At 46.9% G+C, this 72,089-nt stretch overlaps 1 long non-coding RNA gene across 1 annotated transcript; it reads right to left on the reverse strand.

The window, feature by feature from the left end:
• Window positions 1–7,875: 7,875 nt before the first annotated feature.
• On the reverse strand, window positions 7,876–53,121 carry LOC139258738 (uncharacterized). Its single transcript, XR_011592381.1, has 2 exons — window positions 53,039–53,121; window positions 7,876–8,184 (listed from the first exon to the last, which is right to left on the reverse strand). It is a non-coding gene; the product is annotated as an uncharacterized lncRNA (long non-coding RNA).
• Between the last annotated feature and the right edge of the window lie 18,968 nt (window positions 53,122–72,089).

A 72,089-nucleotide genomic window follows, 5' to 3' on the forward strand; every position in this document is an offset into this window, starting at 1 on the left:
GGGAGATTCCTCTGTAGTTGACGCAGTCGGACTTGTCCCCTTTTTTAAAGATGGTCACGATCACTGCATCTCTGAGATCTCCCAGCATGCTCTCCTCCCTCCAGATGAGAGAGATGAGGTCATGTATTTGCGCTAGTAGTGCCTCTCCGCCATACTTCAGTGCCTCAGCATGGATTTCATCTGCTTCCGTAGCCTTGTTGCTCTTGAGCTGTTTTATGGCTTTTTCTACCTCATGCAGTGTTGGGTTTTTACTGAGGTGGTGGTGAATAGCATGCTGCGGGATGGAGTCGAGAACACTCGAGTCAAAGGCAGAGTCTCGGTTGAGGAGATTGTCATGTATGTAACCACAATGTAACACCACTGTATTACTGTATACACTCAACTTAGATGCACACCTTGACCACAGGGGGTGAACTTGTGGGAGACACTCCTTACCTGATCACACAGGTATATAAAGGGAGGTCCCATGCAGGGTCATCACTTCTGGAGTCCTGTAATAAAGAGTTAAGGTCACAGAGTGGCCTTGTCCCTGGAATGTGCCTCGTGTGGTTTCATGCTGTAGAGTAAGGACTTTACATTGACGACGAGAAACGGGATTTCATGACCCACGAGAATGGCCACCGGTAGTACAGAGGAATTGCACTGTGTTGGGGAAGACTGGGTTGATTTTGTCGAGAGGCTTCAGCAAAGCTTCGTTACCAAAGACTGGCTGGAGGATGCAGCATCTGACAAGTGACGGGCTCATCTCCTGACCAGTTGCGGGCCAAAGACTTATGCGCTCATGAAGGACTTACTGGCACCCGAAAAGCCGTCGAACAAAACCTTTGAAGAGCTTAGCAAATTAATCGGGGAGCACCTCAAACTGGCGAGCAGCATACACACGCCTCGACACAGATTCTACACCCACCGGCGTCGTGAAGGACAGAGCATACCGGACTTTGTAGCGAACTTCCGGCGTTTGGCCAGCCTCTGTAAGTTCACAGACGCCTGCAGGGGGGAGATGCTAAAGGACCTCTTTATCGAGGGTATCGGTCATGCGGGAATTTTTCGCAAGTTAATTGAGACCAAGGACTTGACCTTGGAAGCGGCAGCGTTGTTAGCTCAAACTTTCATGGCGGGGGAGGAAGAGACGAAAATTATTTACCCGCGCAATTCTGCCTCTAACGCAGCGATGGATCAGGGAGTCAACATCATCAATGCTGCTCAGAGCCCCGCAGGCAGGCAAGGGCTGTCCAACATTTACGAGGCAGCAATAGACCCCAGAGTAGGACCTCAACAGAGACAATGGCAGGCTAAACGGGCGTTTACGCCATCACAGTGGACAATGCGGCCCGGAATGGGGCCATTGACACCCACTAATAGGGTATTTAAGAGCAGTCAAAGGGACAGTCAGCGCGGAATTCCTGGCCATAGTCCCTTTGTCCCCAACAATGGAAAATTTAACTCATGCTGGAGGTGTGGGGGAAAACACTCAGCCAGATCCTGCAGATTCCAACAGTTTGTCTGCAGAAACTGAAATCTCAGTGGCCATTTAGCTCGAATGTGCAGAAAACCTGCAACCAGACTAATATATGAGGCAGATGGACTAGAAGAGGGTTCTGTGAGGCAGGATAACTTTTTGGGCAAATCGATGGACGCCGAGGTTCAGCGGGTCCATGTGGCGAATATTCACAGTTCATACATCAAAACGCCACCGATGATGATGAGAGTTTTGTTGAATGGCTTCCCAGTATGCATGGAGCTGGACACTGGGGCCAGCCAGTCACTCATGGGCGTCCAGCAATTTGAGAAGTTATGACCACTCAAAGCCAGTAGATCCAAATTAGAACGTATTGAGACACAACTACGGACTTACACCAAAGAAATCATTCCGGTGCTAGGCAGTGCAATGATGGCTGTCACACACAATGGGTTGGTGAACCGGCTGCCACTCTGGATTATCCCGGGCAATAGTCCCGCACTGTTGGGGAGGAGCTGGTTAGCCGAGATGAACTGGAAATGGGGGGCTGTTCACGCAATGTCCTCGGTGGAGCAAAGTGCGTGCTCACAAGTCCTACAACAATTCGAGTCACTATTCCAACTGGGCGTCGGGACTTTCAAAGGCACTAAAGTAGTAATACACATCACCGCAGACGCCAGGCCAGTGCACCACAAAGCCAGAGCGGTGCCGTATGTGATGAAGGAAAAAATCGAGAGTGAATTGGACCGGCTGTTGCGAGAGGGCATCAGCTTGCCTGTTGAATTCAGCGACTGGGCGAGCCCCATCATTCCCGTTCTAAAAGTGGATGGCTCTGTCAGGATCTGTGGCGACTACAAGGCCACCATCAATCGGGTGTCCCTACAAGACCAATACCCGCTCCCAAGAGTGGAGGACCTCTTCGCCACGCTGGCAGGCGGCAAGCTGTTCACCAAGTTGGACCTCACTTCAGCCTATATGACCCAGGAACTGGCCGACGAGTCTAAACTACTGACCACCATCACCACGCACAAGGGACTGTTTCCGTATAACAGGTGCCCATTTGGCATTCGATCAGCGGCCGCGATTTTTCAACGTAACATGGAAAGCCTGCTTAAATCTATTCCGGGAATGATCATATTCCAAGACGACATCCTCATCACGGGTCGAGACACCGAGGAATACCTCCACAACCTGGAGGAGGTGCTACGCCAACTGGACCGGGTAGTTCTGCGACTCAAGAAGTCTAAATGCATGTTTTTAGCTCGTGAGGTTGAGTTTCTGGGCAGGAGGGTTGCTGCAGATGGGATTCGGCCCACCGAATCCAAAACAGAGGCGATTCGACAAGCACCCAGGCCCTGCAACACATCGGAGCTGCGTTCATTCCTGGGACTGTTGAACTATTTTGGGAAATTTCTGCCAAACTTGAGCACGTTGTTGGAGCCACTACACATGCTCCTGTGTAAAGGTTGCGATTGGTTTTGGGGGGATTGTCAGGAACGGGCTTTTGATCGGGCACGAAACCTACTTTGTTCAAACAAGTTGTTGACCCTGTACAACCCCTGTAAACGTTTAGTTCTGACATGTGATGCATCATCCTATGGGGTTGGGTGCGTGTTGCAGCAGGATAATGCTGAGGGTCAGCTACAACCTGTGGCTTATGTCTCCAGGTCGCTCTCTCAAGCAGAATGGGGATATGGGATGGTCGAGAAGGAAGCGCTTGCATGTGTCTATGGTGTAAAAAAAATGCATTAGTATCTTTTTGGTAGGAAGTTTTAATTAGAGACAGACCACATGGCACTCACATCCCTGTTGTCAGACAGCAAGGCTGTCAATGCTAAAGCAACAGCTCACATACAGCGGTGGGCTCTCACGCTAGCTGCTTATGACTACTCCATCCGGCACCGGCCCGGCACTGAAAACTGCGCTGACGCGCTCAGTAGGCTCCCACTGGCCACCACCGAGGGGGCAGTTGAGCAAAGTGCTGAGATGGTCATGACTGTCGATGCCTTTGACAGTGCAGGTTCCCCCATCACTGCCCACCAGATCAAAATCTGGACAATCAGAGATCCCCTCCTATCCTTGATTAAGAAATGTGTCCTGACTGGGGATTGGGCGCCCGCATACGGAGCATGCCCTGAGGAGGTCAGACTGTTCCACAGGCGGATGGATGAGCTCTCCATCCAAGCCGACTGCCTACTATGGGGCAGCCGGGTAGTCATGCCCCAGAAGGGCAGGGAGGCATTCATCAGGGAACTCCACAGTGAGCACCCAGGCATTGTGATGATGAAGGCCATTGCCCCGTCACACGTTTGGTGGCCTGGAACTGACTCCGACCTGGAACACTATGTTCGCAGGTGCACGACCTGTGCCCAGCTGGGTAATGCCCCCAGGGAGGCCCTGCTCAGCCCGTGGCCCTGGCCCATCAAGCCATGGTCACGCATTCACGTTGAGTATGCGGGCCCGTTCATGGGGAAGATGTTCCTCATTGTAGTAGATGCGTACTCGAAATGGATCGAGTGCATCATCCTGAATTCATGCACGTCATCGACCACCGTGGAAAGCCTACGTGCGATGTTTGCAACCCATGGCTTGCCAGACATCCTGGTTAGTGATAATGGCCCATGTTTCACGAGCTATGAATTCCGGGAGTTTATGTCGGGCAATGGCATCAACCACGTCAGGACTGCGCCGTTCAAGCCGGCCCCCAATGGCCAGGTGGAACGGGCAGTCCAAATTATTAAGCAAGGTATGCTCAGAATTCAAGGACCTTCCCTACAATGCCGCCTATTGCGCCTCCTGCTGGCCTATAGATCCCGCCCGCAGTCGCTCATGGGGGTTCTGCCCGCAGAGCTACTCATGAAACAGACACTCAAAACTCGATTGTCCTTCATCCACCCAGTCCTGACCGACATAGTTGAGGGCAAGCGCAAGTCACAAAACGAGTACAAGTACTCCTTCCAGCAGGCACTGACTGTCTCGGTGCCTTTGATGAGTGTTTCCCCATTTTTGGCCAGCAGTGGGACAGGGCCTTGGTTGTTTGGACCATAGGTGGCGTTGACTGTGATGAAGAATCCTCACATATCATGGCTATCGGCCATCTGCTGTATCTCCTGTGCTTTCTCCATCCACCACCTGTTTTTTAGGTCCCGGGTTTTTTGTTGGACCTCAGCCTTGTGCCGTCTGTCGTGTTGCTTTGCTGCTCCCAAGTTAGGTTGTTGCTTAAGGCTCAGAAATGCCCGGGGTTGCATTCTTTAGTTCTTGGATCTCCTGATCATTCTCCTCAAACCAATCCTGGTGTTTCCTGGTCGAGTGACCGAGCGCCTCTTTGCAGGCACTGGTTATGGAGGCCTGGAGGGCAGACCAAGCTGTGGACATTCTGCATCTCGGGGTCATCAAGGCACGCTAGGTTAGCTGTGAGGCTCTGACTGTATAGGGGTCTCTTAGCTGGGTCTTTAAGTGCTCCAGCATTGACTTTCTTGTGGCACTGCTTCTGCTGTGCCCTGTGCTTTTGGGCGTTGTTTATATTGATGATGGATCAGATTAGGCAGTGGTCCGTCCAGCAGTCGTCAGCTCCTGTCATGGGTGATGTGCACATCCTTACGATCCCTGGCTCGGATGTTGCCACGATGCCTTGTATTTGTCCCTGTGGCGGAACAAAGTGTTGGTGATGACAAGTTCATGTTCTAGACATTTTGTCAGGAGTAGAGTACCGCTGGAGCTGGCTTTCCCTACTCATTCTCTGCCAATCACGCCTGCCAGAGGGCTGTGTCCTTGCTGAACCTAGTGTTGAAGTCACCGAGTACGATCAGTTTGTCATCCACAGGGAAGCGGGATAGGGATTTTGAGAGGTTGGAGTAGAAACCCTCTTTGGTCTCATCTGTTACATCGAGTGTTGGGGCTTACGCACTGATGACTGTGGCACATTGATTCCGGGATAGGGTGAGTCGAAGAGTCATGAGGTGTTCGTTAACCCCGCAGGGGGAGTCTTTGAGGCAGTTGACCAGCTCGTTTTTGATGGCGAAGCCGACTCCTCTGGTTTCCCTTTCCAGCAGAAGGTGTATCCTCCACCTTGTTCCTTGAGCTGACCTTCCCCTGCCCGCCAGGTCTCGCTTAGGGCGGCGATGTTGACATCAAAGTGTCTAAGCTCCCAGGCAACTATGGCGGTGCGGCATTCCGGCCTGTCGCTGTTCGGGTTGTCAATGAGGGTACTAACGATACAACACATAACCGACAGATGTAATCATGACTTCAATGAAACAGATCATTCTTTACCTAAAGACATATACCATGATCGCAGGCTTTGAGGACAACCTTCCCGATAAGTGTAAGACATCACATCTGATTTTAATCACTCATTACACTTACAATTCCTATTATATAAATATAAATGTCTTTCCATCGCTTGCGGCATTGGTTGCCCTAATGCACCTTGTTGGTCGCCAACGAGACCACCTCGGCTCTCTTGGCCCATATCTTCTGGTATGCCTTTGGGGTGGGCTTCCCACGCCCTCCCTGGGTCAATTGACCCCAGCTTGACTCGACCTCCTGCATGAGGGAGGCATTTCCCTCGTCCGAGAACCTCCTCGCTCTTTTTCGTCCTCCCAATTGTTCCTCTCCCAGTTCACTGACCTCCTGAAACACGGGAAATGAGCATTGCCATGCCGTTGCTATGGCCGGCGACACTTTACGGCAGAATGTCAAAAAAATTTAACGCTAACGCCCACTTCAGATTGCTCACGGTAACGCCCATTTTCAAAAATGGAAAGTTCGGGTTTTGAAAATGGGCGATAATCCGGCGATCTCAAAATCCATTTTTACCACCCACGCTGGAAATAATGCCCATTTTTGAGTGATATGCACAAAAGTGGAAAGTCTAGCCCATTGTCTAAACTCTCATCCAACATTCAGTTTTTTTTGCCTTCTTTCTCTCAGAGGCTAAGAACCCTTAGCAGCAACCTTGTACATCTAGAGAATAATGTCCCAGGCAATATAACATGTTATTTGTCTGTGTAGAAGTCTCATTTCCTTTTCTTTATATTGTAAATCAACTATTACTGAGATATCTACCCCATATCAATTTTAATTTGAAACTTTTCAATAGGCTTTTATCATACACAGAAATATAGGTTTTCATTCCTTCTGAAGCCTCTCTGTAAAGTTACATTTTATTTCCAGCATTCTCTTTCAGTGATATTTGTGGCACCTTGCTTATCTATCCAGACATAAAAGTCTACAATGTGTGGGAATCTTCCATATCTATCACAGGTTCCTCTATAATCTTCTCTCCCTTCCTATAATCCTCCTTGGGGGTTTTCTTTGACAGCTGTTTTTCTACACTGCTGTGATCTCCCCCATTTCTTTAACTGGTTGATAACTTTTCCATTACTTCCTGCCACCTGATGGCTGGCTTCATTTGGTTACACTTGAGTTATTTCTTCATCAGGAGTTATTGTTGGGTCCAACTTTAATCGCTCAGAAAGTCTCTAATCTCATAGTTTCACTGCAATACAATATGTCATCACATTATACATAGTACCATAAGCACAGTGATTGGCCAAGCACTACTGGGCTGTTATGAGACCATCCAGTGATTTGCTTTCTTTTTGTTTCTTTTAATCCAATTTTAGTTCTTTCAAAAACTGTGATTGTTAAATACTTTTGAATCAATATCGATCCATTTCATAAATACATGTCATTCTTGGATAGTTCAAAAGATCTCCTGCTTCCTCACACATTAAATATATCAATGTGCTCATTTGATGGTTCTTCTTTATTAAAGTCGCAACTCGTGCACTTTTGACAAAAAACAGTGCAACAACAATTATAAATCATGCTGTTATCCTCTTTACACAAAATTGTTTGGAACTATGCTGACCAGACACACAGAATGATTTAATACAATTTACAGTTTCTTAAAATTATCAATAAGCAATATGAAGTCGACTGAAGGAAGAAATCAAGCTAGAAAAAAAAAACTAAAATAAATAAAATGATTGCAATAGATGAAGCAAAACAATATATTATCTTATTTTGGGAAGGTTGCTAACCAAATCATTCAAGCTTTTCTTTCTCTTTGACTACTGGACAAACTTAATTTGAGGAGAGATTTATTAATCAGACAATTGAAGATGATTTGTCCAATGCTACAACATATTCACCCAATAGGTGAAGAAATTAAAAGCAGCTTCTTGTGGAATGCTCATTTGTCTTCATTTAGCTGTCTGTGGATCATTTATGCATTTATATCTGATTGCTTTCTTCATGCTCAGGAATAAAATGTGGGTCACCTCTTGCTAATGTGAATTAATATTTTTACAAAATAACAAATGTGATAGTCTTATAAATGTATGTAAATTAAATTGCAGAGTGATGTGGCTTTTATATACATTTTCAAAGATTGGCACAAATGACACATGCAGGCTTGCAAAACACATTTAATGGATACAAGCAGCAGTGACCGAAGTCTATTTATTCATCTCCTCCAACCCAGATGCATCAAAGATTATAGGCCTAGATTTTCGCCGGATTTGACCCTCCGTGGTGAAAACCTGGTTGGCGGGACCTTCGGTGACTCTTTGCGGCAGCGCTTTCACATACCGTCGAGGTGAAACAACTGGCAATGAACATGGATTGCGTTACCATCGTGCTTTCAGCTCTCACGCCCAGAATACCGACAGGATCAAACCTGTCGGTGCAGCCCTGCCTGCAGCAATACGTATGAAGATCTGCAAAAAAGTTACAATTTTTATTTTTTAATTATTTCTCAGCGATTTAGTAGCTAAGGGTGTTTTGAATGTTTTGTGAATGTTTTTTGAATGTTTTTTGCAATTTAAAAAAATTGTTTCTCCCCCCTCCTAAGGTCTGTCTCGTAGCACTATTGGCCCCGGACTAAAGTTGCCGAAACTCATGGTTTGCGCCGCGAATCCTTGTGCAATGCCGACTTTACCGAGACTTAAAGGCTGAAAGTTAGGCCTAAAAATGGTATCGCAGTGAAAACGGTAATTTTGGCATAAAACTACTGTTTTCGCTGAAAACCAAAAATCTAGCCTGAAATTCGGTTTCATAGTTGCTGATCTTATCAATTTGTTTGCAAAAATTGAAGGTGTCCCTCTTTTGGCGACTTACAGCACACCACTGTCAGTGTCAGTCAAGGTCACCATGGCTCTCACGTTTCCCATCTCAGGTTCATTCCAATCTAGCATTTTTGTATCAGCTAATGTGCTGGCCACAAGGTGTCTGCTGCATCAGTCAGTATGGCCAATATTTTCATTTCCTTTCCTATTGATGAACAGTAGGATTATGACCTAATGTCACCATACTGCCTCGTGTGTAAAAGGCAACCATGTGGCTACCTGGCCAGCAGGTTCATACTCCTTTGCCACCAACACTTGCTCATTCTCACCTGTGCACTGTGATTCATTGGCCACAAATTTGTCACATCCGGCGGGATCGATGCAGCCGGGGTTGGTGGTGTGCGTTAAGCCCTCTCCCGACTCAAGCCCACTCTCTGTCCCAAATCTTCTGATGGTTAGGCTTGTTAAGACTGCCCTGCGGGCTTCCCAGCCAATTAAGAGGAAGCCAGTCCGATGACATCATTTGATGACGAGTCATCAGCCGGTTTCCTTAAAGGGACCATGCCCACATTGCTTTTGACAGTTCTTCTGTCAGTGTTCTGCAGCATTGAGGTGCTGCAACACTGCACAAAGATGCAAGGCTGCACCCAGGCTCACCCATGACCAGGGTTGAATTAAGGGCCTGCTGGGGCTGAGGAAAACTGATCCAAATGGGCCTATAGTTATGTTTGTTCATGTTCATTACATTACGTATATGATTCTGATTGTGAGTATAAAAACATAGGCCAGTATATTCAACAATAAAATCATATATATCAAATGCATAAATATAATAAATTACAATGGGGGAATTATACTATAATATATTAATATAATATATATAAATGTATATTTAATCACACAGTTAAATAATAACACAGATAAATAGTAAAGATCTTGTCTCTGCAAAAATAGGTATGTACACATTAGGCCAATAAACAATATTTTCCATGGTCTTGTTTTTCTCTCTTATTGTCTATTCAATTCAGCCTATTTGGGAGATATCATATTTTTTTTCCTACATTTATTTGGTGGGCCTATGTTCTTTGGTGGGCCTGGGGCTGCAACCCCCATCTGCCCCATGATGAATCCACCCCTGCCTATGATGCCCTCCAGATGCTTATGGAGGGAGTCATAGCATGTAGTGAGGTCTTCTTCCCTTCTCATAGGTGGAAGGGACCTCTCCAGAACACCAAAGCAGCCTGGTTGCACATTGCACAGGAGGACACAAGCAGGGATGCCATCAGGAGGACCAGGCTGCAGTGACACAAACCTTTCAATCATCTCAGTAGATCACGAAACATTATTGCAAAGCCACACTCAACCTCATCCTGCTGTGCCACTCGTCACATCCCCATCACTCTGCCTTCCCTACTTTTCCCCTGTGCATCCTTTCTCACACCAACTTACCTTGCCCTCCACCCATCCCTCTCTCTCTATCTACATTATAATTTCCCAATTTCACTAGCCACCCCTCACACTCACCTCATCCTTGTCCAATCATACCAACTAACAACACACAAGGGTAGGCATATGGATCCTTTAGCCAATGTTCATTTATAATTAATGTTAATGTGTTAGCAAACATTGAAATCTTTATTTTCAGTACTTAGCGTTCTTGAACAGAGTTGTGGGCACCTTTGGAAGTGGCTTGGTGAGTTGTAGTACATGTTGAGACATAAGGGTACCCCCCACAATGGTGATGAGTGTGAAAGGAATGGGTTGGACATTGCAGGGATGCTTTATGCAGCTGGTGTGGGGTGGTGCCAACCTGCCGCATCATGTGGCAGTCAGGATGTACAGCATGAAGTGAAGTCAATGTGGCCATGGTGAAGCTATCGCTGGCCTCCCAGGCAGCAATATGGGTGGGTGCTGATGCGCTGTGTACTGTGCAGCATCAGGTGATTGTGGAGAAGATTGGTGTTGGTGAAGCTGCTGTGTTTAATGATGTTTGTGTTGGGGTTTATCATGGTGGGATAGATGGCAGGTGAGATTGAGATGACAGAAGCACCCTGTCAATGGTGAGAGAGGTTGCTCTAAGGAGGTGACCAAGAATAGAGAATTCACTGCAAACACTTACAAAGTGCATACAGCTCAAATCTCTCTTGCAAATCTTGAAAGCTTCAGCTTCTGACATTGGAAAGTAAACAGCTGTGAAATGTTAGCCTCTTTTCAAAAAGAGCAGACATTGACGACAAAATTCAATACTGCCTCTAGTGCACCAGTGCAGCCTTCGGCCACCTGAGGAAAAGAGTGTTTGAAGACCAGGCCCTCACAACTGCCACCAAGCTCATGGTCTACAGGGCTGTAGTAAGACCCGCCCTCCTGTATGGCTCAGAGACATGGACCATGTACAGGAGACACCTCAAGTCACTGGATAAATATCACCAACGATGTCTCCGCAAGATCCTACAAATCCCCTGGGAGAACAGACGTACCAACATTAGCATCCTCGACCAGGCCAACATCCCCAGCATTGAAGCACTGAACACACTTGATCAGCTCCACTGGGCAGGCCATATCGTTCACATGCCAAACAAAAGACTCCTAAAGTAAGCGCTCTACTTGGAACTCCTTCACGGCAAATGAGCCAAAGGTGGGCAGAGGAAATATTACAAGGACACCCTCAAAGCCTCCTTGATAAAGTGGAACATCCCCACCAACACCTGGAAGTCCCTGGCCCAAGACCGCCCGAAGTGGAGGAAGTGTATCCGGGAGGACGCTGAGCACCTCAAGTCTCATTGCCGAGTGCATGCAGAAATCAAGCGCTGGCAGCGGAAAGAACGTGTGGCAAATCTGTCCCACCTTCCCTTACCCTCAACAAATATCTGTCCCACCTGTAACAGGAACTGTGGTTCTCATATTGGACTGTTCAGCCACCTAAGGACTCATTTTAAGAGTGGAAGCAAGTCTTCCTTGATTCCAAGGGACTGCCTATGATGATGATGATGAGTTATACCATTTCTGCAATTGTCAACTAGCCAAAGCAAAAGAGAGTCACTAAGAAGCTGACTCCATTTAACTGGCGAGTTCTCCGAGGCATGGCAAACCCATCAAAAGGTTGGTATAAATGTTATGTCTGTAATGCACTTATGAATGACTCCACAAGGCAATGTGTTGCACTCAAACTGTAGTGACCTTGGTTCTTTATTCGTAACTCCAGAGTGAGGCACAAGCATGGTGTGCAGCCTTTTATATTGGGCCCTGCACACCTATGCAGGTGACCCTCAGATCTCCCACCGCAGTACACTCTGGTGGACAGCCTCTGCCACAGGGGCAGGAAAACCCGGTCTTCACCAGTTGCACCCTCTAGTGGTGCCAGCATATTATATACACAGTGTAAACCTTATTGATAGTACATCAAGTAAACAAGTCTCCATCTTATGCAACTATATAGTGACTACATAGAGAGTATATCTACAGTCTGTATATATAACATCACTCTCCCCCAAATCCTTTATGTCGATTACCTTTACACTATGTGCTCTGGCTTAGCTCTCCCCAGACTTAGGTGCCAATAGCCCTTGCACCTTGGCTGTGCTTTGGCTTGGCTCTCTCCCTGTTAACCCCCAGGTCCTTTTGCCACAATGTTGGGTAGTGGTTACCAGTTTGGATGGTTCAATGCAGTGGAGGTTCCAATGGGTTCTGGGTGTGATCCATGTGTGTGTCCATGGCTATATACATCCATTTCCACCCCGCCCCCCTCCCCCACCCCACTATAGCGAGATCATGCAGCAGGCCCGTTACATTAACATACAGGATCAGACACAGTGCAAGTACAAAGAAAGGAAGTTACAGTTTATATCGTGACACCCTGGTTCAGTGACTTACATTCATTACGTTTTGCGGTCGTGCATCAAGATTGGGTAGATTGCATTTATGGTTCAGTCATGGTAAGTACTGAGGTAGCAGCACAGGTATGAAAGGACGCAGGTTCCAGAACAACCGGACGGGGTCCTAGTCGTCTGATTGCAGCGCTGCGCCCCCTAAGTGGGTGGGCTTGGTTCGCTCACCTAGCCAGGACTCAGGGCCTTTGCCGTTGCCTAGAGGTGGGCAGAGCCATAGATATGTGTGGCCTCCCTGTCCTCCTTTGAGGGCTGCAGAATCTCCTGCCTGCTCTCTAATGGTGTTGGGAACCTGGCTGTTCCAGGTACAATTTGGGGGCCTCGTTGGTTCTGACCTTTCGCTCCCGGACATGGCCGAGGTAGCGACTGGGTCTGGGGACTGCACCGTCTACACCCGGGTGGTGGGCAACAGCGGCCAACTGCACGTATTGGCGGCGTTTTCATTTCCAGGTCCGTGGCGAATAGTGCCATCGGATGCCTGCAGCGTGGGACAGACCTGGGGCAGGGTATCTGGATCAATGCCTTCACCCTCCTGAGGTCGCTGGCCTATAACTTCTGGGGACACCTGGGGCAGGACATCAGGATCAGCACCTTTACCCTCCTGACTTCGCTCGCTTGCTACATTTGGGGACACTCTATTCCCGACATCTTGCAACAACATTTTGTTCTTTATATTCGGACTGGTACCGACATCTCGCAACAATATTTTGTTCAGAATCTTAAGCGGTTCATTACATTGATTGCCATGCATACAATGTCTCTTTCAATTCAGTTGGTTGCAGGTCTCCTTTAAGAGAACCCTGCTGGCTTTACCCCAATCAAATCCTTTGTTAGACACTATGTGTTGGTCCCTCAGCATTGCAACTCATGATATGGCCGCGGCCATTTTTTTTTTAAAACTACGCTGCACCTAGCTGCAGCAAGGATGCCATCTTGCCTCTGTCCTCGAGGTCGACTGCCTTGATCCTTCTCTCCTGCGATTCTGCCACAAAAGCTGGAAGAGTGCCTATGAATTCGATTTTCCTCCCCAGGAGTCCTGCCACTGGAGCCGGGAAGGTACTTTTAGGTCATTCTTGTTGGATCATTGCCACACAGTTATGATCGATGGTCTGTGCCTCAGGTGCTGAGCTGGTCTGCTCTCTGGTGTCAGGCCCAAGCAAAGGTGAGGTTTTGTTCTGCCTCTGAGCACGGGGGACAACGATTGCTGGAGTGAAGAGTTCTTCCCATTTCCACTGGATCTTCCCCATCCAGCTTCTTCCAAATAGCATTGGACCATCACCTGCAACAATCCACCAAGGTAACTTACGCACCATGCCATTATAGATTACACTTACATCTACACTACCAAGGACTGGGATCAGCTCCTTGGTGTAGGCGCGCAACTTTTCCTGTACTGGAACCAATGAAGCAGGTGCAAAATTCACAAGAAACCCCGCCAGTGTTTGGGCTCATTTGAAAGGAAATTTAATTTGGGACTATCTACCAAAAAGTTTGGAATTCTAAAGTGCTTATGGAAAATAATATGAACTTTAATAGAATTTTGGATTTTAAAAGACAAACTCAAGACTGTGGGCGGACCTAAGGAACTAGCTGGAGACATTCTAATTAAATGAAGCTACCTGGGTGTGAGGGCTAAGTTAACCTGTCGGGAAGAATGAGTATTCGAAAATCCTTCCCCCACAAGAAACATTTACATCACAAAATCACCCAGAGGTAGCTACCCATCAACTTGGGTCTGGACAGCCATTTCAGCATATACATCACAAAGAGGCCCAATCCAGCCTGTATGCGAAAGACTAAGTACAAAAGGACATTGCAATTACCAAACTAATACTTCCATCAGGAAACAGTTTTCGAACATCAACTCACCCAAAACATATCAACTTTTACGAGCCTGCCAATATATTACAAAGAAAAACCAAGCCCGCCAAAATTATACAAAGGATTTTGAACTGATTTGGCGCCAAGATTAGAAACACTGAAATCGTATAACTGGCCCCTGTTTTTCAACAGAGGTTAGCTTGCTAGGTAGCTACAAGGCTGCTACCACCTCAGATGACACACTTCGCTAAAAAACCGAGACCAAGTTGGTGTCATTAAGACAAGGAGAGAAACCAACGCGACAGTTGTAAACTAACTTCGCCAGCCTTGAAGTCCTGAACGAAGGAAGAACATCACCATCGCGGCAGCGCCTACCACAGTCAACGTGGTATCAACGGAAAAACCACCGCGATTGACCAAACTCGAACAAAACTCCAATGGGAAAAACCGAAGAATCGAAAAGTTTCCACTCTTCAATCTAATCCTGACCTACCAATGGGTAAAACATTACCTAAAAGCATGTAGAAACCTATTTCTAATGAAGAAAACCAGGTACGTGTCTCATAGATTCAAAATGCACCTTACCGCATCAGCAGACTCAACCCAACTGAAGATTGCGCAGAAAGAAGTCTTCTCCGATATTCGGGGTACAGCAAGCAGACCCCACCGCATCCAGCTAACCCCGAAACCATGATCTACTGTTAACTGTCAAAAGGATTGGTAAGTATAGTCCCTGCCTGCCCTGGAGTCCAACCTAGCTAGAATTAGGTATTGGGAGGTAGGAGGTATAATTTTACTGTAACCCCCTTTGAATATGTTGTGTATAGTTCTTTATTAGAGTGATTGTAAGTTTGGCCTTGTATTTTTCTTACTAGAGTAATAAGCCTGTATTGCCATGACTGTAATAAAAACAAAATTATTTAGCATCAAACCAGTGTCCTTTGCACTTTGTCACACCCCCCCCCCCCCCGCCCAAATAAATCCAGAGTCTAGAACCCAAGGGAGTGGGAGCGATTCGAACCGCTCAAGTTGGTCAGAAGGTAACCTGACCCCCTCATAGAGACCAGCCCCTTACACCAGCTCGGGTCGCTTTTTGTTCCATAGCCTCTCAAAGGCATCCTGGCTCATCACTGACTGGCTCGCTCCCGTGTCCACTTCCATGAAGACTGGAACACCGTTTATCTCGACTTCCATCTTCACTGGAGGACAATCAGTGGAGCAGGAATACACTGCATGCACTTCTTCTTGGGGCTGAGCTACCTCTCTGGCCAAATCATCATACTCCCCGCTGGATTGAAAGTCATCTACCGACTCCTCTGCTAGACGGTGAGTCGTATTTCTTTTACACATACACTGGAGGTGGCCCTTCGTGTTACATATGTACTCAGCAAACCGACACTGGTGAGCCCTTTGGTTTCCTCCGCAACGCCGGCATGGTGCTACTCGGTTAGCGACCCTCGGCAGATTCTGAGTTCTGGAACCCTGAGGTCTGTGCTCTCTGCCCTGGGCAGAGCCACTTTCTACAGTCTTGTCTGTGAAAGGCACCATCTGTGTACAATACTTGCCGGCTTTGAGTCCACAGGATGAATAATTTGCTTGATACTGCAGGTCGAGGTTATGAACGCCTGATTGATGCTGATGGCCTTCTACAGGTTGACTGTGGTGTCGGCAGATAATAGCTTGTGAAGGAGGCCCTCGTGGCCAATTCCTATAAGGAAGATGTCTTGCAATGCTTCGTTGAGGTGCGTGCCGAAATCACACAGTGCCGCAACTCTCCTGAGGTTGACAGCATATTTTGCTATTTCCTGGCCCTCAGGTCTGCGGTGAGTGTAGAATCTGTGCCTGGCCGTGAGGATGCTCTGTTTGGTTTTAGTTGGTCGCGAATTAGTTCAGTCAACTCATCGTATGTCTTATCCTTGGCCTTCGTGAGTGCCAGCAAGTCCCTGAGAGGCGGCAGACCTCAGGCCCACAACTGGTCAGCACTATAGCCTTGTACTTCACCGCCAATGTGTCTGTCTCCCCTGCCAGGTCATTTGACATGAAATATTGCTCGAGTCTTTCCGTGAAGGCATCCCAATCATCACCCTCTGCAAAGTCTTTTAGTGTGCCAAAGGTAGTCGTAATCGCGTGAAAGTCCGTATTCTCGTCACCAGTTGTTATGCCTGGAATGCACTTATGAATGACTCCACGAGGCTATGTGTTGTACTCAAACTGCAGTGACCTTGGTCCTTTATTTATAACTCCAGAGTGAGGCACAAGCATGGGCAGCCTTTTATACTGGGCCCTGCACACCTATGCAGGTGACCCTCAGGTCTCCCACTGCAGTGCCCTCAGATGGACAGCCTCTGCCACAGGGGCAGGAAACCCCGGTCTGTACCAGTTGCTACCTCTAGTGGTGCCAGCAAAATATACACATAGTGTAAACCTTATTGATAATACATCAGGTAACAAGTCTCCATCTTACGCAATTATACAGTGACTACACAGAGAGTATATCTATAGTCTGCACATATAACAGTAAACATGGTTGAATTTCAAATTCATTAGGAGGGTGAGAAAGTTGGTTCTCAAACCAATGTCCTGAGCTTAAATAAAAGATGCTACAAAGGTATAGGGGCAGAGTTGGCTAAAGTGGACTGGGAAAATAGATTCAAGTATGGGACGGTTGATGAGCGGTGGCATACATTTAAGGCGATATATCATAACTCGCAACAAAAATATATCCCAATGAGAAGGAAACATTGTAAGTGAAGGGTAACCATCCATGGCTAACTAAGGAAATAAGGGATGGTATCAAATTGAAAACAAGGGCATACAATGTGGGCAAGACTAGTGGGAGGCCAGAGGATTGGCAAGCTTTTAAAAGCTAGCAAAGAACAACTAAAAAAATTATAAAGAGAGGGAAGATAGATTATGAAAGTTAACTAGCACGAAATATAAAAACGGATAGTAAGAGTGTCTACAGCTACATAAAAACAGAAACAAGTGGCTAAAGTAAATGTTGGTCCCCTAGAGGATGAGACTGGGGAATTAATAATGGAGAACAGGGAAATGGCAGAGACGTTGAACAAATATTTTGTATCGGTCTTCACGGTAGAAGACACAAAAAACATCCCAGTAGTGGATAATCGCTATCACTAATGAAGTAGTACGAAGTAAAATAATGGGACTAAAGATGGACAAGTCCCCTGGACCTGATGCCTTACATGGTAGGGTCTTAAGAGAAGCGGCTGCAAAGATAGTAGATGCATTGGTTGTAATCTACCAAATTTCCCTGGACTCTGGGGCGGTCCCAGCAGATTCGAAAACTGCGAATGTAATGTCCCTAAATAAAAAATGAGTCAGACAAAAATGAGTTCGCCTAACATCTGTTATTAGGAAAATGCTGGAGTCCATTATTAAGGAAGCAATAGCAGGACATTAGGAAAAGCATGACTCAATCAAGCAGAGTCAACATGGTTTTATGAAAGGGAAATTATGAAAGGGAAATTATGTTGCTGGAGTTCTTTGAGGATGTAACGAACAGGGTGGATAAGGGGGAACCAGTGGATGTGGTGTATTTGGATTTCCAGAAGGCATTCGATTAGGTACCACATAAAAGGTTACTACACAAGATAAAAGTTCACGGGGTTGGGGGTAATATATTAGCATGGATAGAGGATTGGCTAACTAACAGAAAACAGAGTTGGGTCATTTTCCAGTTGGCAAACAGTGACTCATGGCATGTCACAGGGATCGGTGCTGGGTCCTCAACGATTTACAATCTATATTAATGACTCGGATGAAGGGACCAAGTGTAATGTAGCCAAGTTTGCTGATGATACAAAGATGGGCAGGAGAGCAAATTGTGAGGACACAAACAATCTGCAAAGAACATAAGAACATAAGAACATAAGAAATAGGAGCAGGAGTAGGCCATACGGTCCCTCGACCCTGCTCCACCATTTTATATGATCTTGGCTGATCCGATCATGAACTCTAGTCTACTTCCCTGCCCTCTCCCCATAACCCCTTATTCCCTTATCAGTTAAGAAACTGTCTATTTCTAACTTAAATTTATTCAATGTCCCAGCTTCCACAGCTCTCTGAGGCAGCGAATTCCACAGATTTACAACCCCCTGAGAGAAGAAATTTCTCCTCATCTCAGTTTTAAATGGGCGGCCCCTTATTCTAAGATTATGTCACCTAGTTCTAGTCTCCCCCATCAGTGGAAACATTTTCTCTGCATCCACCTTGTCAAGCCCCCTCATAATATACGTTTCAATAAGATCACCTCTCAATCTTCTGAATTTCAATGAGTAGAGGCCAATACCTACTCAACCTTTCCTCATAGGTCAACCCCCTCATCTGCAGAATCAACCTAGTGAACCTTTTCTGAACTGCCTCCAAAGCAAGTATATCCTTTCGTAAATATGGAAACCAAAACTGCACGCAGTATTCCAAGTGCAGCCACACTGTATAACTGTAGCAAGACTTCCCTGCTTTTATATTCCATCCCCTTTGCAATAAAGGCCTAGATTCCATTGGCCTTCCTGATCACTTGCTGTACCTGCATATGAACCTTTTGTGTTTCATGCACAAGTACCCCCAGGTCCCGCTGTATTGCAGCATTTTGCAATCTTTCTCCATTTAAATAATAACTTTCTCTTTGATTTTTTATGCCAAAGTGCATGACCTCACACTTTCCAACATTATACTCCATCTGCCAAATTTTTGTCCAATCACTTAGCCTGTCCATGTCCTTTTGCAGATTTTTTGTGTCCTCCTCACACATTGCTTTCCCTCCCATCTTTGTATCATCTGCAAACTTGGCTACGTTACACTCCGCATGCTCTTGGTGACGAGACTCGAGATGCTCAGCGTCCTCTCGGATGCTCTTCCGCTACATAGGTTGGTCTTGGGCCAGGGATATAGACAGGCTAAGTGAGTGGGCAAAAAATTGGCAGATGGAGTATAATGTGGGAAAATGTGAGGTTATCCACTTTGGCAGAAATAATAGAAAAGCAAATTATAATTTAAATGGAGAAAAGTTGTAAAGTGCTGCAGTACAGAGGGACCTGGGAGTCCTTGGGCATGAAACACAAAAAGTTAGTACACAGGTACAGCAAGTAATCAGGAAGGCAAATGGGATGTTGGCCTTTATTGCAAGGGGGCTAGAGTATAAAAGCAGAGAAGTCCTTCGACAAATGTAGAGAGTATTGGTGAGGCCACACCTGGAGTACTGCGTACAGTTTTGATCTCCATATTTAAGGAAGGATATACTTGCATGTTCAGAGAAGGTTCACTAGATTGATTCCGGAGATGAGGGGGTTGACTTATGAGGATAGGTTGAGTAGGTTGGGCCTATACATATTGGAGTTCAGAAGAATGAGAGGTGATCTTATCAAAAAATTTCAGATAATGATTGGGCTCGACAAGGTGGATGCGGAGTGGATATTTCCACTCATTAGGGAAACTAAAACTAGGGGACATAGTCTCAGAATAAGGGGCTGCCCATTTAAAACTGATATGAGGAGGAATTTATTCTCTCAGAGGGTTGTAAATCTATGGAATTATTTGCCCCAGAGAGTTGTAGAGGCTGGGTCCTTGAATATATTTAAGGCGGAGATAGACAGATTTTGAGCGATAAGGGAGTAAAGGTTCATGGGGAGCGGGCAGGGAAGTGGAGCTGAGCCCATGATCAGATCAGTCATGATCTTATTGAATGGCAGAGCAGGCTCGAGTGGCCAAATGGCCTACCCCTGCTCCTATTTCTTATTTTCTTATGTCCTTATGAAACATCATCATCATAGGCAGTCCCTCAAAATCGAGGAAGACTTGCTTCTACTCGAAAAATGAGTTCTCAGATGAAACATAGAAACATAGAAAATAGGTGCAGGAGCAGGCCATTCAGCCCTTCTAGCCTGCACCACCATTCAATGAGTTCATGGCTGAACATGAAACTTCAGTACCCCCTTCCTGCTTTCTCGCCATACCCCTTAATCCCCCGAGTAGTAAGGACTTCATCTAACTCCCTTTTGAATATATTTAGTGAATTGGCCTCAACTACTTTCTGTGGTAGAGAATTCCACAGGTTCACCACTCTCTGGGTGAAGAAGTTTCTCCTCATCTCGGTCCTAAATGGCTTACCCCTTATCCTTAGACTGTGACCCCTGGTTCTGGACTTCCCCAACATTGGGAACATTCTTCCTGCATCCAACCTGTCCAAACCCGTCAGAATTTTAAACGTTTCTATGAGGTCCCCTCTCACTCTTCTGAACTCCAGTGAATACAAGCCCAGTTGATCCAGTCTTTCTTGATAGGTCAGTCCCACCATCCCGGGAATCAGTCTGGTGAATCTTCGCTGCACTCCCTCAATAGCAAGAACGTCCTTCCTCAAGTTAGGAGACCAAAACTGTACACAATACTCCAGGTGTGGCCTCACCAAGGCCCTATACAACTGTAGCAACACCTCCCTGCCCCTGTACTCAAATCCCCTCGCTATGAAGGCCAACATGCCATTTGCTTTCTTAACCGCCTGCTGTACCTGCATGCCAATCTTCAATGACTGATGTACCATGACACCCAGGTCTCGCTGCACCTTCCCCCTTCCTAATCTGTCACCATTCAGATAATAGTCTGTCTCTCTGTTTTTACCACCAAAGTGGATAACCTCACATTTATCCACATTATACTTCATCTGCCACGCATTTGCCCACTCACCTAACCTATCCAAGTCACTCTGCAGCCTCATAGCATCCTCCTCGCAGCTCACACTGCCACCCAACTTAGTGTCATCCGCAAATTTGGAGATACTACATTTAATCCCCTCGTCTAAATCATTAATGTACAATGTAAACAGCTGGGGCCCCAGCACAGAACCTTGTGGTACCCCATTAGTCACTGCCTGCCATTCTGAAAAGTACCCATTTACTCCTACTCTTTGCTTCCTGTCTGACAACCAGTTCTCAATCCACGTCAGCACACTACCCCCAATCCCATGTGCTTTAACTTTGCACATTAATCTCCTGTGTGGGACCTTGTCGAAAGCCTTCTGAAAGTCCAAATATACCACATCAACTGGTTCTCCTTTGTCCACTTTACTGGAAACATCCTCAAAAAATTCCAGTCTCTGTCACAGGTGGGACAGACAGTCATTGAAGGAAAGGGTGGGTGGGGAGTCTGGTTTGCTGTATGCTCCTTCTGCTGCCTGCGCTTGTCCTCCGCATGCTCTCGGCGACGAGACTCGAGGTGCTCAGTGCCCTCCCGGATGCTCTTCCTCCACTTAGGGTGGCCTTGGGCCTGGGATTTCCAAGTGCCGGTGGGGGTGTTGCACTTTATCAAGGAGGCTTTGAGGGTGTCATTTAAACGTTTCCTCTGCCCACCTGGGGCTCACCTGCGATGAGACTCCCAAAGCAAGTGCTCTATTCATTGAATCACTCTTGTTGCTTCAACTTGTTGAAACAAAGAAACATAGAAACATAGAAAATTGGTGCAGGAGTAGGCCATTCGGCCCTTCGAGTCGGCACCATTTTCAACAAGATCATGGCTGATCATTCACCTCAGTACCTCTTTCCTGCTTTCTCTCCATATCCCTTGATCCCTTTAGCCATAAGGGCCGTATCTAACTCCCTCTTGAATATATCCAATGGACTAGCATCAACAACTCTCTGCGGTAGACAATTCCACAGTTTAACAACCTTCTGTGTGAAGCAGTTTCTCTTCATTTCATTCCGAAATGGCTTACCACTTATCCTTTGACTGTGTCCCCTGGTTCTGGACTTCCCCAACATTGGGAACATTCTTCTTGCATCTAATCTGTCCAGTCCCATCAGAATTTTATATGTTTCTATGAGATCCCCTCTCATCCTTCTAAACTCCAGTGAATACAGACACAGTCGATCCAATGTCTCCTCATATGTAGGTCCTGCCATTTCTGAGAATCAGTCTGGTGAACCTTCGCTGCACTCCCTCAATAGCAAGAATGTCCTTCCTCAGATTAGGAGACCAAAACTGAACACAATATTCCAGGTGAGGCCTCACCAAGGCCCTGTACAGCTGCAGTAAGACCTCCCTGCTCCTATATTCAAATCCCCTAGCTATGAAGGCAAACATATCATTTGCCTTCTTCACTGCCTGCTGTACCTGCATGCCAACTTTCAATGACTGATGTACCATGACACCCAGGTCTCGTTGCATCGCCCCTTTCCCTAATCTGCTGCGATTCAGATAATATTCTGCCTTCGTGCTTTTGCCACCAAAGCGGATAACCTCACATTTATCCACATTATACTGCATCTGCTATGCATTTGCCCATTCACCTAACCTGTCCAAGTCACCCTGCAGCCTCTTAGCATCCTCCTCACAGCTCACACCGCCACCCAGCTTAGTGTCGTCTGCAAACTTGGAGATATTACACTCAATTCCTTCATCTAAATCATTAATGTATATTGTAAATAGCTGGGATCACAGCACTGAGCCCTGTGGCACTGCCTGCCATTCTGAAAAGGATCCGTTTATCCCGACACTCTGCTTCCTGTCCGCCAACCAGTTCTCTAGCCACGTCAGTACATTACCCCTAATACCATGTGCTATAATTTTGCACACCAATGTCTTGTGTGGGACCTTGTCAAAAGCCTTTTGAAAGTCCAAATACACCACATCCACTGGTTCTCCCTTGTCCATTCTACTGGTTACATCCTCAAAAAATTCTAGAGGATTTGTCAAACATGATTTCCCTTTCATAAACCTATGCTGAATTGAACCGATCCTGTCACTGCTTTCCAAATCCGCTGCTATTTCATCTTTAATAATTGATTCCAACATTTTCCCCACTACTGATGTCAGGCTAACCAGTCGATAATTACCTGTTTTCTCTCTCCCTCTTTTTTAAAAAGTGATGTTACATTAGCTACCTTCCAGTCCATATGATCACCAATGCATCCACTATTTCTAGGACCACTTCCTTAAGTACTCTGGGATGCAGATTATGAGGCCCCGGGGATTTATCGGCCTTCAATCCCATTAATTTCCCTAACACAATTTTCCGCCTAATAAAGATTTCCTTTCAGTGCCTCCTTCTCACTGGACATTCGGTCCCCTAGTATTTCCAGAAAGTTATTTGTGTCTTCCTTCGTGAAGACAGAACCAAAGTATTTGTTCAACTGGTCTGCCATTTCTTTGCTCCCCATTATCAATTCACCTGAATCTAACTGCAAGGGACCTACGTTTGTCTTCACTAATCTTTTTCTCTTCACATATCAATAGAAGCTTTTGCAGTCAGTTTTTATGTTCCCAGCAAGCTTCCTCTCATACTCTATTTCCCCCTCCTAATTAAATCCTTTGTCCTCCTCTGCTGAATTCTAAATTTCTCCCAGTCCTCTGGTTGCTGCTTTTTCTGGCTAATTTCTATGCCTCCTCCTTGGATTTAACACTATCCTTCATTTCCCTTATTAGCCACGTTTGAGCCACCTTCCCACTTTATTTTTACTCCAGATGTACAATTGTTGATGTTCATCTATGTGATCTTTAAATGTTTGCCATTGCCTATCCACCATCAACTCTTTAAGTATCATTCGCCAATCTATTCTAGCCAATTCATGTCTCATACCATCGAAGTTACCTTTCCTTAAGTTCAGGACCCTAGTCTCTGAATTAACTGTGTCACTCTCCATCTTAACAAAGAATTCTACCATATTATGGTCACTCTTCTCCAAAGGGCTGATTAGTCCTTTCTCATTACACATCACCCAGTCTAGGATGGCCAGCCCTCCAGTTGGTTCCTCGACATATTGGTCTCGGAAACCCTCCCTGATACACTGCAGGAAATCTTCCTCCACCGTATTGCTACCAGTTTGGTTAGCCTAATCTATAGGTAGGTTAAAGTCGCCCATGATAACTGCTGTATCTTTATTGCACGCATCCCTAATTTCTTGTTTGATGCTGTCCCTAACCTCACTACTACTGTTTGGTGGTCTGTGCACAACTCCCACTAGCGTTTTCTGCCCTTTGGTTTTCCGCAGCTCCACCCATACAGATTCAATATCATCCAAGCTAATGTCCTTCCTTACTATTGCATTAATGTCCTCTTTAACCAGTAACGCTACCCAACCTCCTTTTCCTTTCTGTCTATCCTTCCTGAATGTTGAATACCCCTGAATGTTGAGTTCCCAGCCTTGGTCACCCTGGAGCCATGTCTCCGTGATGCCAATTACATCATATTCGTTAATTTCTGCCTGTGCAGTTAACTCATCCATCTTGTTACGAATACTCCTCGCATTGAGGCACAGAGCCTTCAGGCTTGTCTTTTTACCACACTTTGCCCCTTTAGAATTTTGCTGTAATATGGCCCTTTTTAATTTTTGCCTTCGGTTTCTCTGCCCTCACTTTTAATTTTCTTCTTTCAATCTTTTGCTTCTGCCACAATTGAAACCCACAGTTGTGGCTGCCAAAGAACAAAATGCCTACCAGTGTCTGTTGATGTCGTCTAACACATCTTCTGTGGATTCAAGACTGCTTGAAAGACTTTCCTGGAAACTTTTCCAATTTCAGTATGCTTAAAACACAATTCTTGTTACTTTTTCAACAATTTTTCTTTGATCTGATCCTGCTTTGATCTTGTGGGGCAGCAGATTGCAGCAAATTAAGCAGTGAACAGTCGACCATTCTGTCCCACGTGTGGCTTTTGTCAACTTGTTGTTAGATCTGTAATCAATCAGGGTGTTATGGTAGGATATACGGAAATGATTGGTGGTATCTTGGCGCATGCAGCCAAACAGACAGCCCTTCTCTTGATTGTACCCGGGCATGTCTTCTTTCATGCATCACCCGAAAACACAGCATCAGTTTCCACATGTACGGTGATGAAACTCAGCTTTACCTCACCACCACTTCTCTCGACCCCGTCTCGGTCTCTAAATTGTCAGACTGCTTGTCCGGCATCCAGTTCTAGATGAGCAGAGATTTTCTTCAATTGTTTTCGGTCCCCGCCACGAACTCTGTTCCCTAGCCACTGACTCCATCCCTTTCCCCAACTTGTGTCTGAGGCTGAACCACTCTGTTCACAACCTTGGTGTCATATTTGACTCTAAAATGAGCTTTCGACCACATATCCGCAGCATAACTAAGATCGCCTATTTCCATCTCTGTAACATCACCCATCTCCGCCCTTGTCTCAGCTCATCCGCTGCTGAAGTCCTCATCCATGCCTTTGCTACATCTTGACTTGACTATTCCAACGCACTCCTGGCTGGTCCCCCACATTCTACCCTACGTAAGCTACAGGTGATCCAAAACTCAGCTCACACCAAGTACCTCTCAGTTATTATCCCTGTGCTCGCTGACCTACATTGGCTCCCGGTTAAGTAACGCTTCGATTTCAAAATTCTCATCCTCGTTTTCAAATCCCTCCATGGTCTCGCCCCTCCCTATCTCTGTAATCTCCTCCAGCCTGACAACCCCCACGATATCTGTTGTGTTGGTCCTAAGTTCTGGAATTTCCTGCCTAAACCTCTCCGCCTCTCTACCTCTTTTTCTTCCTTCTTAAAACCTACCTCTTTGAGGATGCTTTTGGTCACCTGCCTTAATTTCTCCTTATGTGGCCTGGTGTCAAATTTGTTGTCTTATAACATTCCTGTGAAGCACCTTGGTACATTTCACTATGTTAAAGGCACTGTATAAATACAAGTTGTTGTTGTAGTTGACATGTGTTTGAGTGCTTCTGAAAAACTAAAATAACAGCAAGTCAGGCATTCCCATACCTTAATAAAACCATCGCGGGTTCGCTGTCTTAGCTTCCTTTGGAAGAGAAGTATCTCACAGGAGTGAGGTAATTTCACCACCTACCTACAGATGTGGATTAATGGATCTCAACAAGAGGACATGAAAACCACCCAGGCATCTTGGCCTGCCTGGCATCCTTTAGTATAGGAAAGGACTTACATTTACATAATGCCTTTCATTACCTCACGATGACCCAAAGGGCTAGAAATTATGTCGTGCCCCATTTGGGGTGATAACTTTTAAAATCTCAAAAAAGTATCGGCAGGCGATAATGATTTTCTGCTCCCAGAAGGAAGTGGAGTACTAAATGAAGCGCTAGCCACTTCTCTTAGGGCGCTAAAGTGGTAGCGGCAGATTCTGAACAATGTGCAGTGTAGTGCTACCGGCATCAGAGACTGCTTCCCTTGCTTAAAGGCCAATGATGGTGCACAACCTACTTCTCGTCAGTTCTATGTTACAAGGGCAACTGTTATTACAGTCCCAGACACTCTCAAAAAGTACAGGGCTTGGACATCTTGCAGCAATGAATCATCAAAAACCTTCAGCAGGCAGCAGACTGGTGCAAAGAATAAAGTTTGGCCTACCTGAAAACCATTCCATTTAACTTGCGCTCCCCAAGCGGCCAGCCGAGGTGACAATGCCTCCTCTTCCTGCCGTTGTTGACGCCCAGCAATTCAGCAGGGGACGGGAGGCAATTTCACATCCGGGGCGGTAACGGGGCGCTGCGCACTATATGACATCATGATCTGCAAGGCGCTAGAGGCCCACACGGTAATTGTTAGCACCAGCACTAAACCACCACTGACGTTCACGGGTGTCGCTGAATTCGCCGTGCCCAGTTGCTAACCCCTTAGTGCCCCGTTACCGCCATCCCCCCCCCCCCCACCCCCGCCACCCCCCAGGCGCTAACGGGAGGCAAAAAACAGCCAAATTTCTCCCCCATAAATCAACCTGGTTTTCTGCACCATTCATTTTTATGTGAGGAACCTAGCAGAATGGCCTGCAAGGTGCAGGTCACCACCAAGGTTGAACAGAACAGGAGAGAAGGTAAAGTAAATCTAGCAGTGGTTAGGTGACATCAAACGTGAGCTTTAAAAACCTATAGATTGTATGAGGAAGAAAGGTAAAGGGTTCCATAGTTTTGATGTCCTGGGGAAGAATTAATTAGATTAGGGGATGGTACAATGATTCTTGATTACAAGTGCATTTAAAATTATGAGCACCAATATCATGCATTTCAATCTTTGTGTTGTTTCATATATAGTTCAATAAATTTCTACGGCTGAATGGTATAATACACATTTGGAGAAATATGCTGGTGAGCAACCATTCTTTCACTTTATGGATTCTATGAATAAATTGACTTTTTTTACATTTTGTTACTCAGGAGTCACAGTCGGCATTTGTAGTTTCTCATCATTGTGTTATTCCAGATACCAAAGCAATGTTAGCAAGAAAATATGTTAGTCTATTCCTTTTTAGGTGGTCCCTCGTATCGAGGATGACTTGCTTCTGCGCCAAAAAAGGATGAGTTCACAAGTGTTTCAATGAAGGACCTAATATTCCAGGTCCCGAACTATATGTTGAAGGGTGGAAGATGCCTGTACGTGGATTTTTTTAACATATGGTGGCCGTTGCACACCAGCCATCACACGGGCTTGACAGAGCTAGGTCTTGGTCCAATGGCAAGGGTTAAGCAAGACGACTGGAGACCAGCTCTGCTGCACAGAACTAGTACGCACACATATCGTAATGTGGGTCGGCCCGTGCTGCTCCTGGGCCCTCACCTCTTCTGGGCCCCAAACTCACGCTTCTCCTGGCCCCCGATCACGTCGCTCTACAATCTCTTGCTGCTCCTTCGCCCCGACCTCGCTGCTCCTGCTGTACCTATTCACGCTCCAAACAGCGACTTAGATTTTGGTGACATTCAATCCAGTCGCCCTCTTCATAGCCGTCGCCCTCCTAAACCGACTGCCGCTGTACCTTGCAGTGGTATGCCGCCATGCTGCTCCTCTTTGAAGGCCTCAACCTGCCGCTGATGGTTCATTGCAGGCCGGGGCCTTAAAATGAGGAGGAGGTGTTCTCTTTCAATGTGCCACTGCTTCTCCCTCAGCTAAGCATATTAGTTGGCACATCAACAAGGTGTAGTAAAGACAGATACCCCATAATTCTGTGTCCAAAGGACACAAATGCTCAGAGCTCATGGAAGCATGGACCACCTTGTACCTCTTCTCAGGGCATGTCCTTGCGTGATACGGTGGTGACATGAGCCACATCCATAGTACATATCCTTAGTCCCCAAGCAGCCATCCCTGAGTCTTCTTGGCTGGTGCCGCTGAGTGTCATAGGTTAAAGGAATCATGGGAGTTCTCAGGATAATGGGCATTGACGTGGTTAATTCTGCTTCCATGGTTGCAGACGATCTGCACGTTCTATTCATGGTTGCCATATCTATTTGAGGAAGGATTTTCATTATGAGTAAAGGCTTGCATATTAATGAATGCAGTTAATTAGAAGAACATAAGAACATAAGAAATAGGAACAGGAGTAGGCCATACAGCCTCTCGAGTCTGCTCCGCCATTCAATAAGATCATAGCTGATCTGATCATGGACTCAGCTCCACTTTCCCGCCCGCTCCCCATAACCCATTATCCCCTTATTGTTTAAGAAACTGTCTATTTCTGTCTTAAATTTATTCAATGTCCCAGCTTCCAAAGCTCTCTGAGGCAGCGAATTCCACAGATTTACAATCCTCTGGGAGAATAAATTTCTCCTCATCTCTGTTTTAAATGGGCGGCCCCTTATTCTCAGATCATGCCCTCTAGTTCTAGTCAGTGGAAACATCCTCTCTGCATCAAACCTGTTAAGCCCCTGCATAATCTTATACGTTTTGATAAGGTCACCTCTCATTCTTCTGAATTCCAATGAGTAGAGGCCCAACCTACTCAACCTTTCCTCATAAGTCAACCCCCTCATCCCCGGAATCAACCTAGTGAACCTTCTCTGAACTGCCTCCAAAGCAAGTATATTCTTTCATAAATATGGAAACCAAAACTGCACGCAGTATTCCAAGTGTGGCCTCACTAATACCTTATATAGCTGCAGCAAGACTTCCCTGCTTTTATTCTCCATCCCCTTTGCGATAAAGGACAAGATATCATTGCCCTTGCTGATCACTTGCTGTACCTGCATACTATCCTTTTGTGTTTCATGCACAAGTACCCCCAGCTCCCGTATTCATATAATCTAGAAATTTATGGCACAGGAGGAGGCCATTCAGCTCATTGTGTCTGCGCAGATTTAAAAAAATAAAATTAAACTATTATTTCCAATGTACAATAGCCCCCCACATCCCCGCATAAGCATTTTTCAAAACCAAGTTATACAGTTCACTGGAGTAATATTCTATGTAGTGTCTTGAGAGACATGTTCTTAGAGTACAATCAAACATTCTGGGTAAATGTGTCACATGGTGGAAGTGGAGGCTTCTTTCCTGCTGCTACCTGCTGTAAAACATTCAGTGTTGCCACAATTTTCACAACCATTGATAGATCCTTGAAAGTCCTACAAGCCATTACGTGGTATTCGATGTGCAGGGCACTGATTCATACACATGCACATATGAAATGGGTGTCTAGGGTTGCTAGATAATGGAACACCATGGAAAAGAAACAGTATATTCTAAGAGGGCAAAATTGCCTTGCATCCCGATTGGGGGCGGTAACCTTCTGGGGCCAGGATTTTCTGCGCCCAGTGCAGAAGTCCCGCCCCACCACAGAATTGCTCATACTACTCCGAAAAGAAGCAGAGTTCAATCTCGCATGCTCCACTTCCTTTGGGGGCAGTAACCGGGGCACTACAGGGGCGCTGAGGGAAGCACTATGCAGATGCCCTGCATAGTACTGACATGCTTCAATGCCCCTTCCCTTCGATTAAAAGGGAATGTCTCTGCGCACTCTGCACGGCCTCTGATGGCCTTCACTGTGCCACCAGGGCAACCGGGCCCGCAGCCCGCCACCCAAAACGGAGTGCCGGTCTGCACGATGGCACGCTAGGGCTGCCGTCATTGAGCCGACCCGAGAATTGGCAGGCAAACAAAAATGGCAGCCCGGGCCACTGGCGACATTCCCTTTAAGGAGCTCTCCGAGAGTGGATGTCCGTGGCTCGCGGGGCAATTTCCCCCGTGGGGTGTTAAAGGGTCGGCACAGAGCAGTGAGCGGTCGCCGCGAATGGCGATGACGTGATCGCAGCGGCCATGGCAGCACCTCCGCAAACTCCCGGACAATTTCCCAGGAGGTGGTAGCGCCCCATCCCCCGGGCGAGGTGTGTCTTTCGCCCCATTTGCGCCTCCTGGAGGCATAATGGGGCTATAAAAAGGATCTATTTTTTCCCCCCTAAGTTTTCTTCAACATTTTTTAGCTTTTTTAATTTATTTGGTTTTTTTTTTTTCCAGCCTGCATTTAAGTTCTCAGAAAGCTTTATGTTAATTTTTGTTAAAAAAAAATGATTGGCGCCAATGGGTTTTCCACTGGGAATCCCCCATCTGAGGTATTTAGAAGAAGAGCTGGAGAAAGACCAAGAGAGGATGTTAGGCTGAATGAGGGATCCTGTGTGCCCACCTGTAACTGCAGACTGAGCTGAACATTTGGCAGACAAGTAGTATATGGAGAAGCTTCTATTCCCAAAGGAACCTGGGACAGCAGACCCACTAGCAGCATTAATCAACCTTAGACGGTGGACCAGTCACAATGTTGGTAACTTCCTTGGAAGCTCCTCAATCACAGTGTGTCATGCTGTCAGTAGAACTGCATGGTAGGGTGATCTGCCACACCCGCCACACTGCCATCATCCATATCTGCAAGCCCTGCCTCATCTACGCCCAATTCATGCCTGTACTCAAGGGTTTCCTTACTCTTCACTTTGGCCTCTCTTTGCCCTCTCCCCCTTCAGTCTTGAAATGTCTTTTGAGCTTTTCCCAAGGTTGCAAAGACATTTAGCTCCATATTTTTGACAGTTCCCTTTAATCGTCTGCATTCTTTTCAATTTTCGCATCAATGCAAATTTCCAATCCAAACACGAGTCAGCTTCCTGCACCCGTCCAAATCTACACTTGGACCTGTGAAATGAGCTTACCCGAGAAAGTGGAATCATGGAATACCATTCCGGTGACACCAGTTCTTTTCAATTTTAAATGATTTGCAGCAGCAGACGAAAATAGGCCTTCTTATTTCAATGTTCTAGTTGCACAACTTTAGTAACATTGGGGCGAGAATAGTTCTGGTCGCTACGTATAACAAAACCAAAAATATTGAATGCGTTTCCAATATCACCATACATATATATCACTAGCAAAACAGTTTTGAATGGCACTTTTGCACTTAAAGCTTACAAACCTGGACGGCATGTGGTTTAGACGTTGATAAATGTTACTGTGTTAACTAGAGCTCAAGAAAAAATCATAATGACTGATTCTAAATTTTGCTGGGGATTTGGTACTTTACTGAGATTATCAGATTTGGATGATGAAGTTTGGAGTTTTTCGGTGCAGTTGATTGTTTTTTGGACGTATGGATTTTTATCTGCCCCTTAGCCATGTCCAGCCAAACACCCCCTGCACCTTCAACTACACCGCAGTCAAGTTCAAACCATGGCCTGACCACATACCACCGAACTTCAACCACGCACACAGGGAAGGGCTGGTTTCATTATGCAATCATTTAAGCATCTTCAGAGAAACAGTGTAAGTTACAGTAATCAGTGTCAATACTTCAAGCACTTCAAGAGAATCTGATTGTACTGAAAATATGATGCTAACCATCTAGTCAACCCATGATCTGATGGAGCCATGTTCATTGTGTGTGCTAGCCTTGCAATAGTAGTAGGACAATTAATAGAGATCATGATTAGAGATAAAATAAACAAATACATAAAAAAGACGTGGACTGACCAGAGACAGATTTGTGAGGGTAGAAAATGTTTGATTAATCTGATAGAAGATTTTGAAAGAAAAACCAAAAGTATACATGAGAGATGTAGAAAAGGCAATTGATATGGACTTCTAAAAAGCATTTAATAAAATGTTCAATTAATTCTTGGGATTATGGGCATCTCTAAAATGGCCAGAATGTATTGCCCATCCCTAGTATCCCTTGAGAAGTGTTGGTGGACCTTCTTCTTGAACTGCTGCAGTCCGTGTAGTAAAGATTCTCCCACAATACTGTTAGGTAGGCAGTTCCAGCATTTTGACCCAGTGACAATAAAGGAACGGTGATATATGTCCAAGTCAGGATGGTGCATGACTTGGAGAGGAACTTGGAGGTGATGGTGCTACCATGTACCTGCTGCCCTTCTAGGTAACAGAGGTCGCTGGTTTTGGAGGTGCTGCCAAAGAACAGCACCTTGTAAAAGGTCAGACACAAACAAAGCACCTGCTTGACAATATAATAGAATAAGAAAGTGTTGATACTGGAAATCTAGCTGTGATATTTATTGGATCGCTGCCATGGAAACATCTACTACATGGACATCGATGAAGACAAGATGTGAAAATAACCTAAAAACCAAAGCTCTGGGACAAATTCTGAATTCAGAACTTATATTTAACATGACTCCTCTGTTCCTTTTTTTAACAAAGATTTAACTTCTACATGATCCTGGTTATCTGCTTTCAGTTAACATACCAGCAAAATGTCAACCCCAATTCTTGCGAGTGCTAATATTTTGCACAGAAACATGCTGTCAGTTTCAGTCACCTTTTAAAGTCTGACAGATAGGATAACACATAGGCTAGAGCTTAACCGAAGAAAGTTATCATCATAGGCAATCCCTCGGAATCGAGGAAGACTTGCTTCCACTCCTGAAGTGAGTTCTTTGGTGGCTGAACAGTCCAATATGAGAGCCACAGACTCTGTCACAGGTGGGACAGAAAGTAATTGAGGGAAGGGGTGGGTGGGACTGGTTTGCCGCATGCTCTTTCCGCTGCCTGCGCTTGATTTCTGCATGCTCTCGGCGTTGAGACTCGAGGTTGCTCAGCGCCCTTCTGGATGCACTTCCTCCACTTAGGGCGGTCTGCAGTATAATGTGGATAAATGTGAGATTATCCACTTTGGTGGTAAAAACAGGAAGGCAGAATATTATCTGAATGGTGACAGATTAGGAAAAGGGGAGGTGCAACGTGACCTGGGTGTCATGTGTAGAATTTACCAATATTTTGCAAAGATTCCTGGTACCTTTCCCCCTTTCCCCTGCAGAGGAGAAGAATCCCTTTCTGGACTTTTAAAATGGAAGAAAACAAACTTCGGGACACAAATGAGCTTAAAGGGGCAGATGACGCCTGCAGGGGGTAAAAGGGGATACATTCATGGAGACCCCCCCCCAGTGTTTGGACTCATAAGAAAGGGACTTTAATTTGGAACCATCTACCAGAAAGTTTGAAATCCTAAAGTGCACATGGAAGAAACCAAGAACTTTAATCGAATTGGGATTTTTAAAAGATGAATGTTGGGTCTGCAAGAAAAGGGGTGGGGTCAATCGCTAAAGGGCCAGTTTGGACATTGGAGCTAATCAAATTATCTGGGAACTGTTCACCCTTGAAACTTGCCCCTGGAAAACATTAGCATTTAAACAATCGACCATGGAAGAAACAGTATCACCCCACCCAGAGGACCCAAATGTCACATACATATTCCAACACCTTTTCGACAGGCATAGAAATATCTGGCTCAGACCAGACTAGCACAATGGACGAGAGCTCATCAACTTCGAAAAGCCTATTAACGCCAGATTGAAACCATTGAATCAAGTTTCAGTTTGCTGGGCTGCAGAATCTAAACAAAGAGCTGGGCCAGATTTGGCGGAAGATAAGGAAGCCTTTTTGGGTATATCTATTCCCAGTTTTACAAGGAGAAACTTACAGAACACAGTCTCGAACACAGACACCGACACAAGCAGCCGGCGCTGGGGAGTGAAGAAATGGAATAGTGAAGGAAACTATAAGAACTCATCAAGGACTGACCGAGCACGAGGCCCACGAAACGGAAGGTTGTCAGCAACCACAATTTACTTCGGGTGAGAAATTACCAAAAAGGACTAACTAAAACTATTCCTAACCAAAGAAAGTGGGTACTTACCTCATACATCCAAAACGCAACTTACCACATCATCGGACGCACCCCAACTGAAGACTACACAGTCCGAAGTCTTCTCCTCCGTCCAGGGTACGGCTCGCCGAGAAGGCCAAGTGCAGCGAACCCCGAAATCGCAATTCACCGGCAACTGTATCAAAGGAATTGGTGAGCATAGCCCCTGAACCCCCCCAGAGCTATAACTTAGTTAGTTAGGGGAATTGGGAGGGGGGAGGCTGGGATAACTTGTGTAAAAGTATCTGCATTCTCCTCTTTACCCCATTTAGAGTTTAAGCTGTATTCTTTTCCCCACAGGCTGTAATGTGACATTTTATTCAATGTGTTGTACCCCTCAGGGTGTATTGGTATTACTATTCTGTGTGTATTATTAAAGGTGTGCCTTTTTACTTTTTTTTTTAAACACAATAAAGCCATACCTGCTTCCTACCTTGAAACCGATTATCTGTCCAAGTCTGTCACAGTCCCTTCATAATTTCAGTGTCTAAAACCAAGGATGTGGGAGCGATTCGGAACCGCTCATATAAGGTCAGATTGGAAAGCTGACCCCCTGAAAACCACCCCTTACACATGGCGACCCAGATGGGACACTGGTACAAGGGACGTGATAAGAGAGAGACTGGTTTCAGGAAAAGAAGCAAAATGGAAGAGGGGATTTTCTCGTATGTGTTTAAGAGGGTAAATGTGGCTAAGGAGTGGGCACTCGATCTATTGTATGCTGAGCGTCCAGAAGATGCTGCAGCTCAATGGACCGAGAGCAAGGACCATAAAAAGTCGATAGAGAAGGCCATTTGGCTAATTTGCCTTCAGCAACAGATCCGGCTTCTAGATGAGGAGAATGAGATATTAAAGGGAGTATTGAGGCAGGCAGAAGAGAGGTCCACCGCATGGGACACATTCAGGGAAAGGCTGTGGACAGAGGTGGGGCAGTTAAAGGAAAGTAGAGAGCTCACTAAAGAAAGGCACAAAACCCAATTGGACCTTTTACAGTGTCAGATTATTGAAGCCAAGAATAGCGAACTGGCGTTGCGGGAAGAGAATTCCTTCCTCGCCAAGCAAGTTAAAGAGTACGGGGAGAGGGTGAGAGACATTCAGGTAGCTTATAAAGTAGCCAGTACCAGGGAATTTGAGGCAGGAGACCACAGCCCCTGCCAGCAGTAGATCCAAAGCTTGAACCTTGCTCTATCCCGAGCAAAAGGCATGGTGTGCCTGATAAACCCGGGTTTAGCCCAGGAACACCTGGTAGAGCAAGGAGAAACCCCTCAGGAACGGCCTGGAGCAGCAGGGGTGTCAGCCAGAGTGCGGGGCAGGCAAGGATTGTGAACTACCAACACCGGCGGCCCCGAGTTTTAACTCGGCTTGGCAGCAGGGGGAAGCTGGCGAGCCAATACAAGGAGGGCCGGAACCAGAGCCAATGCACCCGGTCCGGCAGCAGAAGTTTGGCCCGCCTGACGCCAATGGGGCAGCAGGACCCCTAAAAAGCAACTTCGTAGCTCCCCACGACACCCAAAAACTGAGGGCTATGATAGACCACCTAACTAAGCTCACCCAACAGGGGGATTCCTCGGTGCACTTCCTGGAAGTGGAACACACAGGGGATATTAACAGGTGCGATGATTCGGAACAGACTAAGCTGTTGCTCTTCTCACTAGACACCAAGCTGTGCCATTCCCTCTCTGCAGACAGCAGAAAGGGGCGAATCACGTACACTATGGTTAAGGAGGAGGTTCTAGAGGCCATGGGTATGAACGACGGGAGTCCTTTCTCCCGAGTGGAGCAAACAGTGCAGCTCCATGGGGAGACTCCACAGGCTTTCGCCAACAGGTTGTGGCTGGTCTACGAAAGGGCCTGTAGTGGGGTTCTTGACCGGGCCCATCTGAACCCTAACGAGCAGGCTCACTGGCTCCGCAGCCTGGTGGCAAACAGCTTACCTGGAGTAAAGGCAAAAGCCGAGGTCTGGTTCGATCCAAGAGATCCCAGGACCACCGAGCAGACAATGATCAGACAGTTGACCTTGGCTTACTGCAACGGTAGAGGGACAGAGGAGCCCTCCTCTAAAGGAAGGGTCCATGTGATTAAACCCAGCCAAGGCAAGAGAGAGTGGCATCAGGAAGGTGGGAACCCTCCCCACAAAGGGGGCGAGTGTTTTGGGTGTGGGAAAAGTGGGCACTGGAGGAAGGACTGTAGGAGCCCCTGGAAAGAGACTAAGGGAAAGGCCACTCCAGCCCCAGCCCGTAAGGCCGGGGCAGGAACACCCGTCTCATATGAAACACTCGTAGCCGCCCTACAGACACTCATAAGGGGACAGGGAGCAGTAGCTATCGCAACCGGTGCAGCAGCTGGTACGGTAAAACCCTCTGCTCCAACCCACCCAGATGCATGACTAAAGCCTGTGTACCTGTGTTCCCTAGAGTAGGATGCCTGGAAGAGACCATGCATTACAATGGAGGTGGAGAAAGTGAAAGAGACCTACCTGCTAGATACCGGTGCTTCCAACACCCTTGTATATGCAGATAACCCAGCTACCTCACCTCTATTGAACGGGGTCCCGTACAGTCTCGTGGGGTTCACAGGCAATGAGCAAACTGGTTCGTTTTCCATCCCGCTCACCATTCAGTTAGGGACACTCAAAACCAAATGAAAGTGTGTCCTGATGAAATGGGAGCAGAAGGGAAAAGGGATCCTGGGAGCCGATTTTATCATTAGCCACCAGATCCTAGTGGATCTCAGGAACCGCTGTCTATGGGGAGCCATAGGGACAGACAGGGAACGTGAGGTGGTGGTGATCCCAAAAAAAGGAGCCAAGGGAACGTTGTGTACTGTGAAGCCAAAGGAGGGTTATGACTTGGAATTACTGGTCATTAACACCCCAGTGGAGTACCAGGCATATGTACGGGCACACCTTGCAGCATTCGCCACCCACAAACATGACTGTGACAGGGTAATGGAGGTAGAAGTTAGTATAAAAGGGGACCCCATGACCCAACCACAGAAGCAATATAACTTCCCCAGGGAGGCAGAGGCAGACCTGACAACGGCGCTGGGATCACTGGTAGAGCAAGGGGTGTTAAGACCGATAGCTACCCATGTGAACTTTCCACTGTTAAGAAACCGGACAACTCATGGAGGGCCACCGTGGACTATTGAGTACTAAATAAGAATATCCCTGCCTGTGCATCCACTGTAGCAGCTGTAGCGGACCTCATAGGGAATATTCCAGCATCCGCGACCACTTTCACGGTGCTGGACATTTCAAATGGGTTCTGGTCCATTCCTTTAAAACGGGAGGACCAGTACAAGTTCACCTTTACCTTTAAGGGCCAATAATACACGTGGAACCGTCTTCCGCAGGGCTTCCACAACAGCCCCAGCATTTTTCAACAATGCATGGCGAACTGTTTGAAGGGCTTTAGCAGACCCCAGCAATTGGTATGTGGATGACCTGCTCCTGTTCACCGATCAGGGAGAGGAGCATGGCTCACTGCTGGCTGAGCTGCTGGAGCTGCTAAAAGAAGAAGGGTCTAAAGTAAACCCCAAGAAGGCACAGATTGGCCAGAAGGAAGTCAAATTCCTGGGGCTGACTGTGCGCGCTGGGGAAAGGGCCATAGACAAGACTAGAAGGGAGGCAGTACAGGAGTTACCAGCCCCCAACACAGTGATGGGGTAAGATCCTTTCTAGGACTCACTGGGTACTGCAGAGATTTTATTGAGGATTATGCAGTCACCGCAGCCCCTCTGCTCAGGTTCCGACACAGAGTGCAGAGTGGGACTGGGATGAGGGTTGCGAGGCAGCATTTAAGCAGCTCAAGAAGAACTTGCAGACCGCGCCAGCCTTAGGAGCGATAGATGTAGGAAAGGAGCTTTTCCTGGAGGTGGCAGCCAGTGGGGACAGTTTGAGCTCAGTGCTGCTTCAAGAGTGGCACGGCTAGCTGAGACCGGTGGTTTACTCCTCCAGGATCCTCACAGATGTGGAGAAGGGGTACTCCAACTGTGAGAGACACCTCCTAGCCACACATTGGGCAGTGAAAAGATACTTGATCTTCACGGGAGGGTCTCTTCTAACACTCCTAACCCACCACACACCTACTCAGATGCTCCTAGATGGGAGGATTAAGGATGGGACGGTGAGCAGTGCCCGCATTGCTCGCTGGACCACGCTCCTCTCCCAGATGGACCTCAGATTAGAAGGCCCCCGCGAGCCAAGGCACGCAGCCAACCTAATCTACCCAGGGAAAGCCCACAGGTGCTCCATAGAAGGGGTATGGGAGGTGAACATTGGCCTTCGGGCGGGGTGACACCCTACAGGCCGGGACATCTACATGGATGGGTCCAGCACAGTATCTGCTGGCGAGCGACTTACTGGGTGCGGAGTCTATGACTCAAGGGCAGGTATTGCCCTGGCAATCAAGCTCCCCAGTACCATGAGTGCCCAGCATGCTGAACTGTCCGCCGTAATGTACGTGGTGGCCCACCCCGAGGAATTCCCTACCCCGTACACGATTTGCTCGGACAGTATGTTCACCTGCAATTCGTGTACGGAGTACCTGGCTCTCTGGTCCCGTCGTGGATACACGTCCGCTGACGGGAGACCCCTGGCAATCAAGCCCCTGCTGGAGAAAATCATGACAGCGGTGGGGGAAGAGGTAAAGGTCTACATACATAAGGTGAAGGCACATTCAAAAACCGAACCCCGTGCAGAGGGAAACCAACAGGCTGACGAACTGGCCAAAGAAGGTGCCCGCACGGGAAAGTTCTGGGACCCCTATGACACCGGCAGCATAGCAGCGGTCAAGAATAAAAACAGGGCAGCAGAAAGTACAGGGACAGCTTTGGCCCCGGACTTAAATACAGTTCAGGCACAGGACCCGGTCCTGAAAGCTGTCCTGAACGCACTAGCTAGAGGAGAGAGAGTAGAAGGTCCGTACGGCACAGCAGCCATTACCGTTAAGGAAGGCATGCTGTTTAAAGAGGGACAATGGGTTGTGCCACAGCAGCACCAGAGGGAATTCCTAAAACTGGCCCATGAGGGTCCAGGAGCGGGACACCCCGGGCCTGAGACCACCTGGCAACGGGTGGAACAGGCAGGATGGTGGCCGGACTCAGGGAGTACGTCCGCGAGTTCTGTGCGAACTGCCTGGCGTGTGCTGTAAACAACCCTGACCCCCAGAAAAGGAAGGTGTCCCTAGGACACGTCAGGAGGGTAGAGGGACCATGGCAGTCAATCCAAATTGACTACATCGGACCCCTACCCACTGCCCAGGGAGGCTACAAATACTGCCTAGTCCTGGTGGACGTGTTCTCAAAATGAGTTGAAGCCTTCCCCTGCCGAACAGCCACCGCACTAGGGACAGCTAAGATTCTAGTGAGGGAAGTGTTCTCCCAGTGGGGACTCCCACAGTATGTGGAGTCGGACCAGGGGAGCCATTTCACTGGGCAGGTAATGCAGGCAACCCTTAAGGTGCTCGGCATTGAGGGGAAATGGCACGTTGCCCACAACCCATAGTCATCGGGCATTGTGGAGCGTTTAAACCACACCATTAAAGAAAGGCTGCGGAAGGAGACAGGAGACTCCCCCAAAAGTGGGTGGAGGTCTTACCGTTGGTCCTAATGGGGATCCGAGCCAGCCAGTCAAAGAGCACGGAGTATTCCCCATACGAGCTCATGACTGGCCGGATCATGCGGACCCCCAACCATGTCCTAGCCCCAGTGCTCACAGAAGGTCAGCTCAGAGAGGTGAACCAGGACAGGTTTGTCAGGAACCTGATTGAACACCTCAAACAGATTCACTGGCAAGCCCCAAGAAACATGGGCAGACAGCATCAGAGTAACCGATTGCTGCTAGAACCCAGCAAACACCACAAATGGGAGATAGGGGGCCAGGTCATGGTGAGGAACTATGCTCGGGTAGGGGTTTTTGAAGCATTATATATGGGGCCATACAGCATTGTCGACAAGGCAAGCCCGATGGTCTATGCCATAAAACTGCCCCGCCGTACTAAGTGATTCCACATCAACCAGTGCAAGCTGTACAACCTAGGGTCAGCCAAGCACAGAGGGCAGCCGGGAGGGGTGAACCGTCCTCAGGACGGGGACCCTCCATTGGCCACCCCTGACGGTGGAGGGTCCACAGGGAATGTGGCAGGCTCAGAAACCGTGTCTATAGGGGCGGTGAATTGTACTACTGGAGGGGCTATCCTACCCATCGTTTGGGATTCAGATGCACCCCCAGTAACTCAAGTCCTGAGAAGGACCCCCCGTACACCACGGCCAAAGATACAATGGTCACCGGCATCTGAGCCTCAGCGATTCTACCCTCGGAGAAGGGCAGCCCGACAGGGAAGGCCAAAGGTCAGAAGTACAGAGGCCGCTCAGAGTAGGGACCCTCAGCCAGCCGCCTCCAGCGGTGTGGGTCTCACAGGAGCAGTAGGAACGAGCTGTCCCAGAGACAAGGGTCTCCAGCTCACTGGCTGCAGGGAAACCCTAGCATCCAGGCGGCTATCAGGCTGCACAAGGCATGGGCCTGACAGGGATTAACCTGGCCACCCGGAGACGGGTGGCGGTTGTACATAGCTCTAATTTTTAGTTTAAGGCAGCTGACTGCACCGTTTTACATTTTAAGTTTAGTTTAGAATTAAGGTTAATGTTGCAGTAATGTTTAGGTGATTGTTTTGAGTTTGTCTTGTGTGTCAGCCAGCCTGAGAGCAGTTCTCAAGGGCAGGATCCAGACATTACTGGGTGATGGACAAACCTCAGGAGACCAATTGATGTTGTTTAATTTTAATCTATGTTTTCCTTCTGTAATGTAGCTGTATGTTGCCTACATGCAGGTGAATATAATGTAATTGAAATGAAATGAAATGTAACTGTGTTGAAATGCAATTGTAGTGATGGAACCCCCTCCACGCTGCGAGGATGTAAATGTAAAAAGTTTGTACCTGTAAAGGGAAAAGTGTGTATCTGTAGTGATGTTACACAAGTGTAATGCATATTTTGGGTATTAGTTTAGTTAATTTACAGGGAAGGTTATCTCTTGGGAGTCATGAACTTTGCTCACCTGGTAGATGATACCATAAGTGGTATGGTATCACAGGGGGGAGTGCAGAATTTACCAATATTTCCCCTGCAGAGGAGAAGAATCCCTTTCTGGACTTTTCAAAAGGAAGAAAAAAACTTTGGGACACAAATGAGCTTAAAGGGGCAGATGACACCTGCAGGGGGTAAAAGGGGATGCATTCATGGAGACGCCCCCCAGTGTTTGGACTCATAAGAAAGGGAATTTAATTTGGAACCATCTAACAGAAAGTTTGAAATCCTAAAGTGCACATGGAAGAAACCAAGAACTTTAATCGAATTGTGATTTTTAAAAGATGAATGTTGGGTCTGCAAGAAAAGGGGTGGGGTCAATCTCTAAAGGGCCAGTTTGGACATTGGAGCTAATCAAATTGTCTGGGAACTGTTCACCCTCGAAACTTGCTCCTAGAAAACATTAGCATTTAAACAATCGACCATGGAAGAAACAGTATCACCCCACCCAGAGGACCCAAATGTCACATACATATTCCAACACTTTTTCAACAGGCATAGAAATAGCTGGTTCAGGCCAGACTGCTTCAGTCCCACTCTCCTGATCTTTGGGCACCCTGTGCGGAGGGGAGCGGGTAGGTCCGAAGGCCTCCTCGTAGGACTGCTCCTGGGCACGGCCAAGGGTGCCATCAGCCGGTCCAGGCAGCGGGCGGTCGAGGGGGTCGTTCAACCTGACTGCCTGCCTCTCTTTCGCTCTTACATCCGGTCCAGGGTGTCCTTGGAGATGGAGCACGCGGTGTCCACCGGTACGCTCGCGGCCTTCCGCGAGAGGTGGGCACCGGAGGGACTGGAGTGCATCATCACGCCCGGCAACCAAATTTTAATTTGATTTTACGTTTTTAAGTTTAATTTGTTTTAATTGCCGGTGCTTTTAGTGTCCCCCTTCCCTTTTATAGGGGGCACTGGGGAAAATTGTGATTTTAGTGCCCCAAAAAAAAAAAAAGAAAAAGAAAAAAAAAAAAAAGGGGGGGAAAAAAAAAAAGGGCCTTGTAAATGTCTGGAGTGTCACCCAGGTCGGGTGGCACCGTTTAATGTTTTATGTTTTGCAGGTGAACTCCAAAAAGAGTTTCAGGCCAGACTAGCACAATGGAGAGCTCATCAATTTCGAAAAGCCTATTAATGCCAGATTGAAACCACTTAATCAAGTTTCAGTTTGCTGGGCTGCAGAATCTAAACAAAGAGCTGGGCCAGATTTGGCAGAAGATAAGGAAGCTTTTTTGGGGTATATCTATTCCCAGTTTTACAAGGAGAAACTGACAGAACACAGACTCGAACACAGACACCGACACAAGCAGCCGGCGCTGGGGAGTGAAGAAATGAAATAGTGAAGGAAACTACTAGAACTCATCAAGGACTGACCGAGCACGAGGCCCACGAAATGGACGGTTGTCAGCAACCAAATTGACAATCACTCTACAATCTACTTCTGAACGACCCAACGGGTGAGAAATTACCAAAAAGGGCTAACTAAAACTATTCCTAACCAAAGAAAGTGAATACTTACCCCATACAGCCAAAACGCAACTTACCGCATCAGCGGATGCACCCTAACTGAAGACTACGCAGTCCGAAGTCTTCCCCTCCGTCCGGGGTACGGCTCGCCGAGAAGGCCAAGTGCAGCGAACCCCGAAACCGCGATTCACCGGCAACTGTCAAAAAGGGATTGGTGAACATAGCCCCTGAACCCCCCAGAGCTATAACTCTGGTTAGTTAGGGGAATTGGGAGTGGGGAGGCTGGGATAACTTGTGTAAAAGTATCTGCATTCTCCTCTTTACCCCATTTAGAGTTTAAGCTGTATTCTTTTCCCCACAGGCTGTAATTTGACATTTCATTCAATGTGTTGTACCCCTCAAGGTGAATTGGTGTTACTACTCTGTGTGTGTTATTAAAGGTGTGCCTTTTTACTTTTTTTTTTTAAACACAACAAAGCCATACCTGCTTCCTATTTTGAAACCGATTGTCTGTCCAAGTCTGTCACAGTCCCTTCATAATTCCAGTGTCTAGAACCAAGGGTGTGGGAGCGATTCGGAACCGCTCATATAAGGTCAGAAGGGAAAGCTGACCCCCTGAAAACCATCCCTTACACATGGTACATCAGTCATTGAAAGTTGGCATGGAGGCACTATTATGTTCCGAACACAGATAAGACTGCACACAGGGAGGTTAAAGTAACAGTGACCTCAGTCTTTATTAAGACACTCCAGAGTGAGGAACAGGCCTTCGGGGCCGGTTTATATACAGTGCTCCCAAGGGATGCTGGGATCACTTGGGACTTCAGGGGATGCGCCCCCTGGTGGCGGAACATGGGAGTGCATGCTTTGAAGATACACACATCACTCCCCCGCCAAAGTCAAAGTGAAAACTATATACAAGGTGAGGCTGTCGGGAGCCTTTCTTTCCCTGGTGGACTGCCTCGGCACAAATGTCTGTTCTGGTGTGTTGGCTATGCCCTCGCTGGGCTGGCATGTTGTTGGCTCTGCAGGGCTGCTGGGTGAGCCTGGCCTTGCTGGGTTGTCGGGCGTGATGGGTTCAATTTCCTGGTCCGGGGTGGTGTCGTTGATCCTTTGGGTGTGTGTTGTGGGCTCAAAAAAGATGGTGTCTGCTGCGGGTTATTCAGAGTAGTCTGTGAACCGCAGCCTCGTTTGGTCCAGATGCTTTCTGCAAATTTGTCCATTGTCTAGTTTGACTACAAACACCCTACTCCCTTCTTTAGCTATCACCGTGCCCGCGATCCACTTGGGACCATGTCCATAGTTTAGCACATACACAGGGTCATTCTGATCCATTTCCCGTGACACAGTGCCATGACCATCGTTTACATTTTGTTGCTGCCGCCTGCTCTCTACCTGATCATGCAGGTTGGAGTGAACCACCTTGAGTCTGGCTTTAAATGTCGGTTTCATGAGTAGCTTAGCTGGGGGAACCCTTGTGAGCGAGTGGGGTCTCGTGCGGTAGCTGAGTAGTACTCGGGACAGGCGGGTTTGGAGTGAGCCTTCTGTGACTCGTTTATGGCTCTGTTTGATGGTTTGTACTGCCCGCTCTGCCTGCCCACTGGGGGCTGGTTTAAACGGGGCCGAGGTGATATGTTTGATCCCATTGCGGGTCATGAATTCTTTAAATTTGGCACTGACAAAACATGGCCCGTTGTCACTGATCAGTATGTCAGGCAGGCCGTGGGTGGCAAACATGGCCCTCAGGCTTTCAAATGGTGGCAGTGGCGGTGCTTCCCGACATTATTTCACATTCAATCCATTTTGAAAAAGCATCCACTACCACCAAGAACATTTTACCGAGAAACGGGCCTGCATGGTCGACATGGATCCTCGACCATTGTCGGGAGGGCCAGGACCACAAACTTAGTGGTGCCTCTCTGGGCGTGTTGCTCAACTGAGCACACACGCTGCATTGCCGTACACAGAACTGTAAGTCAGAGTCGATACCGGGCCACCACATGTGGGATCTGGCTATCGCTTTCATCATTACTATACCCGGGTGTGTGCTGTGGAGATCCGAGATGAACATCTCCCTGCCCTTTTTGGGTAGCACTACGCGGTTACCCCACAACAGGCAGTCTGCCTGAATGGGCAGCTCGTCCTTTCGCCGCTGGAACGGCTTGATTGTCTCTTGCATTTCAACAGGGATGCTGGCCCAGATCCCATGCACTACACAGTTTTTTACTAAGAACAGCAGAGGATCTTGGCTGGTCCAAGTCCTAATCTGGTGGGCTGTGACAGGTAATTTATCATTTTCAAACGCTTCCATGACCATCAACAAGTCTGCGGGCTGCGCCACCATCAACAAGTTTGCAGGCTGCGCCATTTCCACCCCCGTGGTGGGCAATGGTAGCCGACTGAGAGCATCCGCACAGTTCTCGGTGCCTGGCCTGTGGTGGACGGTATAGTTATACGCTGATAGCGCGAATGCACACCTTTGTATGCGGGCTGAGGTATTAGTATTTAGCCTTGTTTTCAGCGAACAGGGATATGAGGGGCTTGTGATCGGTTTCCAGCTCAAATTTGAGGCCAACCAGGTACTGATGCATTTTCTTTACCCCGAACACACATGCTAATGTCTCTTTCTCAATTATGCTGTAGGTCCTCTCGGCCTTAGACAAGCTCTTGGAGGCATAGGCAACAGGTTGCAACTTCCCCGCAACGCAAGCTTGTTGTAATACACACCCGACTTAGTACGACGACGCATCACATGCTAGCACAAGTCTTTTATACGGGTTATACAATACAAGCAGCTTGTTGGAGCATAAAATGTTGCTGGCTTTCTCAAAATCAATTGCTTGTTTTTTTTCCCATATCCAGTTCTCACCTTTCCGCACTTACACATGTAGGAGCTCTAAGAATGTGTTTAACCCCGGTAGGAAGTTACCAAAATAGTTGCGGAGTCCCAGGAACGACCGCAGCTCTGTGACATTCTGTGGCCTGGGCGCGTTCCTGATAGCCTCTGTCTTGGCGTCTGTGGGCCGAATGCCGTCCGCCGCGATCTTTCTTCCCAAAAGCTCCACTTCTGTCGCCATGAAGACGCATTTCGACCTCTTCAGCCGCAGCCCTACGAGATCCAGTCGGTGGAGGACCTCCTCCAGGTTTTGTAGGTGCTCGATGGTGTCCCAACCTGTGACCAATATGTCGTCCTGAAAAACCGCCATGCGTGGTACCGACTTGAGTAAGCTCTCCATGTTTCTCTGGAAGATCGCTGCAACCGACCGAATTCCAAACGGGCATCTGTTGTTGATGAACAGTTCCTTGTGCATGTTGATGCAGGTGAGGCCCTTCGAAGACTCCTCCAGCTCCTGCGTCATGTAGGCCGAAGTCAGGTCGAGCTTGGTGAACGTCTTGCCTCCTGCCAGTTTCACAAATAGGTCGTCTGCCTTAGGTAGCGGGTATTGGTCCTATAGCGAGAAATGATTAATAGTTACTTTATAATTGCCGCAAATCCTGACCGTGCCATCACTTTTGAGTACTGGAACAATCGGGCTGGCCCGCTCGCTGAATTCCACTGGGGAGATGATGCCCTCGTGTTGCAGCCTGTCCAGCTCGATTCAACTCTCTCCCTCATCATGTGAGGTACCGCTCGCGCCTTGTGGCGAATGGGTCGTGCCTCTGGGACCAAGTGGATCCACACCTTCACCCCGGAAAAGTTTCCAATGCCTGGCTCAAAAAGGGAAGGAAATTTGTTCAGAACCTGGGGACATGAGGCCTCATCGACATGTGATAGCGCTCGGATGTCATCCCATTTCCAGCGGATTTTGCCCAGCCAGCTCCTTCGAAGCAGTATGGGGCCATCGCCCGGGACAATCCAGAGTGGCAGTTAGTGCACCGTGCCCTCGTACGTGACCTTGACCATGGCGCTGCCCAGGACAGTGATGAGCTCTTTGGTGTGTGTTCTCAGTTTCGTGTGGATGGGGCTCAGGGCTGGTCTGAATGCCTTGTTGCACCACAGTCTCGCAAACATTTTTTTACTCATGATGTATTGGCTAGCACCAGTGTCCAGTTCCATGGCTACGGGTAAGCCATTCAATTTTTCATTTAGCATTATAGGTGGACATTTTGTCGAAAATGTGTACACCCCGTGTACGTCAGCATCTGCGTCCTCTCTCTGAGGCTCGAAATTGCTTTGATCCAACATGGATCGATCTTCCTCTGCCACGTGGTGGTTAGCAGGTTTTGCAGAGCTTGCAGCTGGAGGTACCCCATTGTTCCACAGCTCTTGCAAACATACCCTTTGAAGCGGCATGAATAGACTGAATGGAAGCCTCCACAATGCAAACAAGGTGTGAATTGCCTTGCATTCATCCTTTGTTGCGGACGCTGGGTCCTCTGAGTCATCTGAGGCCTGCTGGCAGACTCGTGGTTTCTGCCCTGTACATTTCTGCTCGCAAACACAGTTCCAGTTAATTATGCACTTGTGTGCTGAGAGATTTGTTTGGTGTTATCACTGGTAGACATAAATGCCTGTGCTATCGCAATGGCCTTACTGAGGGTCAGTGTCTCTACAGTCAAAAGTTTTCGTAGGATGATCTCGTGGCTAATGCCCAGTACAAAAAAGTCTCTGAGCATCTGCTGCAAGTAGCCATCAAACTCACATTGTCCTGCAAGTCACCTTAGCTCGGCGACATAGCTCGCCACTTCCTGACCTTCAGATCGCTGGCACGTGTAGAACCGATACCTCGCCATCAGCACGCTCTCCCTTGGGTTAAGATGCTCCCAAACCAATGTACACAGCTCCTCATATGACTTATCTGTGGGTTTCACCGGAGCCAGAAAATTCTTCATCAGGCTGTAGGTCGGTGCCCCACAGACCGTGAAGAGGACCACTCTCCTTTTTGCAGCACTTCCTTCTCCGTCCAGCTCGTTGGCTACAAAGTACTGGTCTAGCCATTTGACGTAGGCTTTCCAGTCCTCACCCTCCGAGATCTTCTCCAAGATGCCCATAGTTTGCTGCATCTTTGCGTTGGATTCGTATACTCGTCGCCAGTTATTATGTTCCTAACACAGATGAGACTGCACACAGGGAGGTTAAAGTAACAGTGACCTCCATCTTTATCAAGACACTCCAGAGTGAGGAACAGGCCTTAGGGGCCAGCTTAAAAACAGTGCTCCCAGGGATACTGGGATCCCTTGGAACTTCAGGAATGCACTCCCTGGTGGCGGAACATGGGAGTGCATGCTTTGAAGATACACAACAGGTACAGCAGGCGGTGAAGAAGGTAAATGGCATGTTGGCCTTCATAGCGAGAGGATTTGAGTACAGGAGCAGGGAGGTCTTACTGCAGTTGTACAGAGCCTTGGTGAGGCCACACCTGGAATATTGTGTTCAGTTTTGGTCTCCTAATCTGAGGAAGTACATTCTTGCTATTGAGGGAATGCAGCGAAGCTTCACCAGACTGATTCCCGGGATGGCAAGACTGACATATGAAGAAAGACTGGATCAACTAGACTTATATTCACTGGAATTTAGAAGAATGAGAGGGGACCTCATAGAAACATAAAATTCTGACGGGATTGGACAGGTCAGATGTAGGAAGAATGTTCCCGATGTTGGGGAACTCCAGGACCAGGGGTCACAGTCTTAGCCTAAGGGGTAAGCCATTTAGGACTGAAATGAGGAGAAACTTCTTCACTCAGCGAATTGTGAACCTGTGGAATTCTCTACCACAGAAAGTTGTTGAGGCCAGTTCATTAGATATATTCAAAAAGGAGTTAGATGTGGCTCTTACGGTTAAATGGATCAAGGGGTAGGGAGAGAAAACAGAACTGGGGTTGCATGATCAGCCATGATCATATTGAATGGTGGTGCAGGCTTGAAGGGCTAAATGGCCTACTCCTGCACCTATTTTCTATGTTTCTATGTCTTGGGCCAGGGACTCCCAGGTGTCAGTGGGGATGTTGCACTTTATCAGGGAGGCTTTGAGGGTGTCCTTGTAATGTTTCCGCTGCCCACCATTGGCTCATTGCTGTGAAGGAGCTCCGAGTAGAGCACTTACTTTGGGAATCTCGTGTCTGGCATGCGGACTATGTGTAACATATCTGGGAAAGGTGCAGATAGGTCATAAACTGCAAAAGGGAAGCTCAAGGAGTTTATTGACATCATCAGGGCAATGGAATATCCCTGAGTTTGTACTGTGCTCTATCAGGGGTTTAGAATGAACGCATGTTTAAAGTTCAAGCTCGAGGAACAGCACCTCATCTTTCGATTCAGCACTTTACAAACTTCGAGACTCAACACTGAGTTCAACAACTTCGATCATATCCACTGCTCCCAATTTCTCAGACAGCAGGTGCTGGTAAAGAAACAGAAAATGCTGCGAATCTCAGAGGGTCAGGCAGCATCCGCGGAGAGAGAAGCAGAGCCAATGCCTCAGGTCGATGATCCCCGATCAGAACTGGCGAATATCTGAAATGAACAGATTTCTAAGGACCACTGAAAGGGAGAGGGGAGGAAGGAGCAAAAGGGAAGGTTTGCGATAGGGTGGAAGACAGGAGAGACCAGAGAGACAAATGGGATGCTTGGCTGACTTGAAATGGTAATGGCAGAAATTAGAAAAAGATTAGGCTAGATAGGGTGTGAATGGCGGAATTATTACCTCTGCTGTAACCATTTACATCTTCTCTGGACCCATCTTCTGTTTCTTTCTTGTTCTTTTGCCTTGAACCATCATCCAGTATTCCCTCTTATTTTTATTTTGGGTGCACGGCCCCTTTAAGGCCGTGCACCTTGTAGGGAACGTTCCAATCATCCCTTTTGTCTCTCAATCACTCCTGCCCTCCACCCCACCACAGATCTTCCCCTTTGTTCTTAGCTCACCCCTCATTTTTCCCCTGAGTCTGTACTTGCTTATAAACTGTTAAATCTCTAACTTTTTCCAGTTCTGATGAAAGGTCATCGACCCGAAATGTCAACCCTACGCCCCGCTTCAGAGACGCTGCCAGACCCACCGAGTGTTCCCAGCTTTTTCTGCTTTTATTTCACGTTTCCAGCATCCGCAGTATTTTGCGGTCACCTAAGATGTTTTTGCTCCAACATAGCTTTTTTTGTCGCGTTGTACTCCTTTAACATGTGATGTTGCATTTGTGATGCGATAGTTAAATTATCTCTATTAGTATTAACAATTAAATCCTTTTTTAAAAATTGTATACCCCACTTCAACTGTTGAATATAAGTTGCTGGTCTCTGTGCAGTGGTACAGTGTCACTGGGATTTCCCTATTAAGACTGCCTGATTTAACTCACACAATGAGAGAAATACTTTCTCTGTTTGTGAATTTACAAGCAGTTGACGCACGCATGCTGTTATCTGGTTCTCAGTGTGGGTAATCCAGAAGTATCGCCGAAGACCACAAATATGGCCCACTATCATTCAACGGTCATTTCAGTTGTGGGTGGGGATAATTTCTGTGGTTCTTGCTTAGAGCAAAGTGCAGTCTGCTCACATGCACATAGGTTGTGTGTTACATTCCACAGATACTAACTAAATACCATTGTTCATCACCTTTGACACCATTGTTTGCTGGTTGATATAAAACAAGCCCTTGATGCAAAACCTAAAGTGGTATTGGGCCGTAAATTGCAGCCTCTCTGGTTGCGTAAGATGTGTGCACGTGCCCGAAGAGGCCCCGCAAGTTCTGGGTTAAGGTGCATGAAGCGCATACGCCTGAATCCGGCACTTGCGATCTGTCAAAATTTCTTTTGAAAGATTGGACACCACCTCGGGAGAAGGGCCTTCGCGGGCGGAGATTTGGGCCATTTGCCCAACTCTTGCCCAGTGAATGTCCTTCAAACTCCTTTGCCTGGTAAAAGCTTCCGACCGCAATTTTTGGCCCATTGTCTTCATAAATCAAATTGCTCGACAATTTTATTTTTTGGGTTACAGATGAATAACTGAATATTTTAAACTGAATGAAAATATATCACTTGATGAAAGGTCATGAACCTGAAATGTTAACTCTGCTTCTCTCTCCACGGATGCTGTCTGACTTGCTGAGTATTTCCAAAATTTTCTGTTTTCATTTCAGATTTCCAGCATTTGCAGTATTTTGATTTTGTATATATCACTTGCACAGCACAGTGTCATCATAAAACAAATGCCAAATGGCTTTTGTGGCTTTTTACCTTCCCAAATATTAAGAAAGCTTTGCCACAGGCTTTTTAAATTAAGATAATGCCCCTTAAATAAATAGTAATAATAACTTTCATTTATATAGCGCCTTCAAGGCAGCAAATCGTCCCAAGGCGCCTCACAACAGTGTTACAGACAAACTAATAAATTTGACACCGAGCCACAGAAAAAATTAAGGCAGATGATCAAAAGCTTGGTCAAAGAGGTAGGTTTTAAGGAGCATCTTAAAGGAGGAAAGAGAGAGAGAGGTGGAGAGGTTTAGAGAGGGAGTTCCAGAGCTTAGGGCCCAGGCAGCTGAAGGCACGCCCATCGACGGTTGAGCAGTTATAATCAGGGATGTTCAAGAGGCCAGAATTTGAGGAGCGCAGTCATCTTGTGGAATTGTGAAGCTGAAAAAGATTACAGAGATAGGGCGGGGCAAGGCCATGGAGTGATTTGTAAACAAGGATGAGAATTTTGAAATCAAGGTGTTGTTTATCTGGGAGCCAATGTAGGTCAGAAAGCACAGGGCAACTGCTGCAGGTTTGTATTCCGAACACTGGTGGGAATGGGGCATCATCATCATAGGCGGTCCCTCGAAACTAGGATGGCTTGTTTCCACACCAAAAAAAAGGATGAGTTCACAGGTGTTTCAAATGAAGAACCCGAACTAGATCCTCAAGGGTGGAAGATGCCTGTGCGTGAATTTTTTTAATGTGTGGTGGCCGTTGCACATCAGTCACCACATGGGCTTGACAGAGCTAGGTCTTGGTCAGTGGCAAGGATTACCCAAGACAACTGGAGACTTGCTCTGCTGCACAGACCTAGTGCGCACACATATCGCAGTGTGGGCTGGCCCGTGCTGCCCCTGGGTCCCTGGCCCCGAACTCACGCCTCTCCTGGGCCCCGATCACATTCCTCCACAGTCTCTCACCGCTCCTGCTGCATCTGCCCATGCTCCAATCACCAACCTGGACCTTGCTGACGTAACTCTTTGCTGCCGTTGCCCTTCTGCACCAGCTCGCGTTGTACCTTGTAGTAGCATGCCTACACGCTGCTCTTGGGCCGCATGCCGCTCCTTTTATGGCTCCGACCTGCCGCTGATAGTTTCTCACAGGTTGGGGTCTCCACGCTGCTCATGGCCGCCGCTCACATTGTTTCCAAGGACTAGATGGCATGGGAGCAGTTCTCTCTATCAGCTGCAGAGGTCCTACTTCCACTGTTAATTTGAACTTCAACCCAGTTCCAACTGGATGCAGCCTGTGGCACAAAACTACATAAACTTATAGCACAAATTGGCAAGCTCACTCAGAGAGTAAAATGGAGACATTCACACTGGTGAAGTGGGGTTTTCTGAGGTCGGAGATGAGGCCTATTGCTGTAGGTAAGTAGATGGAGCCTCAGCCTTAATTTGGAGCATGTTTTCCCTGTTCAAGTCCATGTATGGGCTAGTATTGTCACTGGGAACTAGAAATGTCCCCTTGTCCAACAGCAAAGTACTTCAATTTGCACCTTTCTGAATAGAAACATTCAGCAACAAATAAAATAAATTAAAAAAATAATACAGTTGTTCTTTTCCAAATTCTTGAGACAAATGGCTAAACATATTAGAGCTATAAGAACAAAAATATATCACCAATATAATAATGTTGTATTACAAGGAGTTAGCTTTAGCCACTGCATCATATTATTTTCTTTTCTTTTAAATTTTGCTCCAGAGAATAAAATCTTAAAAAAAAATCCTGCAGCACTGTGCTATTTTTTTCTTCTGATTCAATAACTTTGTGGGAAGTGAAATGTTAAACAGGAAGTTCATTTAGCCATTCCCATTTCACACAATTAACAAAATGATTGCTTTGGCTACATTGGATCATCTGTGCGTGTAACAATTGATTTTATCATTTACATGTGAATCCTTTTAAAATTTGGCTGGATTTTCGGCTTTTAAGATTTCGGGGCGTTAATGGCAGTAGGGCAGTCTTGATAGCGCCTGGAAAAAGTTTGTGCCTCAGTCAGCCCTGAATGTGGGGCGAAGCGCTAAAGGAGGTGTTGCACACCTTTCTGAGAACGCTCGGCCGGCTTCGCATGCAAAAATCCCGAGCTAACAAGCCGGCCTGGGGAGAAAAAAAACACACCAAAAACATTCCCAAAAAGTACCACCACTACATAAATCGCCAGTAAACTAAAATAAAAAAACAATCACACTAACCTGAGGTCGACATTACCTATCTCTCTGCAGCCGCTACAGCTTGGACCACCCATTTTCACAGGCAGTCCCAGCACGGCGCTCTATGCAACGCTACGGGTCAGGTGGGAGGCAAATATCGATGCAGTGTCGCAACCAGGGGCGTTGAACACGGCTTGCCTCTTCCGGCGTTAATGCTCCGCGCCCGCCGAAACCGGCCCCCAAACCCCGGTGGGGTGCTGTAAGCTGGCTGCCCACTCAGAAGATCTCACTGCTGCCATTGCCGCACCTCCAGGGTGAAAACAGAGGCAGCCAGCAGTGGAAAATCCTGCCCACTGTGCTTCACCAGAAGATACAGGCATAAGCTCAAGTGTAGTTCTGTCTGTCCAATGCTGTAATGAAATAATGGGGGAAAAGTGGTTAATTATTTGAATTTGTGTTGAATTGATTGAAACAGACAGCAATCTATTAATTTTTAAATTGTTATGTGATTATTATTTGCAAAGTAGATGGAGGAGAAATCATGTTAAATATAAATAATTTGATATCCTGGAATTCTCGGGTATTTCAGGATCTTTTGAACCTTATTACTATCGTTATTTATTTGTTTACCTGCACGTGTAACTGATTGCATTAGGCATATTGGAAATATAAAGAACTTCTAATTCAATAATGAAAATAAACAGGATCCGACAGGGTAATTAGGACATTTTATAGGATTTATCAAATGAGATGGCATAGTTATTAATTCTACTTTTGCTTTATTTATATTCTTCTTCCATCCCCACAAAAATCAATTTAAACGCTTAACCTACCTGTTCTTGAGTGGCCTGCAGTGATCCTTTTAAGTACTGCTGGTTAGGCTGCTCAGCACAAAGCTGCCGCAAGGTCCACCCATTGATACCTGAAAATTTCATTGGGGTCCCATTGATGTGATACGATAATGAGACCTGTTTTCAGCAGGCACCTGGGCTGATCATTTCAAGGACTCGCACCAAGATGGCATCAGCCCAAACGTTGGCGGGAACAACGCAGTAAGTTCTGTACTCCAATTTGCTTGTGTTAATTCTCATCAAAAAAATGGGGATGAAAATCGGCCCCATTGTGTTTTCCCAGAGCTCCACTAAGCATTGCTGTGTTTCATTAAACTCTAATGTAATGCTAGTTTGTAGTTTGCACTGCACTACAACTATTTGAAACTGTTGATGAGCAGGAATAAGACAATGCTTGAAGTCACTTTTAGGGATTTAAGAGATCAATCTGTTATACATATCACCTGGTTTAACAGATCACATTGTAGCCACTGGAGATGGCTGAAGAATTCAAACATAGTGGGGTACATTTTCATCTTTACACTTGAGTGTACTTTGTGGAGTGGACAAAGGAATGATGATCAAATGAATGAAAATTGGGTGAGTTCTATAAAGAGTAGGCACTCTGCTCTGTCAGATTACTGCTCAGGTAGTGGTCGAAAATCTGCCCCATTATGGAATCTGGCTCTCATTTCCCTCCTAAGTGTCCTGTTATGATTAAATGATTGCATGACCTGACCTTTCAATTTTCCATTCCCCTATATACAGGAGAATTTCCCCGAGACAGCACAGCAGGGTCACAATAATGGATTGCCATGGGTCTAAAACCAACCTCACTCTGAAGTGCATCACATTAGTACACCAACATTCTCTGTCACTGAGTCATCACTAAACCTTTCTCTTCTTTCCAGCTGCCAGTATTTTCTAAGAAATAATTTACAAAACGCATGCTGGATGGGCAGCTATTGGCACTAACTCAATAAAAACAGCTGCAAAATAGGTTGTCTACGTGCAAGTACACAGTTAGAAATTTAAAACTGTAACTTGGACATATCTGCACAAATTAAGGTTCAAATATAATCAAACCCATCCAGGCTTGGAGAAGTCTGCTTTTGTGACATAGTTCAATGTTCAATCCTTATTTTTAATAAACAGAAATGTGACATTGCATAGGTTAATAGAAAATCGCTCCCTTTATCGAGTGAATAATATTTCAAAACAAGCGAAGATGTCATGGAAGTTAATTATCTAAAGCAGTAACTTTAAACCAAAAGGTTGAAAAGTTAAATTCAAGGTCCGCCTGCCATTCTATCTAAGTTATCCTCAGTGAATGGATTTCAGTTGATCCTGTACAGGTTGCTTCATGGTTTACTGCAAAGCAGCAAATTATTCTATCCATTGGGATGGGGGAAGAGGAAGTCCTGCTCTCACCCACAGAAGTGTACTTCCTGTCAACTGATAACAGAGTGATTTTGATGGTAACTGTGGATATGCCAATGAGCCAAACCACCCCACCCTCCTAATTAAGGACACAGCAGTGGACACACATAAAAGGAAATATGAGAAGGGCGAAATATGAGCATTGAAAAATGAAGTTAATGACTCTTTAGTAGTTTGCAACCATTTGCTTGCCCTTTCAGCATTCAAGATTGTATAGTGAGATTTTAGAGAAACCTTTTTTGCTGCTATTCTTTGCTTTAAATAAACATAATCTGCACACTTTTTCATTAGCTGTGCCAAAAATGACCCAGTGACTGCCAGATGGATCGAATCCCGCAGAATTCATAAACAACATATCCGGTTGTGCAGGTGTTCATCAAACCAAAAGTAGGAAAAAATATTTAGGAAACTGGAATCTTTGGCTGATCAGAATAATTGGGACAAATGATTCAAAATAAAAGAACAGCAATTCACAAACAAAACAGGTGTAGTGGTTTCTATTTAAAAATGTTGAGTGAGCTTGTTGACAGTTTGACAACAATTGGCACAATCTAAGACGGAGTGGAACATTATCGAATCAGCAATGTACTGATGATCACAAGCGGCTCACTATAGATTGCCACACTTCCAAGGGCCGAAATTGCTCTCCACCCTGCTTGTAGTAGATAATGGGCCAGAAATCCCAGTTTCTTTCTGGTGGGCGTTCGACTAAAAATAGGAGAAAAGATGCGCACTTACCTTTTGGTCGAACGCTCACCAGAGATCCCGGACTCGAGGCCTTCTCTTCTTGTGCAACGGAGCGCATTCACGTTGGGATGTCTGTAGGAGTCACGTGGGCCTAGACACCCAATCACGGTGAAGTATTTTCTCATTCATAGTAATAGGAGTTTCGTAAGTCCAAAACTCCTATTACTATGAATGAGAAACACACCCAAACACTTCATAATAAATTAAAAATCACCTCACATAAATACATTATACAAATTAAAATTGATAGAAAAGTTTTGGAAAAAAAAAATTTGCCAATTTTTAAAAAAGTTTTAATTATGGTTTAAAATAAAATTACCTGATTTTTAAGGGTTTTTAACATAAATATGTATGTTTAAATGTTATTTTTATATGTTTTTGATATGTTTTAAAACTCTTACACTGGTAAAAGTAGGCTATGCGTCTGCTGTTGCCATGCGCGAGAGTTTTAAGAACATTTGCAGGGCAAAAGATGGGCAAATGGCCTAATCTCTGCCATGGGAATGTCCTTCCCCCCGAGATATATGCGATCTGTCAAGCCAGAAACTTGTGCCGAAAACTGGCTTTTGCGATACCTTCCCGGGTCTGTACACACTCCGTATGGACCCAGGGAGTCCAGAATTTCAGGTCCAATTAAAATTGTATGTTGAATTACCACCCTAATCGATGGGGTAGGGAATAGAGGGAAATTGTCTTTTTTTCTTGTGAAAAATCCTTGGGGCGCTGTTTGGGGTGGCAGAGGGGCGGTGTTGGGAGCGGGGCGAAAGGTGAGCAGTGTCATCAGCGCTGCACTGAGCACGTTAGGGCGATGCAGATGTGCTGCATTGCGCTGATGCTTTGCTATGTCCCTCCCTTTCACTTAAAGGGGAGGAATGCTGTGAGGCGTTCTTGGCACCCACCAGGGAGGGCTTCTGCTGGGCCAGCGGGTCGGCACCCGAGGGGGTGCTGGGCTGCCTGTTGGTGGCCTGGCTGTACCCGTGGCCGCCATTGTTGGGCCGATTGCAGAGTCAGCCGACAATTAAAATAAAATGGCGGCCACGACCGTGCGCCCTCCCCTTTAAGGACAGATGTGTCACCCAGCCACTGGCAGGTTCCTGCCACACAAAGCTGCTGGGGGCACTGACAAGCACTGGAACGATTTTTTGAGGGGAATGACGCTTCCGGGTGGGGACCAGGTGGTGCGCGCTCTTATGACGTCACTACCTCCATTCACACAGGTTCTGTGCCTCAAAAAATCAAGGGCACGTCCCGATTGTTGGAGAGTCTGCCCCAAGGCGGTAACTGCTCTTAAAAAAAGGGACAATTTCGGCTCCCTACTCTCTTCACTAGAAAGTTGAGCTGATAGGGATAGAAATTCTTCGGCGGCCGGTTTCTTGCGTGAAGGCAGCAATTTGGCCGTACCATGTGTCCCAAACAAGGAGGCCCGAGGTCGGCCCAAAATGTGGCCTCGGGCTTCATTAATATTAATAGGGTGAGTTGCAGACTCCTGTCATGCCTCCACAGGAAGTTCATCTATATGAAGAATGAATATCAGGATGCTTGACTCTTCAGTAGCAGTGATCCCTAAAATTGGTCCTTGTTGCATCCATTTTATGTCCATAAAACAGGTGCAACGAGGTCCAATTTCCATAGAATCATAGAATCATAGAATGGTTGCATCACAGAAGGAGGCCATTCGGCCCATCGAGCCCATGCCGACTCTCTATACGAGCTCTTCAGCTACTCCTGCTCCTTGCCCCTTCCCCGTAGCCCTGCAATTTTTTTTCCGAAAGATACTTATTCAATTCCCTTTTGAAAACCACGATTGAGTCTGCCTCCACCTCCCTTTCAGGCAGTGCATTCCAGATCCTAACCACTCACTGTGTAAAAAAGTTTTTCCTCGAGTCGCCTTTGATTCTTTTGCCAGATTTCCCTTGAATCTGTGTCCTCTGGTTCTACATCCTACCGCCAATGAGAATGGTTTCTCTCTATCTACTCTGTCTAGACCCCTCATGATTTTGAACAGCTCTATCAAATCTCCTCTGCTCCAAGGAGAACAATGCCAGCTTCTCTAGTCTAGCTGAAGTCCCTCATCTCTGGAATCATTCTCGTAAGTCTTTTCGGCAACTTTTCTAAGGCCTTCACATCCTTCCTAAAGTGCAGTGTCCAGAATTGTACACAATACTCCAATTGAGGCCAAACCAGTGTTTTATAAAGGTTCATCATAAATTTCTTGCTTTTGTACTCTATGCCTCTATTTATGAAGCCGAGGAGCCAATATGTTTTGTTAACTGCTTTCTCAACCTGCCCTGTCATCTTCAATAATTTGTACACATGTACCCCAAGGTCTCTCTGTTCATGCACCCCTTTTAGGATTGTACCTTTTGGTTTACATTGCCTCTTCTCATTCTTTCCACCAAAATGTATCATTTGTACTTTTCTGTGTTAAATTGCATCTGCCACATGTCTACCCATTCCACCAGCCTGTCTATGACTTCATGAAGTCTATCACTATCCTCCTCACTGTTTACTGTACTTCCAAATTTTGTGTTATTTCCACTCCTTATTGTTTGATTACAAGTGAATTCACTTAGGATTTGCTGCATCCATAGGCACAAGCAGAATTTGGAGGGACATTGCTTCGCATTAAATTGAGACTGAAGCATTGTACCATTTAGTTTTTGCATGTTGCACTGACCAGCATTTTGACAGCAAAGTCCAGGGAATGCAGTCATTTGATTTTGTAGCAGTGAGATTATAGGTCAGCACCCAATCCTGTTTCAGATTTGATATTTATGTGATAACTCAATATTCTATAGCAATAAATGGCTATTATTATTAACATTTGTAATAATTAAAATTAGTTCTGTGCTTCAAAAGATGCTTTAATGGCCCTGAGAAAATCAAAAAAGGAGAAGAAAATTGGAATATTTTAATCTGCATATATTATGAGGCAAATATCCAACTGTTTTATATACTGAATATTAGTGGGCTATAGATTATTCATGCATAGCTACTATTTCTGATTAAAATTTATAATAATGTGAAATTCAGTGATATTTTGATTGATATCACACTTCACTTAGACAAGCATAAAACAATCATCAACCACTCTTTGTGAATTGATGAATGATAGAAAGTTATTAGATCATTAATTGAAGAGTCTTCAACTTTCTGATTTTTTTTTGCTCACTGCCAACCCGAATGAGAAATGACCAGGTCAATCAAATATGTGTTACCTTGTGCTAATAGCAGCATGTTTGATTTCACACTTTGATTTAATACAATGATATTATTAAGAGTGTTACTAAGATTATTTTCTCTCAGAAATGTATTTATCTCAGTTTGTGCCACACTGTCCTTTCTTCTGTCTGGATTATAAATAAATAGATTAAATTAAGGAAACGAAAGACAATAATTTAAAAAGAACCAGTCGGGTAAGAAACAGAAGTGATCTTTGAATGAGTTCATAGCACTGAGAACTGAAAGTACATGACCATTTCAAAAAAACAGCCAGATGGGTGAAATGTAATGTTAATTACAAGACATTCAGTACTTTGTGGAGTTGGAAGGCAAAATATATTAAAATACTGCTAAAAGCCTCCATTGCACCTCTGGAGACCTGTGTTCAAATCTATACGACTGTAGTCACTGGAGAAATATCACCAACAATGTCTCAGCAAGATCCTACAAATCTCCTGGGAGGACAGATGCACCAACATTAGCATCCTTGACCAGGCCAACATCCCCAGCATTGAAGCACTGACCACACTTGATCAGCTCCGCTGGGCAGGCCACATTGTTTGCATGCCAGACACGAGACTCCCAAAGCAAGCGCTCTACTCGGAATTCCTTCACGGCAAACGAGCCAAAGCTAGGCAGAGGAAATGTTACAAGGACACCCTCAAAGCCTCCCTGATAAAGTACAACATCCCCACTGACACCTGGGAGTCCCTGGCCAAAGACTGTCCTGTGGAGGAAGTGCATCCAGGAGGACGCTGAGCACCTCGAGTCTCATCGCCGAGAGCACGCAGAAATCAAGCACAGGCAGCGGAAGGAGCGTGCGGCAAACCAGTCCCACCCACCCCTTCCCTCAGCGACCATGTGTCCCACCTGTGACAGGGACTGTGGTTCTCGTATTGGACTGTTCAGCCACCTTAGAACTCATTTTAAGAGTGGAAGCAAGTCTTCCTCGATTCCAAGGGACTGCCTATGATGATGATGCTGCATTGCATGTGGTCACAGACCAACTGTACATTTAGGGAATAGTATCCTTTTCAGTTTCTGAAGACCTCTGCATTGTGTAAAGGTGCTTGCAGGGCGACGCATGTATCGTCAACAGTACGTTGAACCTTGGGGAAGGCTACAAATTATCCAAACACTCGAACTCTCTCATTCTGTTTGTCCCCACTAAATGGGAACTTTATGAAGTCCATTTTGTGTGCGTACAGTGCCCTTGTAACCTGGCGAATGCAGCAATGTGCAGCATTCTGAGAGATGCTGCATATGTTCCCTGCTGCTGCCTGGAAGGAGCCAGAAGCATAGAAGGCCATCGTCATTGTCACCTTCACCTCGACAGGCAGCGCAGTCCTGTTTACGCTGGTAGGCTGTAGGTCTGCCTGTAGGAGCTGACATATCTTTGTCAGCACTTCTTTTCAGAAGCACAGCCGTCTAACGCACTGCACCTCAGCGATATGGAGGTATGAGCGATGTTCACTGTAAACCCATGGGGAGGTAAGGCCTCCTCCCCATACGTCTGCGACCGCTTCGAATCCGTGGCCCAACATGGCCAAGAACCCTTCTTCCAGCTTGAAGCTGCCTGCTAATAGGAACCAGCATGATATGTTGGTGAACTAGTATTGCCCCCATTAAAATCTCTCACTGATCTTGTAAGCAAAGTGTCAGGACACATAAAAGTGCCGTTTACAACTCGCAACTTCAAGCAGCATTCTGCATGCAACCGAAACATTCACTGACAACTGTGATATAAGATCCTCCAGCCTGCCTTTAAATATGCCACCAGTAGCACCTGCTGCACCCTGGGACCGCCTGTTTTTTTCAGGTTTCCTCGGGCGTTCGTTAAATGAGGCATTGGGACTGAAAGTTCCATCCGGGATGTTAGCGCAGCCTTGCATGATGATTGGAGGGCAGGGCACTAAGTTTTTGCACTGGCGCAAACCAATAACCGAATCCTCCGACCGGGCACTAAATCATGGACGGCTGGCATCACGCCCAGAAACAGAATTTAACACCCCACCGGGGCGCTAAACAAGGTGCAAAATAGCCGAAAATCCAGCCCTTTGTATCTGAGCAGCCATGTTGCTCCTTCAACACCAATAGCAGAGATGGAATGGAGAGTTTGAGGCTGTGTGGCAACATACCCCTCCCCTTAAAGATCCAGTTGGAGCCAGCATGTCTGATGAATCTGGACATGAGCACAGCTGAAATTGATTAGCACTAAGGGTAGTGCTGTGCTGGGCGATATTATCGCCCTAACAGAAGTGGGCAGCGCTTGATTTAGTGCTGTTCTCCCCTCTCAGAGCGGCAAAAAATCAATTTCCCGATCGCCGGCACGAATTATCACCCGCGCTAAAATTAGCGTTCAGGCAATGTTACCGCCTCAAAATGGTCAATCATCAATTTTTCCCCTCGAGAAATTAAAATGAAACAGCCAAAGAAGACACATGATAAACATTAGGTTTATAATTCAGTAAAGAACCAATCTGAATATGAAAAGTAGAGGAGAACTGAAAAAGGAAATAAGATGGGCAAAGAGAGTGAATGAGAATAGTTTAGTGGGTAACTTGAAAGGGAACATATAAATAATAAAATGGTAGTGAAAGCAAGGGTGGGGCTGATTTAGCATGAGAAATTAGATCTTCTTAAGAACGCAGAGGGCATGGCTGAAGCACTAAATGAAGACTTTGCATCTGTTTTCACTAAATGAGAGGATGCTGCCAATGTCACAATAAAAGAAGAGGGAGTATTGAATTTGGATAGAATAAAAAATAGATAATATAGAAACATAGATACATAGAAAATAGGTGCAGGAATAGGGAATTCAGCCCTTCAAGCCTGCACCGCCATTCAATAAGATTATGGCTGATCATTCCTTCAGTACCCCTTTCCTGCTTTCTCTCCATATCCCTTGATCCCCTTAGCTGTAAGGGCCATATCTAACTCCCGCTTGAATATATCCAATGAACTGGCATCAACAACTCTCTGTGGCAGGGAGTTCCACAGGTTGACAACTCTCTGAGTGAAGAAGTTTCTTCTCATCTCAGTCCTAAATGGCCTACCCCTTATCCTAAGACTCTGTCCCCTGGTTCTGGACTTCCCCAACATCGGGAACATTCTACCTGCATCTAACCTGTCCCATCCCGTCAGAATCTTATATGTTTCTATGAGATCCCCTCTCATCCTTCTAAACTCCAAGTGAATACAGACACAGTCGATCCAATGTCTCCTCATATGTAGGTCCTGCCATTTCTGAGAATCAGTCTGGTGAACCTTCGCTGCACTCCCTCAATAGCAAGAATGTCCTTCCTCAGATTAGGAGACCAAAACTGAACACAATATTCCAGGTGAGGCCTCACCAAGGCCCTGTACAGCTGCAGTAAGACCTCCCTGCTCCTATACTCAAATGCCCTAGCTATGAAGGCCAACAAACCATTTGCCTTCTTCATTGCCTGCTGTACCTGTATGCCAACTTTCAATGACTGATGAACCATGACATCCAGGTCTTGTTGCACCTCCCCTTTCCCTAATCTGCCGCCATTCAGATAATATTCTGTCTTCGCGTTTTTGCCCCAAAAGTGGAAAATCTCACATTTATCCATATTATACTGAATCTGTCATGCATTTGCCCACTCACCTAACCTGTCCAAGTCAGCCTGCAACCTCTTAATGTCCACCTTACAGCTCACACCGCCACCCAGTTTAGTGTCATCTGCAAACTTGGAGATATTACACTCAATTCCTTCTTCTAAATCATTGATATATATTGTAAAGAGCTGGGGTTCCAGCACTGAGCCCTGCGGCACTCCACTAGTCACTGCCTGCCATTCTGGAAAGGACCCATTTATCCCAACTCCCTGCTTCCTGTCTGCCAACCAGTTCTCTATCCACATCAGTATATTACCCCCAATACCATGTGCTTTGATTTTGCACAACAATCTCTTGTGTGGGACTTTGTCAAAAGCCTTTTGAAAGTCCAAATACACCACATCCACTGGTTCTCCCTTGACCACTTTACGAGTTACATCCTCAAAAAATTCCAGAAGATTTGTCAAGCATGATTTCCCTTTCATAAATCCATGCTGACTTGGACCGATCTGGTCACTGTTTTCCAAATGCCTTGCTATTTCATCTTTAATAATTGATTGCAACATTTTCCCCACGACTGATGTCAGGCTAACCGGTCTATAATTACCCGCTTTCTCTCGCCCTCCCTTTTTAAAAAGTGGTGTTACAATAGCTACCCTCCAGTCCATAGGAACTGATCCAGAGTTGAGAGACTGTTGGAAAATGATCACCAATGCATCCAGTAGTTCAATGGCCACTTCCTTAAGTACTCTGGGATGCAGACTATCAGGCCCTGGGGATTTATCGGCCTTCAATCCCATCAATTTCCCTTACATAATTTCCCACCTAATAAGGATATCCTTCAGTTCCGCCTTTTCACTAGACCCTCGGTCCCCTAGTACTTCCGGAAGGTTATTTGTGTCTTCCTTCGTGAAGACAGAACCAAAGTATTTGTTTAATTGGTCTGCCATTTCTTTGTTCCCCATTATAAATTCACCTGATTCTGACTGCAAGGGATCTACGTTTGTCTTCACTAATCTTTTTCTCTTCACATATCTATAGAAACTTTTGCAGTCAGTTTTTATGTTCCCGGCAAGCTTCTTCTCATACCTATTTTCCTCCTCTTAATTAAACCCTTTGTCCTCCTCTGCTGAATTCTAAATTTCTCCCAGTCCTCAGGTTTGCCGCTTTTTCTGGCCAATTTATATGCCTCTTCCTTGGATTTAACACTATCCTTAATTTCCCTTGTTAGCCACGGTTGAGTCACCTTACCCGTTTTATTTTTAGTCCAGACAGGGATGTACAATTACTGAAGTTCATCCATGTGATCTTTAAATGTTTGCCATTGCCTATCCACCGTCAACCCTTTAAGTATCATTTGCCAGTCTATTCGAGCCAATTCACGCCCCAAACCATCGAAGTTACCTTTCCTTAAGTTCAGGACCCTAGTCTCTGAATTAACTGTGTCACTCTCCATCTTAATAAAGAATTCTACCATATTATGATCACTCTTCCCCAAGGGGCCTCGCACAACAAGAGTGCTAATTAGTCCTTTCTCATTACACATCACCCAGTCTAGGATGGCCAGCTCCCTAGTTGGTTCCTCGACATATTGGTCTCGAAAACCATCCCTAATGCACTCCAGGAAATCCTCCTCCACCGCATTGCTCCCAGTTTGGTTAGCCCAATCAATATGTAGATTAAAGTCACCCATGATAACTGCTGTACCTTTATTGCAAGCATCCCTAATTTCTTGTTTGATGCTGTCCCTAACCTTACTACTACTGTTTGCTGGTCTGTACACAACTGCCACTAGCGTTTTCTGCCCTTTGGTATTCTGTAGCTCCACCCATACCAATTCCACATCATCCAAGCTAATGTCCTTTCTTACTTTTACTTTAATTTCCTCTTTAACCAGCCATGCCACTCCGTCTCCTTTTCCTTTCTGTCTATCCTTCCTAAATGTTGAATACCCCTGGATGTTGAGTTCCCAGCCTTGGTCACCCTGGAGCCATGTCTCCATGATGCCAATTACATCATACCCGTTAACTGCTATCTGCGCAGTTAATTCGTCCACCTTATTCCGAATACTCCTCGCATTGAGGCACAGAGCCTTCAGGCTTGTCATTCTAACACACTTTGCCCCTTTAGAATTTTGCTGTAATGTGGCCCTTTTTGCTTTTTGCCTTAGGTTTCTCTGCCCTCCACTTTTACTTTTCTTCTTTCTATCTTTTGCTTCTGCCCCCATTCTACTTCCCTCTATCTCCCTGCATCGGTTCCCATCCCCCTGCCATATTAGTTTAACTCCCCAACAGCACTAGCAGCACTCCCCCTAGGACATTGGTTCCAGTCCTGCCCAGGTGCAGACCGTCCAGTTTGTACTGATCCCATCTCCCCCAGAACCGGTTCCAATGTCCCAAGAATTTGATTCCCTCCCTTCTGCATCACTCCTCAAGCCATGTATTCATCTGAGCTATCCTGTGATTCCTACTCTAACTAGCACGTGGCACTGGTAGCAATCCTGAGATTACTACTTTTGAGCTCCTACTTTTTAATTTAGCTTCTAGCTCCCTAAATTCATCTTGTAGGCCCTCATCCCGGTTTTTATCTATATCGTTGGTACCTATATGCACCAGGACAACTGGATGTTCACTCTCCCTTTTCAGAATGCTCTGCACCCGCTCCGAGACATCCATGACCCTTGCACCATGGAGGCAACATACCATCCTGGAGTCTGGGTTGCGGCCGCAGAAACATCGATCTATTCCCCTTACAATTGAATCCCCTATCACTATAGCTCTACCATAAAGAAGAGGTATTTCAGAGGCTCAAAGTAGAAAAGTCACCCAGTCCAGATGGGATAAATTCTAAGTTGCTGAGGGAAATAAGGATGGAACCACCTCTCTACCTCTCCTTCATCCTTTAAGACACTCCTTAAAACCTACCTCTTTGGTCATCTGCTTTAATTTCTTCTTTTGTGGCTTGGTGTCAAATGTATCGGTTTTATCTTGTAACACTGCTATAAAGCACCTTGGGTCATTTTACTATGTTATAGGCGCTATATAAATATAAGTTATTATTAGTATTATTATCCTCCTCAGATATGGCAGCAGTGCCGAGAGAAGCGTGTGGCGGGAGCGGCGGCTGAGAGAGAGAGAAAGAGAAAGAGGGAGGGAGAGAGAAGGGAGAGAAAGGGAGCGGGTGAGGGGGAGAGAAGGAGAGAAGGAGGGGGAGACAGGGAGGGGGAGACAGAAAGGGAGCGGGAGAGAAGGAGGGAGGGAATAGGTGGGAGAAGGTGGGAGGGAGAGGGAAGGAGGGACGAAGAGGGAGGGACAGGGAGAGATGATGGGAGGGAGGGGGAGGAATGGAGGGAGGGAGAGGGTGGAAGGGAGAGAGAGAGTAGGACAGGGTGGGAGGAGGAGGGGGAGAGGTATGAGAGGGGGAGAGACAGGAAAGATGGGGGAAGAGGGAAGGTGGGAGGGGGCATAGAGGGCGGGTGGGAGGGGGAGGAAGAATGATAGAGAGAGAGATGGAGAGAGAGGGAGGGAGGGAGAGAGAGGGAGAGGGTGGGAGGGAGAGGGAGGGAGAGGATGGGAGGGAGAGGGAGGGAGAGTGGGAATGATTGAGAGTGTGGGACAGTGTGTGAGGGAGAGAGAGGGTGGGAGGAAGAGAGAGGGTGCGAGTGGGAGGAAGAGGGAGAGTGTGGGGGAGGGAGATAGAGTGGGAGAGAGAAGGTGATGGAGAGAGAGGGGGGAGAGAGGGAGAGGGAGGCAGGGAGGAGGGAGGAGGAAAAGAGGGAGGTGAGGGAGGGAGAGGGTGGGAGGGAGAGAGAGGGAGGGAGGGAGGAGAGGGTTGGACAGGGAAGCAGGGAGAGAGAGGGTGGTAGGGAGAGGGAAGGAAGGAGAGGGAGTGAGGGAGAGAGAGTTTGGGGCCGGGTATGAGGGGGAGAGAGAGGGTGGGAAGGAGAGAGATGGTGAGAGCGAGAGAGAGGATGGGAGTGGGAGGGAGAGGAAGGGTGGGAGGGGTAGGCAGAGTGAGATAGAGAGAGACAGAAGGAGTGATGGAGAGATGGATAGGGAGGGGGAGAGAGAGAGAAGGTGATGCAGAGAGAGGGAGAGGGAGAGCGAGGAAGGAAGAGAGAGGGAGGAGGGAGGGGGAAAGACGGAGGGTGAGGGAGGAAGATGGTGGGAGAGAGAGAGAGGGAGAGAGGGAGGCAGTGATAGAGAGAGAGATGAGGGAGCGAGAGGGAGGGAGTGGGTGGGAGAGAGAGGAAGGGAGAGAGAGGGAGGAAGGGAAGGAGAAGGTGGGAGAGAGAGAGAGAGGGAAAGAGAGGGTTTTGGGGAGGGAGAGGGAGGGAGAGGGCGTGAGGGAGAGAGGGTGGGAGGGAAAGAGATGGTGAGAGGGAGTGGGAGTGGGATAGAGAGCGAGGGTGAGAAAGGGATTGTGAGGGAGGGTGGGAGGGAGAGGAAGGGTGGAACAGGGAGGGAGAGTGAGACAGAGAGAGAGGGGAAGATGGAGAGATGGGGGTGGGAGGGGAAGAGAGGGAGAGGGTGATTCAGAAAGAGGGTAGGAGGGGGTGGGAGAGGTAGGAGGGAGGGGGAAAGAGGGAGGGTGAGGGAGGGAGAGGGTAGGAGAGTGAGAGAGGGAGGGAGGGAATGGGTGTGAGAGGGTGGGAGGGTGAGGATGGGAGAAGGTGGGAGGGAGGAAGAGGGTGGGAGTAAGGGAGAGGGAGGGAGGAGTGGAGAGGAAGGGAGGGAGAGAGAGGGTGGGAGGGAGGGAGAGGGTGGGACAGGGTGGGAGGGAGAGAGAGAGTGGGAGAAGGAGGGGGAGAGATGCTGAGAGAGGGAGAGAGACTGAGGGTGGGAGGGGGAAGAGAGGGAGGGTGGAAGGGGGAATAGAGGGAGGGTGGGAGGGGGAGGAAGAGTGATAGAGAGAGAGATGAAGGGAGAGGGAGGGAGGGAGAAGGTGGGAGAGAGAGGGGGATCGAGAGTGGGAGGGAGAAGGGAGGGAGAAAGAGAGGTGAGGGAGAGTGGGAGAGGATGGGAGGGAGAGAGAGGATGGGAGGGAGAGGGAGGGAAGGAGAGGTGGGAGGGAGAGGGTGGGAGGGACAGGGAAGCAGGGAGGGAAAGGGTGGGAGAGAGAGGGTGGGACAGGGTGTGAGGCAGAGGGAGGGTGGGAGGGAGCGAGATGGTGAGAGGGAGCGAGAGGGTGTGAAAGGAAAGGAGAGTGAGAAAGAGAGAGAGAGCGCGAGGGAGAGAGGGAGAGAGGGGAGGGGCGGAGGGAGAGGGGAAAGAGAGAGGGGAGGGAGGACATCAGCATTGATTTTATCGACAAAGAAGCCGATAATAGTCTAAACCAGTACTATTGCATTAAAAATACTAATTTGACTGCAAATGTTTTGTGGGTCTCTGCTAATAAATGTAATAGTAGACTTGCTAGCAAAATTGAAACACATGGGATGAAAGTGGCAGTGGCGGTGTGGATACGTAATTAGCGAAGGAACAGCAAGCAGAGAGTAGTGGTGTGCAGTTGTTTTTCAGACTGCAGGGATGTTGCAGTAGTGTTCCCCGGGAGTTGGTGTTGGAATTACTGTTCTTTTTTGACATATATTAATGACCTGGACTTGCATATACAGGCATAATTTTAAAGTTTTCCGGTGACACTCCAAATGTAGTAAATAATGAGGAGGACTGGTGAAATGGGTAGACACATGGCAGATGAAATTTAATGCACAGAATTGTGAAGTGATTCATTTTGCTAGGAGGAATGAAGTGTGGCAATATAAACTAAATGGTACAATTTTAAAGTGGTTACAGGAACAGAGAGACCTGGGGGTGTATGTACGTCTTTGAAGGTAGCAGGACAAGTTGAGACGGCTGTTAGAAAAGGCATACGGGATCGTTGGCTTTATTACTAGAGGCAAAGGGACCGAAATTGTCCCTTTTCTCCGGAAATAGGCAGCCACACTGCGGAGTGCAATGGCCGCTGACTTTTCGTGTAATGGCCGCCATTATCAAAATTCCAAATCCTGCGGTATCCCGGCGGTGACCCGCTACCACCCCCCAATGCTCTGCTGCTACCCATCCATGCTAAGTGCATCGTCGATGCTCCCCCCGACGGCAAAATTCCGCCGTGAAAATCTTCCTCCCGCCGGGCGGTGCCAAAACCTGCTTTGTCATGATGGTGCAGTGAGGCTGTGGCCTTCGTAATGGCAGTGTAGCTCCCATTAAAGGGGAGGACACACTGCCACTGCCACCATGTTTTTTTTGTCGGCTGACTGCCATGTCAGGCCAAAAATTATGCCCCCGGGTTCTTCCAGGCCACTATCTCTTGGGTGCCAGGCCACTGGTCTGGCCGAAACCTTCCCTGGTGGCCCAGTGGACCAAACTTTAGAAATCGCACAGACTCTCCCCTTTAAGTGAGGGGGAGAGCCATGGTGACGCGGTGCCGTGAGGACGTCATCAGCGCTACACTGATGACTGACAGTGGCGGCCGTTCCGCACCACCCCAACATCCGCCCTTCTACTGTACTCACCACCCCTCTACTGTACTCACCGCCCCTCTACTGTACTCACCGCCCCTCTACTGTACTCACCGCCCCTCTACTGTACTCACCGCCCCTCTACTGCCCCCATTATGACCAACATCCGGTCCACCTGAAAAAAAAGCCAAAGAACAGAATTTTGCTCAAGAGGCCACCTCAACCACCGCGACGGTAAAAACAGGAAAAACGGGGTGCGTGCGCCATGTTTCGGGCGGAAGGCAATTTTGGCCCCAAAGTACAAAAACAAGGAAGGTATGCTAAATTTTATAAAACACAGGTTGGGCCCTAGCTAGAGTAGTGTGTCCAATTCTGGGCACCATAATTTAGTAATAATATCAAGGCCTTAGAGAGGGTGAACAGATGATTTACTGGAATGGTGCCAGGGATGAAAGACTTCAGTTACGTGGAGAGACTAGAGAATTTGGGGTTGTTCTCTTTAGAGCAGAGAAGGTTAAGGGGAGATTTGATAGAGATGTTCAAAATCATGAAGGGTTTTGATAGTGTAAATAAGGAGTAAGTGTTTCAGTGGCAAAAGCATCGGTAATCAGAGGACACAGATTTAAAGTAATTAACAAATGAACCAGAGCTGACAGTGGCAGCCATCTAAAAACAGGCATCGGGCGCCTTGTATATGCTCATCGTCATCATAGGCAGTCCTTTAGAATCGAGGAAGACTTGCTTCCACTCTTAGAATGAGTCCTTAGGTGGTTGTACAGTCCAATACGAGAACCACAGTCCGTGTCACAGGTGGGACAGATAGTCACTGAGGGAAGGGGTGGGTGGGACTGGTTTGCCGCATGCTCTTTCCATTGTCTGCGCTTATTTTCTGCATGCTCTCGGCGATGAGACTCGATGTGCTCAGCATCCTCCCGGATGCACTTCCTCCACTTAGGGTGGTCTTTGGCCAGGGACTCCCAAGTGTCAGTGGGGATGTTGCACTTTATCAGGAAGGTTTTGAGTGTGTCCTTGCAACATTTCTTCTGCCCATCTTTGGCTCGTTTGCCGTGAAGGAGTTCCAAGTAGAGCGCTTGCTTTGGGAGTCTCGTGTCTGGCATGCGGACAATGTGGCCTGCCCAACGGAGCTGATCGAGTGTGGTCAGTGCTTCAATGCTAGGGATGTTGGCCTGGTTGAGGATGCTAATGTTAATGTGTCTGTCCTCCCAGGGGTTTTGTAGAATCTTGCGGAGACATCGTTGGTGGTATTTCTCCAGCGACTTGAGGTGTCTACTGTACATGGTCCATGTTTCTGAGCCATACAGGAGGGCGGGTATTACTACAGCCCTGTAGACCATGAGCTTGCTGGTAGGCCTCTTCCCTGTATATGCTAATGAATGGCCAAATGCTCTTTTAGGAATGCTCAAGGCAATTGGGTTGCCCTGAGTGAAACAGGCGAAGGTCTGCTCTCCTTACGTTTTTTTGGCATGGATCTGGCGAGCATGCAACCACCACCAAAAAGATTATTTTTGTTTCACGGTTTCCGTGGAGCCAGACAGAGCAGGAGTGCTCCTTCCGGCTCTTCAGAACTCCTGAGGTCTATTGCCAACCCGTGATGGGCTGTCTTCCCATTCTCCTCCCACCCTCCCACCCAGGACTAATCTTCTGGCCACTTGCCTCGCTGGCAGTAGCCCGACATTCATCGTTACTAAAAGGACAAACTACTTGTGGGGGCATGGCTGGCACTAGCAGCTCGCACAAATAATGTTAGAGGCCCCATTTCAGACTGGCCTAGGACCTCCCAGTTCAGGTGTAGACTCTATATGCAGTACCATTTCAGGCCCAAAGAAATCTCAGCATGGCTTCATGGAAAGTTATGGACAGGAAATGACCAGCTGGTCCACTGAGCCTGTCTGGAAATTTGGTTGATTTTTTTGAGTAAATTACAAGGTTGGTGGATGTTGGAAGCTCAGTCGGGACTATAAGGATGATTTTAACCCGACCACCTAGCGGAATGCAGAAAGCGGGCAGTCAACATTGCCTGAGGGACTTATCTATCAACGTCCCACTCTCTGCCCACTGCCTTCGATTTTAACCTTCTCTTTTGAGCAGGCAGGATGAGCAGGCAGGCAGGATGCTCCTTCTTTAACTATGCAGACTGGGCTCCAATGACATAATTGGGCCTTACTGCTATTTTATCTGTGGGACTGCATGGGGAAGCAGTTATAGCTTTCCCGTCATTTGAACAGAGCCAGGGTGAGAAGAGATTCAAAGAGATAAGACTTTTAATGCTTTTTTATTTTCCGTGCGGTGCTAGGAGGTGGAGAAGTCTCCCTGTCCAGGGCGCCCACCACCGATTGTGAGGCCCTACAGAAGCTGCCTCTAGAAACTTACCTGAGTGCAGGAGACTGTTCCTTCGGCTCCCGGCTGCAGACTCCTGCTGCCTGACATTGTGCTCCCATCTGCCAGCCTTGTGCTACTTTGCTCCGATTTCGGGTGGGCAACTGACCAGGGGGCACATAGATGAGGCCCGGGAGTAACAATCGCCAAGGGCTCAGGATGGTCAGGACAGTTTGCTGCTCACCTTGATCCCGGCCTGGCCAATTCACATCCCGAGTTAAAATCTGGATTTGTGCATCTTGACTTTTAAAAAGCTTTTGACAAAGTCACACAAATCTTGTACTTTACCTTGTTGGCTTGAACTCCATGATGTGCAGAAGTATATACTTTTCACACTGATGGAAGTGGCTCTAATTCTGTAAAATGACAACAAAGTAAACTGAAGCTGCCAGGTAATATGTGCATGTTAACATTT

This window comes from Pristiophorus japonicus, chromosome 3, assembly GCF_044704955.1.
Source record: "Pristiophorus japonicus isolate sPriJap1 chromosome 3, sPriJap1.hap1, whole genome shotgun sequence".
NCBI lineage: Eukaryota > Metazoa > Chordata > Chondrichthyes > Pristiophoridae > Pristiophorus > Pristiophorus japonicus.